At 38.2% G+C, this 72,089-nt stretch overlaps 2 protein-coding genes across 2 annotated transcripts; both read left to right on the top strand.

The window, feature by feature from the left end:
* The first annotated feature begins 31,778 nt into the window (after positions 1-31,778).
* On the top strand, positions 31,779-32,450 carry LOC121770370 (protein FAR1-RELATED SEQUENCE 5-like). The gene has a single exon (XM_042167110.1). It carries the CDS (start codon positions 31,779-31,781, stop codon positions 32,448-32,450), a length of 672 nt encoding a protein of 223 aa, XP_042023044.1.
* Positions 32,451-37,956: 5,506 nt separating this feature from the next.
* On the top strand, positions 37,957-68,634 carry LOC121770369 (probable rhamnogalacturonate lyase B). The gene is made up of 14 exons (XM_042167109.1): positions 37,957-38,063; positions 65,422-65,482; positions 65,583-65,704; positions 65,838-65,891; positions 65,992-66,111; positions 66,178-66,297; positions 66,545-66,680; positions 66,744-66,914; positions 67,095-67,247; positions 67,331-67,519; positions 67,622-67,920; positions 67,996-68,112; positions 68,175-68,298; positions 68,392-68,634. Exons 1-14 carry the CDS (start codon positions 37,957-37,959, stop codon positions 68,632-68,634), a joined length of 2,016 nt encoding a protein of 671 aa, XP_042023043.1.
* The last annotated feature ends 3,455 nt before the right edge of the window (positions 68,635-72,089 follow it).

Raw genomic sequence — 72,089 nt, 5'->3', positions numbered from 1 at the left:
TTGCATCTCTGGCTGAATTGGTTGAGCGGTGAGAAGTGCGGTCATGTCAGTAACCTCTTGGGAGAAGGTGAGTGCGAACGCGGCCGGTGCGGTCTTCGTAGAAGAAATCGTATTCGTAGACGACTCTTTGTTTCGACGTTGGACCATCACCGTTCTTCATTTCCACTGTTTTGATATGATTCTAAACATGTTTTGCGTCTACGCAATGCAACTCTATGTATGCTCTATATAGAGGATTCGACACTAGTGGGAATCCAATTCAAGAACGTATAGAATTTATTTATGTAGCCTTCTATAAACAATACCGGTGAGACTTCTAAAAGAATTGTGTACTCTCATTGTCCATGAATACAAGGCCACGTTTGACTGAGCACAAATTTTAAAAAATATAGTGAAAAGTCAATGCAACATGATAACAAAGAATTGCAGAAGCTGGTAAAGGTCCTTACTCAACAAGTTAAAAAAGCGAGAAGCAATAAATAGACTTATATGTGTTTGGCTAGGCATTTAGGAGCCGTTAGTGGCTCATTCGTTTTAAAAGGTAACTCCTAATATTAATTTGAAAATATAAAAAAATATTAAAAAGACAGTTGAATTATTTGCTAGCACAACATAATGTTCGCATGTGGTTGAATTTTTCGACCACATTAAGGAGATTTGCGAGCAAAAAGCTGCTCAAAATTACCTAATTGTACTAGTAAATTTTCTATAGATTTTGCGAGCACACACATTTCAAGCAATGTGCTGGCCTTATGCTCGCAATTATTTGCGATGAGGCTAATGGGGAGCACAAGTGTACACGCAAAGTGCTTGGAAAACACCTCCTTTGCGAGAACATTTGGTTATTTTCGGGCACTTTTGGTGCTTGACATCTTTTTTCTTTTGCAAAGCACCTTTTTTTCTTTGTGGTATCTGGAAAACGAATGTCTAATAACATCAATTACTTCCTGCGACCACGAAAAATAGCCTCATTTTGCTATTTTGGATGTCCATAAAAAATAGTCCAATTTCTATAAATGGAAAATCTCTCATTCATACTTTACCTACTTTTTCTCCCTCTCCCATACTTTACATACTTTTTCTCTACATCTCTCTTACTTTATCTATTTTTTCTTCATCTCTTTCTTACTTTACTTATTTTTTCTCCTTCTTTTTTACTTTACTAAATCTTTCATTAAAACTCGTGTCTTCCACAACTGAAACTATTTTTTGTGTATGGAGGGAGTATTTTGGTTTCAATCTTAAAATTAACTAACCATTTCTTAAGTTCATTATTGCATATTAATTACCCGCTTAATTTACGGTTTAATAATCATAAAGTAAAGCAGCACAGTAGTGCAATACTTAATGATGATTATTTTGTGAATTTGGGTATGCTCGATAAAGAAAAACGAGAGAGAGAAGAAACAATGACACCGAATCATTCGCGAGAACGGCTGAACATACAAAGGGAATGAAACAATCTGATAAAAAAAACACTAAGTTTTTAAATCTCGTTAATTAAATTCTCCAAAAAGATACCATTAAAACAAACAATAATATCTTTAAATAGACAATAAAAATCCTATTACTAATTAGAAACAAAAAGATAAACACGGGATAGAATTTGACACTAAGTCAAAACTAAAAACAACTAAAAGGTAGGAGTAAACTTTTATTGCAATAGCATGAGGCCTTAAACCTGCATGAAACAACATAATATTAACTCATTAAGACAAAGGAAAAACAAAATCATGATTATATAAGAAAACCCCAATATAAAAAATTAGGGCCACCTCAGGTATTTGATGGCGATGCAGAAGTGTCCGTCTCTGCGATATCCCCAACCATAAACCCAATCTCCTTCTTCAATTTGTTGTCACTAACAAGCTTGGCCCATTCTCCACTCATCTCAGCCACGCCGATGAAGATAGGGCTTTGCTTCAACCGCATCTTGTAAACGTTGCCACTTGGATCTATCGTTGGAACCTCAAGAGACCCTCCTCTCTCTACCTTCCTTCTCTCTTCGTCTCTAAGAAACCACATTACTCTCTCGATCTCCCTCACGAAATGCGTGTTTGACAAGTCCATGGCCTCCAGCGTCTTTTCAAACATATCTGCTGGAGTTGCTTCTCTTTCAATTGGGATTTGGGACAAGGAAACTGCGTATGGGGCCGGTGCGGTTTTCGTCGAAAAAATCATATTCATAGACCACTCTTTGTTTCTTCATCTCCTCTGGTGTTGATTCTTTTCAATTGGAAGAATGTGACTGCGAATGGGGCCGGTGCGGTTTTCGTTGAAGAAATCGTATTAATAGACGACTCTTTGTTCTGATGATGAATCCTCAACGTTCTTCATCTCCATTACTCTTTTGCTATAATTCTAAATATATTTTGTCGACGGAATGCAACTCTATTTATATTTATATAGGATTTCCGGTACTATTGTGAATCCAATTCATGAACGAATAAAATTAATATTGAGAATTAATTCCTTATAATTATTGTATATGATATATATGCGAAATCGGAGGACTATTATGTAGCCTTCTAAAATCAATGACAATAAGACATATCCAAGAATTGTGTGCATCTTAATGTTATTTTATTCAATATAAAATTCCTGCGTAATTCTTTGCTTGAAAGTTTTCTACTTTTTGCATATTAGTATCTATGTTGATAAGATTATATATATCCTGGCATTAAAAATATTATCGAATAGTACATTCTTTTCTATATGCAAGAAATTCAAATTGTGACAAATCACATTTATCTTCCAATCACATTTATCATTTGAGCTCCGCCAACTATAGATTAATATCATTTGAAGTACTTTTTACTATTTCCATGTTTTTTTGGACAAAAATACCCTCAATACCTTAAAGGGTGTATATTTTTAATAAATTTATCATATACTCATATTTTTTTATAAATATCTTTAAAATATATTTTTGACAAATTTTCTAAATATAATTTGACATTAAATATTATCACTTAATTTTGTGACATGCAAGTAAAATTGCTTCTTCAATTTTTATATTAATTTTTTTTTAAATTGAATAAAGAACTTTTCTTTAATAATAAAAAATTGAATAAAGATCTTTTCTTGCATGTCACAAAATTAAATGATAATATTGAAGGTCAAATTATATTTAGAAAATTTGTCAAAAATATATTGTAAAGATATTTATAAAAAAATATGAGTATATGATAAATACCCTTTAAGGTATAGAGGGTATTTTCGTCCAAAAAAACTTGAAAATAGTAAAAAGTACTTCAAATGATATTAACTCATAGTTGGTGGACCTTAAATGATATTTTCAAAGTTCACGGATCTAAAATGATACTTTGGTAAAGTTCGTGGACCAAAAAAGATGTTCCCTCCAACTAAAAATATAAAGATACTTTTTAATACCGTTAAGAATGCTAATTTTTATATATAATTAAACTACAAACGCTTCATAAAGTGTCATTATTAGTGCCCCAACTAAAATTACGAGCACAAAATAGAAGCATCCTAAAAAACAAAATATTAAGATAATTTTCCCTCAACTTAGGGATGCTTTCTTTTGCATCATAAAAGTTTTTTGCGGTGAATATATGAAATCCTGAAATTAAGTCTTGTTTGTCCCCACCAAATCATGCTAAGCGCGAAGTTTACTTTTTTTTTTTCATCTTCTTCATCAAATTAAAATGTTCACGAGTTCAAATTGTTCCATGTGATAAAGTATTTGGACTCTATTTAACATCGGAGGAAGACCAGAGTGCTATTCAATCATCATAACTCTGGTCATTTGGATAATTATAAAGGAAACTATGATAAATTAATTTGTAAATTTTGCAAAGATCGATAAAGAAACAAACATGAAGACAAAACTTAGGTGTAATTCAATAGATGGCTAGGTGTTATCAACAAAGAATTTCCATTTATCAAATATCACAACCGTGTGAAACGGAGCCATATGCTTCAAACGCATCATGTAACGGTTTTCTCGCGAATCTATCGTTTCCACCTCAAGAAACCCCTCTCTCTCCATCTTCCTCCTCTCCTCCTCCGTCAGCGCCGCCATCACTCTATCGCCCTCCGCCACGACGAGATTGTTCAGCCTCTCCCTCACGTCCGTGACCGCCAGCCTCTTCTCGAACAGCAGCGCCACTTGAGGTTCGTAGATTCTTTCGACGAGGCTTCCGAGGAAGGGCGGCGGGAGGCCTTCGTCGGCGTCCTTGTTCTCCTGCGTGGGGACGACGTGGCTGCATCGGGGGCCGGTTCGGTTTTCGTCGAAGAAGTCGAATTCGGGAATGACTCTTTGACTCGACGATTCATGAAACAATTCTGATGAGTGTGAAATGCTATTGATGTAGCCTACTCTCTTTCGTCGCCCAGTCATTGGGTGATATGTGGAGTGCTTTATATTTTTTTATAAATTTGAAAATTTATTAAAGTTGTATTTTTATTTATTTGTAAATTAATTAAATTGGAAATTTTAAGTTATAAATAAGAATTGAGAAATAAATGAAGTAGGTGAATAGTGTAAATGTTTAAATTTTCAATATATTCAATGGTTGTGGGCAATGCTTAAAAACATGTGAATAGAGTAGTACTCCGTAATCAATATTAGTAATATTACTCGTGCAAGTAATGTAAAAAAAGAAAAAGAGCAAATAGCCAACAAAAAACCTTTAAAATTTGATAATTTTGATCCATTTTTTGAATTTGTAAATTTCTTTTTATGTCCTTAGATCTAGGGAGCATTTTGAACTTTAATATTGCTAACCAAAGCTAGAATTGCCCACTCTAGAATTGTAACTTGGGTATTCAATTTGCAAGATTGTATTTCGAAATTAAATATGTAGTGTGTTTGGTTCATTAGATTCAATACCACAACTCAATCCCAGATGAATAATCATGGTATAATTAGTCATAGCTAACCCCATATGACTAATATAATCTCACAACTCAATCCTAGATTATATCTTGGTACTATTTTATTTTAAAAACCGAACACCATCTACGATGTTAAAGCATTGCAAGGGGGGTTCAACGATTTTAGGGAACTTTATGTTTTTGTACAATGAATGAATGTTCTTTTGAGATAAAGGTTTTCTCAAACATAATTGCTCTTTTCTAGTTATGTGTTCTCTCCTTCAAGATAATTTCTCCTTTCGAAGCGAAACTTTTATTGTAAACAGATTTAACAAACCGTCTCCTAAGATCAATCATTTTGGTTTTTAAACTTTCTCAACTTCATTGTATATAAATATATTGTAAAGAAACAAAAACTCGTTCCAATTAATAATGAAATTACGTACACAATTTCGAAAACTCAAATAAGCAAATTTGAAAATTCGATAAATAATCAATCAGAGAGAGAGAAGAAACAAGCTGATTAACATGCCATAATATTAGGTCTTCGATTCAATGAAGAGATAGAAATTTCCCTCTTTCCGAAATCCCCAGCCCCGAACCCTAAACCCTTCCCGCAAATGATTCGCCCAAACAAGTTTGCACCATACTTCATTGATCATAGTAATACCTATCGCAGCCATATGCATCAACCGCCTCTTGTAATTGTTTCCTCTTGAATCTATCACTCTAATCTCAACAAACCCCTCTCTCTCTTGCTTCATTCTCTCCACCTCCGTGAGAGCCCCCATCACTCTCTCGCTCCCCCTCCCATCGATGAACAGCCTCCTCCCAGTGTCCGAATTGTTGGATATTTTAGTGTAATTGGATTAACTTGATTGATCAATATGATCATAATGATACATCAAATTAAGTTGGAAGTGCGGAATGTACACTTACTTTGAATTCGTTATGATTAGACAAGGGTTCGGGGGCAGCGCCCCCGAGTAGCGGGGTCCAAGGGGCGGCAGCCCCTGGCGGGGTCCAAAGGGAAGAGCCCCTGACTGGGGTCGAGCTGCCAGGTCAGCTTGGAAACTTTTTATTTCCATTAAAATTGCTGTATAGAAAATGCATCCGGAAATATAATTTCCGAAAATTTGAAGGACTAAAATGCAATTTTCTAAACCCGCCAAAACTGTTAAAAATAGTTAGAGCATCCACAATGGCGGCGAGCCCACCGGCTAGCCAATCCCTGGCGCTCGCCGGTCCGCTCGCCGAACCATTGCAGCCGGCGAGGGCCAAATCGGCGAGAAAAACGGCGAGTGCACGGCGATCCCCCAGCGCTGGCCGATGCGCTCGCCGATCGGCTGGCCGCCATTGCAGGCTCCCGATCGGCCAGCGATCGGCCATCCGATTTTTTATTTTTATTTAATTAAATTTTCGAAATACTATATATACGCGATTTGCACGTCATTTTCATTCACACCACTTGTTTTAACTAGTTTTCTCTCTATCTTAATTTCTGTACAAGATCAACAACGCGAAATGAGTAGCGCGGGTGGTAGTAGTAGTGGTAGTGGTGGGGATGCTGAGGAGTACGAACGGCGAATGAACGAAGCGTTGGAGGCCTATACGGACCGTGAGATAAACCGGCTGTTACAGAGGGCCTTGCAGCCGACGGTACCTCGACCTCGACCCGTTGTCTACCGCCGAGCAGTGATTGAGCGGGATCACGTAGATGCGCATTAGCGGCTATATGAAGACTACTTCGCACCGGAGCTGCGGTTTAACGCCAACCTTTTCAGGCGACTTTTTAGGATGAGTAGAGCCCTTTTTATGCGTATTGTTCACGCTTTGGAGCGTCGATATATGTGTTTCCACTTCAAGCACGATGCGGCTGTCAGACCTAGCCACCCACCTATTCAAAAATGCACTGCGGCAATCAGGCAGTTGGCCTACGGAAGCGCGGCAGACATGTGGGACAAGAACCTCCACATCGGTGAGACGACTTCCCTTGAATGTATGAAGTATTTCTGTCATGGCGTGGTTGAAATATTCCGTGATCACTACCTTCGAAGACCTACCTCCGAAGACTGCCAGGAGCTGATGCAGATTCACGGGGAGAAGCATGGGTTCCCGGGTATGTTAGGCAGCATAGATTGTATGCATTGGGAGTGGAAAAACTGCCCCGCTGCCTGGAAAGGGTTCTACACGACCGGCTATAAGGGAAAGAATCCCACGATGATCCTCGAGGCCGTAGCTGATTACCGGTTGTGGATTTGGCATGCATATTTTAGGGTAGTCGGGTCGAACAACGACCTCAACGTCCTCAACTCGTCGCCCCTTTTCAACGAGCAGTGCCAGGGCGTCGGTCCGACCATCAGTTTTATCACCAACGGGAACCAATATGATATGAGCTACTACTTGGCGGATGGGATATACCCGAGGTGGCTCGTCTTTGTGAAGACGATCAGGTGCGCATCAGATGAGAGAAAGGCCAACTTTGCGGAACGGCAGGAGTCGGCGCGCAAGGACGTGGAGCGCGCATTTGGTGTGCTCCAGTCTCGATGGGCGGTAATTAGGGGTCCAACGCGTTTGTGGCACGTCGACTGCATTGCTGATATAATGTACGCCTGTATTATCATGCACAACATGATTGTCGAAGATGAAGGTGTACAACTGACTAGTTGGGCCAACGACGATAATGAAGCCGGTCCAAGCCATGGCGAGGCCGCCCTCAACGTACGAAGTGGGGTACATCACGATGAAGCCGGCCGCCTCCAAGCACATGCCGACATGCGCTAAGTGGAAGCTCATATTTGACTCCAAAAGGATTTAATTGAAGAGTTGTGGGCGCAGGGGACTGCACGGCGTTAGTTTTTTTTAATTATGTAATTTTTTTTAATGTACCTTTTTTTAATTTAAATAAAATTATTGCGTTTTCCCGTATCTGTGTCGTAAGCTGAATTCCGTATTTTGTGTGATTGTTATTTTTAAATTTTTGTTTATTGTGGCTGGGCTATGGCTGACCTATTGCTTGTCCAGTTGATTGTCCTAATGATGTGGTAGGAGGAGTTTTTAGTGCTGATGATGTGGCAAGAGGAGTGTGTGGCTAGGTTATGGCTGGGCTATGGCTGAGCTATTCTTATTGGAGATGCTCTTATGAAATTGAAGAGATGCAACGTTTCATCTTCAATCTCTTTTTATTGATCATCTTCTGGTTCGAAAAATATCACAGAAAAGACATACGAATTCTTCAAAACCTGAATTGTATCCTATCAAATATTGGTAGAACTGCCAAATTGATTTGATTTGAAAGTGTTTCACGCCTTTCAGGACATCCGTTTTGTTCACGTTTGATAATATCTCCCTAACACGAATTCTCCAGACTCTTCTCGAACAAGTAGGCCACGTGAGGATGTTCAATTCCTTTCACTATTCGTCGAAGAAACGGCGGTGGTGGAGGCTCGTTGGCTTCGTCTTTGATCTCTTGCGTCGGGACCCAGTGTATGCGCCTGGGGCCGGTGCGGTTTTCATCAAAGAAATCGTATTCGTGGATCGCTCTTAGATCCGAAGTCGCATCGTGATTAGCGTATGCAGCCGAAGTTGAACTTGATTTTTGTGGAAGGAGACGGATGATCTGACGGGGGACGGTGCGGTTTTCGTCGAAGAAATTGAATTGATCAGGGATCACGGGTTTTCTTGGTTTCGACGTTGCATCATCATCGTTCATCATCTTCTTCTGACTGCAAAAAAAACTTGACACAAAAATAAAGACTCAATTCCTTCTTTATAATGCAATTTATTTCTCACATGCAAAATGCAATTTATGTAATTGCGTAATTCTATGAAAATATGTAATATGTTGGTGACTCATTTTCTTGTTGAGGTCATTAACGACGATTTTTAATTGTATATTGCTAATATATCGATAATAATACATAAGATTGACAGCTGTGATTAATATATGCATAATTTACGAAGATATAGTGAAGGTAACAGTGATCCTTTGGAAATATTTAACTAAGTCGTGTTTAGTTTGGTGCTCTAATTTAGGGCCCAATTATAATATTACTAATATAATATGTGTATTTTTTATTAAAACCAAAAATAAGAATACAAAGGAATGGAATGGCTAGGATGGCTATTCCTGTAGAGATATCAATGTAAATATTAAATGAAATGATGATTTAAAAAATTAGTATCAAATAAAGAAGTGGAATAGAGATAGAAATCACCATTTCATCGACCAAAGATGGTCTTAGCTAGTTTAATCAGTAAAGATTATTGAAGCTCTATGTAAGAAATGTGCATATACATATGTCAGTCATATTAGTTTAGTAAGGTTATTTAACTCAATATAAAAACAGAAAACCAAGTTTTTTTAATATGGTTTTAATTGTATATCAAGTGCCTAGCCGTATATAATTGGCCTATCAATGTTAACTTAAGAAGAGGACAGGGAAAATCATATTGACTGAAATTGTAAGTCAGTAATACAAAATGCACAATGTTACAAGGCACAGGCACGTTTTTAGGAAACCTTTACCACTCACACACATTAAAATGATATTATTACTCATCTAAATGAAAAAATAAGCATGAAATCAATTTGCAAGGAATGAAGTGATTTCCAACCTTCAGAACTTTCCTTGCCCTGTCAATTTCAACAGGGTCTGGACCATTAAACACCTTCTCCACCTAGAGCCTTGCCTTGTCAATAATCAAAATTTGATAACCATTTAGCTAATCAAATAAGTGGACACTATGCATACCTCTTTAATCAAAGTCTCAGTATGAAGGAAGCAATTGAATGTCATCCAGTCTTTTCTTTCCAATGCCATTTTAGGATTGTGGAAGGTCTTTCCTGGACTGACCTTTGGGATAAACCTCTTCCTCTTCCTCTTCCAGAACCTGGAGCATTATTTTGTCCATGATGGAGATATCTACAGTGGAAATGCAATTGAGGCTGTCCCCAGTAGACAGTTTAACATCTATCAATGTTTAATTATCCTACTCATAGTTTGAAGGACATAGGGGGGAAGTTCCATAGAATTACACATACAACCACAAAAGACAATCAGTAGTTATAAGTACTTGTTTTGATAAATCCAGTCATGCAAACTTTTACAAGATAAGAAATCAATCCAATTACATTAGATCACGCATAAAGAAACCATGACAGGAGCAAAAATGCAATTCTGAGATTCTATAATGCAGAAAAAGTAAGAGCATGTCTACCCTGGCAATAGCATACAGCTAAATTGAGAAATTGATGATCAGAAAAGAAGTTATAAGAGAGGTGGATATACCTCAACTGCATTGTAATCAGTGCTTCAGAAAAATTATTGTCGTCTAATTAATGGATCAAAAGAGCCTAGTGGCGTCTCATTTGGAAGGCCCCCAATACGGTTACCAAATTGACCTCTTCCAGCAGGGATGCTGCTGCATTTTCATTGATGCACCAGGTCGCATCTGACAAATAACCCATGCCAGATGAAGAGTAACAAACATAGTATTACATAAATGCCAGAATCCAAGTTGTTGGTCAAATTGAGTAACACTGAAATGAGTGATCCAGCTGGTTTGTGCCTATCGTATAAGAAGCGAAAATATAAAAACCTTACTAAAGCAACAATTGTACATGGCTACTTGTTCATCAACAACATGCAATTATTTTGAAAAAGGATGGTAGTAACTCAAAATTACCAGAAATGTTAAGTGCCTGGAATGTGCCCCAAAGTGATAAGTAGTAACTCAAAATTACATTGAATAAAGATAGAATAAAGTAAGACAGAAAACTATATTTTAATAAAAATAGAAATGACTCAATTATCTCGGAATTCGTCAAAATAGAAAAATGACTACATGGAAGGAGGGAGTACTCACTTAATTCATAAAAAACCATTATTAAATATTACGTATATCAGTTAAAATGTTTTTTGTAATAAAATAGTCAATAACATGGGCAAAGGGTTCTATATTGAAGAAAATACTATGAAAAGGACCAACCAAGGAAAAAAAATGAGACACAAATTCACCCTAAACAAGCAGGAGTGGACTAAAACAAATTGTGACAAATTCTTGTGCACGAAGGAATACTTACATGATTTCAAGAATAACAAAATTCTTGTCACAATCTGTACTATCTCTAAGAAGATTCTACTTCCGACTTCCAAGAATAAAGGTTTACTTTGAATTGGTTCCAGTTTTAAAAAAATATTATGGAAAATGAAAGAAAAAAAAGTAATGGAACGTGAGATTTATTATTAAAAATAGTAGTAATAGTAGTAAAAAATAAATGAGACATTTATTAGTGAATAAATAAAATAATAAAATAGGATGATTATTGATAGACACAGGATAGATGATAAGGCTAATTTCATGCATGGGTCTAGGGATTTAATTCGTGATTTTACTAGGACTAACGCACGTTTTAAGCCAGGTGTGTGAAGGAATTCGCCAGGTCCAGGAAAGAAGACCAAAAAATCACAAGGTCGAGGAACTGGCGATTTAGTGAACGATTATGAAGAGAATTGCTCGACGGAGGAAGCTCCAGAGTTGAAGGGTAGAATAGGGATTTCTACGAAGACTCAAGGGCTATGTCCGCATCTATAAAAGGCAGAAGCATGCAAGCTGGAGGGATCTTCTGGGGGGAGACCTCACCACAGCCTGTTGCTTAGTTCACTTTCCCACACACACACTTGATACTAGTTTGAGGAGATCTCAGTTCGCACGTTCGGGTTTCATCTTAGCTTCGATATGGTGTAACACCGCTCTTGTTAGGAGCGAAGAAACAATTTATTTTCCGCTTTCCGTATTTTACTTACTCTGCCGAGCTTCGTTGTTCGAAGCTCGGTTCGCTGTTTTCACCGAATAGTTTCTGGTTTAAATGCAAGTTTGATTTTCCGTTATGGCGATTGTGTTGATTTCTGGTTTGATCGTTTCGCTTATTGAGATTTTGGAGTTTTAAATTGTCTGAGTTGGATGCGTTTCGCAGCTGTTTACTGAGTTATTGTAGGTTAATGGTCAGATCTGGGAGATTGGAGTTGGATTGTGGAAGAATTTTGGTTGGATTTGCTGGATTTGTTGGTTGTTGGGTTCGGATGTCTTGGATCCGGAGTGGATCAAGTATTCTGACGTGAATCTGAGTAGTTTCGATCTGATTTTCATGCTTAGTTTACGTGTTTTTCTTTCATTCCGTCTAGTGTACGCAGATCTGATGTGTTTCCGAGTTGCAGCAAGATAACGACGACCAAATCTCTATATTCTGTTCGAATCTCGCTTTTTGCTCTGTTTTGTTCATCTGCAAGTTTAATTCGGTTGAGAGGATGCATTTTGCTGCGAGCTAGCGTCAGAGTTTGTTAATCTGCAGTTCTTTCCGTACTTGCCATTTTTGGAATTATGGTCCCCACTTTCAGTCATATTCTGTTTAGCTAGATTAGGTAGTTGTTTACACTGTCTAGGAAGTGGTTATGTTTCTTGTTGTCGAAGTCTGAATTTACAAGTTTAACATGTCCTAGGTCTAGCATTTACATTTTCTGCCTAGGTCTAGAGTTAGTTTAAAATTCTCAACCCTTTTGTTGCGTGGCAGCAGCCATTTGTCTGTCCAAAGTCTCTGAGCACTACTTTGCGAGTCCATCTCTGTGGGATCGATCCCACTTCCCTATACTAATTCATAGTATTCGGGTTGAGGGATTTATATTTTTTTTGAAGGGGAGTCGATGTGTGTCCAACGACCAAGCACTTTATGTTCTCTTAAGTTCCTAGACCTTGTGCTCTAGTGGATTTAAGGAGCGTGGTGTCTTGACCAAGCGCTTGCAGTGATCTATTTCTGTGCACACGTGTTAAAAAATCCTCGTTTCAAATGGCGCCGTTGCCGGGGATGGATGGCGTACTTTGTGTTAGTGCCTAGAGTTTTTGGTGTGAATAATTTTAATTTACTTTTTCTTTCCGTTTTCTTTGTAGTACATGAGCAGGAGCTTCCACCGGAGTAACTCGTCTGGTTGGAAATACGGTCAGTTCGTTTGGAAGATCAAGGATACAGCCTCCACCGTGACTACCAGATCAGGGTTCACGACGGGAGATCCGTTCCCGACTGAGTTTTTGAGTGACGAATCCTGGGAATCTTCAGGACGAACAGATCCGGAGTCCCCACCAGAATCGGAAACAGAGTCAGAAACAGGGGAGGAAGAGGAAGTTGAGATGGCACACGTAGCGGACCCAGATCCAGAAATAGGGTCACTAACGGCTCATCTCGATGGAGAGCCAGCACACGCAATAGTGATGAACCCACGTCAGAGATCTATTGAGATCAAAACGAATGTGTTAGGTGTCTTGCCAACATTTTCTGGGCGAAGAAGTGAATGCCCGTACGAGTTTTTGAACGAGTTTAGCAAGTTATGTGGCATTCAAAAGAGGCCTAATGATGCGACAGAGGAGGACTATCGCTTGCGCGCGATTCCTTTCACTCTAAAGGGGGAGGCAAATACATGGTTGTTGAGATTACCCCCGGATTCTATCCGCACCTGGAGGGACTTTAAATTGGAGTTCCTAGATTACTTCTTTCCATCCAACAAGACGAACGCTCTGAAGAAGGAGATAGTGGAATGCAAGCAGGATTACGATGAGTCATTGAGCCAATACTGGTCAAGGTTCAAGGGATTGCTGGACGCATGCCCGAATCATCGGATGATAGAGGCAGAGACCTACTCTCTGTTTTATGAAGGGGCAACTCCCGAGTCTAAGGATTTGATGAACTCCTCGAGCGGGGGGAATTTTACAAGAAAGAGAGGAAGTGAGGCAAGAGAGATTTTGGGAAGATTAATCGACGCCAAGAAGGCGTATGACAGTACGAGGAATGCTGTGAGAAGAGGCTCTGTGAATGCATTGAGGGAGCAGGAGGATGACAAAGTTGAAGCAAGGATTGATAGGCTGGAGAAAGCCTTGCTGAATGCTATCGAAAAAACTAATACAGCCGCACCAAAGGAAACGGCTAAGTTGTTAGGTCCAGTAGATAATCAACTCCAGCAATATTACGGACCTCAGGAAGGTGATTACCAGGCCCAGGCGAACGCGATGGGAAGTTGGAATCCTGATGGAAGTTGGAACCAAGGAAGACAAAGAGATGCACCCTGGAGGAATGACCCGAACTTTAGATGGTCTGAAAACGAGCAAAGCCAGCCAGCACCCCAACTGAGTATACAGTCCGCACCACAGCCCGAGAGGCAGGGTAACTGGAGAAATCATGAGGGGCAAGGAAATTGGAACAACCGTAATCAAGGAGATCACTCGACCTGGGGAAACAAGAATCAAAATTATCAAGGGAATTCTTATGTACCACCACATCAAAGGAATTTCCAAGCACCTTACCCAGGTCAAGGAAGTAATTTCAACAACAATCCAGGAGGTCAAGGGCACATTCGCCCAGGCCAAGGAAGTGGAACAAACCAAAATATAGGGCCAGGCCCTAGTCAGCCAAGCTCTAGACCAAGGAACCTTGATGAGATGGTTCACGACCTCGTTAGTTCCCAGCAGCACATTCAGAACAATTTACAGTCGAACAATGATGTGGTCCACAAGCTTCAGGATGCGCAGCAAGAACAGAAGGCGGCAATGGATATGTTGGCCAAACAGTTGTCTCAAATAGCTACTTCCTTGAGTGATATGCGGGGAAACGAGGGCAAGATTCCTGCATCGGTAAGACCACCTGACAAAGCCAATATTAGCCAGATCACGCTGAGATCTGGGAAGGAGTACGAAGGGCCGGTCATGAGGTACAGAGAGGTCACGACCCCCATTAAGGATAAGGAAACAGAGGAAAAAACCACTGAATCAAGAAACTCGGTTGAAAGCAACCCTGCAGTTAGAGATGAACTTCAGGCAGGAGATTTAGAGAAACGGCTGCCCAGGACAATCGAACCATTTTTCCTAGATCCAGAACCGGAATTGGTAGAGAAAAAAAGAGTCGATGAATCTTCAGCAGGTGAATGTTCCGGAACCGGGAAACGACCAAAACCTTTCCCAAACCGAGGAGAGGCAAAGAAAAAGAAGGATGAGCCAGTGGATCTTATGGATATTTTCGGGAAACTGGAGATAAATCTACCCTTCTTACAGGCTTTGAAAATGCCAGTTTTCAGCAAGTTCATCAAAGAGTTTATAGCTGGGAAGGCTAGACCTAGTGGAAAAATCTTGATAGGCGAGAATGTGTCCGCGGTAATTCAGAAGCGGAGGATGCCTTCGAAATGCAATGACCCAGGTATGTTCACCTTGCCTATTTCCATCGGCGATGTAAAAATTGAGCATGCTATGTGTGACTTGGGAGCATCCATAAATGTGTTACCCCTGTCCATATACAAGAGGTTAGTGGGAGTAGGTATGGTGGATACGAAGGTTGTGATCCAATTGGCGGACAGGTCATGCATCTGCCCTGAAGGAGTGCTCGAGAACGTAATAGTCAAGGTACACGACTTCCTGTACCCGGCTGACTTCCATGTGATTAAGATGAGCGATAATGAGTCTGTAGAGTCTGGCGGAGTATTATTGGGGAGACCTTTCCTGCGAACTGCTAAGACTATCATTGATGTCTTTGATGGTACTATCTGTCTCGATTACAATGGGAATAAATATACATTCAGCATAGATGAGGCAATGAAGAAGCCACTTGATGTTGAAAATTTGCATTCTGTAGATATCATTAACCCCTTGGTCCAGGAATACCTCGAGACTGAATTAATGCAGGGACAGATTGAGAACTCAGAGATGAGTCATGCTGTTGATAGGGAGGTGGCCAGTTGGTGCCAAGCAATGAATACGAGCAAGTTGTCAGATGAAGAGCTAGCAGAAGCAATTCTGGAATTTTGCACCAAGCCCGAGCTAGCCAGATCGAGGGAGACACTTTATGGGGCAAGCAAGGAAGATCTTCCTGGATCGACTAAGGGGATGACGACTGGAGCAGCAGAAAAGAACCCCCTGCCCCAGGAAAAAGATGTTCCCAAGAAGGAGTTGAAAACACTTCCGCCAGGCCTAAAGTATGCTTACCTTGAGGCGAATGAGACTTTTCCGGTGATTATCAACAGCAACTTGATCAAGGAACAGGAAGAGGAGCTGCTGAAAGTCATCCGAAGGAACAAGAACGCTATTGGTTGGACACTTTCTGACTTGGTAGGGATTAGCCCTGATCTGTGCATGCATCACATTCGATTAAATGAAGGAGCGAAACCCTGCAGAGACCCTCAACGCAAATTGAATCCCAATATGAGGGAAGAGGTATTGAAGGAGGTATTGAAGTTGTTATCCCTAGGAATCATTTATTCCATACCAGACAGTGAATGGGTTAGCCCAGTACACATGGTACCCAAAAAGTCGGGAATCCAGGTTGTCAAGAACGACAAGAATGAGTTGGTACCGACCAGGCTAGTCACCGGTTGGAGGATGTGCATTGACTACAGAAAATTGAATGAGGCAACCAAGAAAGACCATTTTCCCCTTCCGTTCATTGACCAGATGCTGGAGAGATTAGCAGGCAAGCAGTATTTCTGTTTCTTGGACGGATATAGTGGGTATTTCCAAATTTACGTGGACCCCGAGGACCAGGAGAAGACAACTTTCACGTGTCCGTTCGGAACGTATGCGTATCGGAGAATGCCGTTTGGCCTTTGCAATGCACCAGACACTTTTCAACGATGTATGATGAGTATTTTCTCAGACCTGCTGGAAGATTGCATCGAGATCTTTATGGACGACTTCACTGTATACGGGGATTCATTTGATTCATGTCTGGCGAGCTTGGATGTAGTGCTGAGAAGATGTCAAGAGAAGCACTTGGTTTTGAATTTCGAGAAATGCCACTTCATGGTCCCTGAAGGAATTGTCCTGGGGCATGTAGTATCGGAAAGGGGCATACAGGTGGACCAAGCAAAAGTGGACGTGATATCAAAACTGCCCCACCCGACAAATCAAAAGGAAGTGAGGGGATTCCTAGGTCACGCAGGATTCTACAGGAGATTTATAAAGGATTTTGCCAAAATTGCTCAGCCACTCACTCATCTGTTGCATAACGATGTTGAGTTTGTTTTTAATGAGGGGTGCATTAAGGCTTTTCAGCTGCTGAAGGACAGATTAGTATCTGCCCCCATCATCAGAGCACCTGATTGGGGTTTGCCGTTTGAAATCATGTGCGATGCGAGTGACTATGCAGTAGGGGCGGTGCTAGGTCAAAGAGTTGACGGAAAAAGTTACGTGATTTTCTATGCGTCAAAAACGCTAAATCAAGCCCAGAAAAATTACGACACCACGGAGAAGGAAATGTTGGCAGTCGTGTACTCTTTTGAAAAATTCCGACCATATCTGCTCGGGTCGAGGGTGATAGTCTTCACAGATCACGCTGCGATAATGTACTTACTGGCAAAGAAGGAGTCTAAGCCAAGGTTGATCCGATGGGTGTTACTGTTACAGGAGTTTAACTGGGAAGTCAGAGACAAGAAGGGGACGGAGAACAAGGTGGCTGATCACCTGAGTCGCATTTACCAAGGTGAGACGGATGAAGCAATACCTGATGCGTTCCCGGAAGAACATCTTTATTATTTTAACGATTCTCCTAGACCTATCAATTGGGAAGAAGTAATGGCAGCAACAGGTCCAGGAGATGCTGAAAAAAGGAAATGCCAGGCGAATGCAGAGCCATGGTTCGCTGATCTAGCAAATTACTTGGTCACTAGAGAAGTGCCCAGTTCCGACGAAATTTCCCGGGCCCAGAAGATGAAATTAAAAAGTGAAGCCAAATACTACTTTTGGGACGATCCGTATTTGTGGAAAATGGGAGCTGACCAGGTAATTAGGAGATGCATTCCGGAGTGGGAGCAAAGGGATGTGCTGAATCATTGCCATGCTTTAGCTTGTGGGGGTCACTTTGGACCTAGGAAGACTGCAAGGAAGGTTCTAGACAGTGGTTTCTACTGGCCTACATTACATAAGGATGCATTCGAATTCTGCCAGAATTGCGAAAGGTGTCAGCAGATTGGAGGAATTTCTAGAAGGGACGAAATGCCACAAGTTCCGGTGATTGTTTGTGAGATTTTCGATGTTTGGGGTATGGACTTTATGGGTCCATTTCCATCTTCATATGGGAATACATACATACTTGTGGCGGTGGACTACGTTTCGAAATGGATAGAGGCAAAAGCTACGACCTCCTGCGAAGCTGTGGAAGTAGCCAAATTTCTGCGGTCTAACATTTTCAACAGGTACGGGATCCCTAGGGCTGTCATCTCAGACCAAGGAACCCATTTTAAGAACCGTACAATAGAGGCTCTCATGAAGAAATACGGAGTCCACCATAGGTTGTCTACACCTTATCATCCTCAGTCCAACGGCCAGGCAGAAATATCAAATAGGGAGATAAAGGCCATTCTCGAAAAAACGGTGAACCCGTCTAGGAAGGATTGGAGTAAGAGACTGGATGATGCATTATGGGCTTATAGGACAGCTTATAAGACACCTATTGGTATGTCACCATATAGGTTGGTATTCGGAAAAATGTGCCACTTACCCGTGGGAATCGAACACAGAGCATACTGGGCGGTCAAAGAGATCAACATGAATCCGCAGGCTTGTGAAGAAGAGAGGAAGATGCAGCTCCAGGAACTGGAAGAGTTACGGCTTGAGTCTTATGAATCTGCCATGTGGTATAAGGAAAAAACTAAGCTTTGGCATGATAAAAATCTCCGGGTCAAGGAACTCAGGGTAGGACAGAAAGTCCTTTTGTTTCAATCCAAGCTCAAGTTGATGCCTGGAAAGTTAAAGTCTAAATGGATTGGGCCTTACATCATCATGGGACTTCGAGCAAACGGAGCAGTTGAAATCCAGGGAAGTGCACCAAATTCCATACCTTTTCTTGTCAATGGACATAGGATAAAGGTCTTTAGGGATAGCTCAGAGTTGTGTGTAGTGGACGAAGTGCCACTACGCGCACTCTTTGATATCACCTAACCAGTCTAGGAAGGAAGTGTTTTTAAAATATCTCCTGGGTCTAGTAATTAAAAGTTTGACCATACCCTGATCCAGGAAATTTTGAGAACACTTGACAACAATTTTGTAAATATTTAATTGCTTTCTTTAAATCAAGAAAAATCCAAACAAATAAAAAATTTTATTCTTCCAAAAATATTTTCGAAACACCAGACCCATCGGGAATGTTTTTGATGCTGTCATATCCTAGACCCGGGGAGTTTGGCGTTTCATATTTGTTTTTTTAGTTTGATGTTTTCTTTTAGTGTGTTTTGGCAGAAGGAATTTACTTGAGCAAGGAATTGTGGGGTAAAAGAGTTTTGGAGGGAGTTGGCACCGGTCCGGATTTCAAAGAGCACTTTATGGGGAGGCGTACGGTCGCTAGCGTCACCACCTGCACCCGCCTGCAAAAGGAAACTGTCCTCTCCAATGCCTACACTATGATCGGTTTTGGCCTTCTTATTTTCTCATTACTCATTCTCTCTCCAAATATTCTCTCTCCCAAATCAAAAACCCCAAATTTCAATCTCTCTAACCCTAATCTGAAAATTTCGCCCAAGTTCTTTTCAAAATTTTCTGCAGAATACCATGGATAACCAACAAGGAACCAGCAGCGCTTCTGGATCCGCCGAGAAGAGTGCGGCGGAGTTCATGAATGAACTATTTCAGAAGTTCGGAGGGGCCGATAAAGCGATGCAAGCGTTCGCGATGTTTGCAATGGGACAACCCATGCCAGCCGTTCCAACAACCACCGTGACACAACCGGAGGTTGTCGAGACACCACCCACTGCTGTACAAGAAACCGCACCGGAGGCTGCTACCATTATTCCAGAAGAAGACACAGTCCCAGAAACCGCCACCAGGCCGGAGGACGATGCAGTGCCCGCCGTTCCAGGATCACCCATTGCGGAGATTCGCGAAGTAGAGACAGATCTGGCCGCGGGACTGACGTTATTGGCCGTAAGTGAACCCAGGTTAGGTTCTGATTCTCAGAAGGAAACCCCTGTTTTAAAGTTTGGAGGTGATGGTGTTTCAGAGGGAGTAAACCTTGATATTTCTGCTGTGAATTTGGTGGAGAGTGTTGTTGGGGGGGTAGATGCTCTTGTTGCGGTAGTTGAGGACACCGCTATTACTGTTAGTAGGGTTGAGGGGGAAACCCCTGTTCTGGAGGCGTCTGTTGAGAGGGATGCCGTTGTTGATGATGATGATGTTCAAGTGGGCGGAGAAGCCCTAAATTCTGAGAAGGATGTAGAAAAGGAAACCCTAGACGTAGTTGGGGGCGATGAAGCCCAATTTACTGAGGAAGATGTTGATGCGGGAAGGACTCCCGAAAAATCTGTGGGCACTGAAGCCCAACCTGAAGGAAATCTTACGGGGTTAGAAACCCCTGTTTATATCACGGGGGCAACCCCATTGTTCGCAGAGGAAAGTGGAGCACTCGATTCTGAGGGTGCTCAAGAAACTGTCGATGCAGGACTCAACATGATAGTGGATTTAACTGAGGTCTCTGAGGAGGCCGATTCGCAGCTTAATCTAAGGGAAACAAGGAGACGGACACGTCGGAGTATTCTTGATGACATTGACGTATCTGCCCAACAAAAGGAAAAGGATACGCTGGACCTAGCGACAGCCGTGTCTGCGCAGGAAGACTCCCCCAGGCCGAGTGGAAGGGAGAGTGACGAAGAGGGGCGCCGCGCGAGGGCTAAGAAGAGGAAAGGAAAACAAATTGCTTCCTCCTCGACTGAGAAGGAGAGGGGGAAATCTACTGAATCCCCACTTCCTCCACCCGCCAAGGTACCATACGCCACAGAGCCCGAGAATCCTGCCAGGTCCAGTGATTCAGAGGAGGAGCAAGACGAGGATGTACTGAACTTTGAGCCGACGGAGATTTGGATTACAAAAGAGCTGCTAGACGATATGAGAAGATTTGACGATCCAAAACGTGTGGCCATATACAAGGAAAAGAGTGCTGAGGGAAAGGTGGCGAAGTCCGGAAAAATGTACCACCCGGCGGAACTCAAACATATTAGCTCTAACGATGAGTTCAGGGGGTATATAGATGCAATCGGTTTTGATTGGTTACTAAAGCACAGCACTTTCGAAGTTCCAGTCGACGCGGCCCGTGAATTCTTTTCCACCTTCCGGTTCAAATCCACCGCCGATTTGGATACGGATTCCATAGCTTTCAGGCTTTTTAATGAAGAACATAGGATGAGTATCCGGGAGTGGACGCTGCGGATGGGCTTGCTAACGAGAACAGAAGATGATGAGGGCCTGTGGAACGACAGAATGGTTGGTCCGCCGAAGTTGACGCCAGGATTTCAGGCACAAGGTGCGTGGGAGTTCTTGACTCACTCAAGAGTGGGTCAATTTAAAACAAGTTTTTCGAAGGCACACCATATAGAAAATCGGGTCCTGCGATTCGCCCAAACTTTTGTTAGCTACAACTTGATGGGCACTGCCAACAACGCCCTGACGACCGCCGACCTATACTTTACGTGGTGCATGGCCACAGGAGTACGAGTTCATTTGGGTTATTGGTTAGCCCAAGCCTGCCATCAAGTCACCTCCAACCCGTCCAGGCATCTGTACACGTGCCATCTTCTCGGGGCCTATTTGCAGCGCAACATTGTAATTAAAATCAGCAAGGCCTGCCGTGTAGTAAAGATGTGCTCAGCCCCGGAAGTCTTCAATTTCGACTTTTTTTTCAACAAGGGGTTGCTGATCGCCCGAGGGAAGGAGGTGTGTTTTTATGAGGTCGGTAAGTCAGAGGCACAAGTCAAGCAGGAACCCGATGGTGTGGAGGTAAAGGATCAAGCCACTGAGGACGAAGTCAGGCTGATGGTTCAGGGAGTTCAGAAAGAAGTTGAGGAGGTAAGGAAAGGAATCGACGGGGTACGCAAGGAAATGACTGAGATCCGAAGGGAATTCGGAAAAAGCAGGGAAGAGGCCGCAGTCCTGAGGGGACGTATCACCGATTGGGTGGCTTCGTCAAGTGAGCAAACCAACAGGATGGCGGAGGGTGTTGCTTTGATGACGACCATGCTGAAATGGCTGCACAAAAAGTTCCCGGATGCATCAGAAACTATTCCTGGGTCTAGCGGCAACATTACAACGCTAAGTCCAGGAAGTGTATCCGCGCAGAAGCCATCACAAGGCCCGAGGCCTCACATCACCCCCTCTTCCGCTAGACCCGTGATCCTGAGGACAGCCATACCCCGACCTACTGATGACAGACCAGAGAAGCCGGAGATGCCGGCCAGGAAGAAAGCAAAGGTGACCCAGCCGACGGTGCCACCAAAGTTTGGCTCCCACGGGGGCCAGACACCGAATTGAATTTCCCCTCAAACCCAAGTAACTTTTTCTTTCTTTTATTTAACAGTTCTTTCGTTTTATTTCTGTTTTACCTGCCAGCATGCTAGGTTCTGTATATATGTGTTGAATGTTGTTCCTTCTCCCACTTAGCCCAATGCTTGGTCTAAGTGTGAGAAGTTTGTGTTTTGTTGAGTTCGTTTCATGTCGCCACTAACTGGCCTGCTTTCCACTTCATACGGATTGCTTGGGGACAAGCATAAATGAAGTGGGAGGGGGGACGCAGTTAGTGCAGTTAGTGTCTTGTACATATTCTGTTAGGTCTAGGAGTTTGTAGAAGTTTTTTTTAGGTTTCGTGTTTGCATAACTGGTAAAATAAATAGCAAAAAGCCCCTTAGGGAGAGTAATTGAAGAGAAAATACATGCTAAATTGTGAATCCTTTTCTCTTAATAAATCAAAGTCAGTTGGATGAAGTAAGAACGATAGAGGATGCCTTAGATAACCCAGTTGTGCAGCCCTACTATAAGAGCGAGTTATAAGCCTATACACTTTGAGCTAACTTGTAAAAAGAATGGGCTACCACTTGATGCTTAGGGAGTAGAGAATAAAGGAGGTATAAGCTGGACGAAGTCCAGGAAAAGGAGGTATAAGCTGGACGAAGTCCAGGAACCGGAGGTATAAGCTGGACGAAGTCCAGGGGAGGAGTTAAAATAATAAAACCGGAGGTATAAGCTGGACGAAGTCCAGGAAAAAAAAAAAAAAAAAAAAAAAATTTTAAGGGCAGGAAGCAGTAGTAACCAGACCCAGGAATAAAAAGGAGACGGTAGGAAGGAGAAACTCTCATAACCCGATGCATCAGTGGAGTAACTTTAACTTAAGAGCGATCCGATCCTAACATCCCTGGTGAGGAATGAGTGATCGAGTGAATCTAACAATTGGGAAGTCAGCAGGCTATCTTGACGAACTGACAACTCGACTAGATAGAAGAAGGGAAGGGGAGGAATCTGAGGCTGTAAACGCTTGGATTGACCTTAAACTTGTGGGGATGGCTGCTAGGAAAATACCAGTTTATGCGTTTATGTGTTTTCTTTTCTTGTGTTTCGCCGTTGTTTAGGTCTAGGAGTCTGTTTTGTTTGTAGAATAGTACTTGGGGGGGGCCGTGCATTGAAATTCGCCTTATTTCTTTTTCTTGTCTTTCATACTTGAGGACAAGCATGGTTTAAGTGTGAGCAGTTTGATAAGGCTAATTTCATGCATGGGTCTAGGGATTTAATTCGTGATTTTACTAGGACTAACGCACGTTTTAAGCCAGGTGTGTGAAGGAATTCGCCAGGTCCAGGAAAGAAGACCAAAAAATCACAAGGTCGAGGAACTGGCAATTTAGTGAACGATTATGAAGAGAATTGCTCGACGGAGGAAGCTCCAGAGTTGAAGGGTAGAATAGGGATTTCTACGAAGACTCAAGGGCTATGTCCGCATCTATAAAAGGCAGAAGCATGCAAGCTGGAGGGATCTTCTGGGGGGAGACCTCACCACAGCCTGTTGCTTAGTTCACTTTCCCACACACACACTTGATACTAGTTTGAGGAGATCTCAGTTCGCACGTTCGGGTTTCATCTTAGCTTCGATATGGTGTAACACCGCTCTTGTTAGGAGCGTAGAAACAATTTATTTTCCACTTTCCGTATTTTACTTACTCTGCCGAGCTTCGTTGTTCGAAGCTCGGTTCGCTGTTTTCACCGAATAGTTTCTGGTTTAAATGCAAGTTTGATTTTCCGTTATGGCGATTGTGTTGATTTCTGGTTTGATCGTTTCGCTTATTGAGATTTTGGAGTTTTAAATTGTCTGAGTTGGATGCGTTTCGCAGCTGTTTACTGAGTTATTGTAGGTTAATGGTCAGATCTGGGAGATTGGAGTTGGATTGTGGAAGAATTTTGGTTGGATTTGCTGGATTTGTTGGTTGTTGGGTTCGGATGTCTTGGATCCGGAGTGGATCAAGTATTCTGACGTGAATCTGAGTAGTTTCGATCTGATTTTCATGCTTAGTTTACGTGTTTTTCTTTCATTCCGTCTAGTGTACGCAGATCTGATGTGTTTCCGAGTTGCAGCAAGATAACGACGACCAAATCTCTATATTCTGTTCGAATCTCGCTTTTTGCTCTGTTTTGTTCATCTGCAAGTTTAATTCGGTTGAGAGGATGCATTTTGCTGCGAGCTAGCGTCAGAGTTTGTTAATCTGCAGTTCTTTCCGTACTTGCCATTTTTGGAATTATGGTCCCCACTTTTCAGTCATATTCTGTTTAGCTAGATTAGGTAGTTGTTTACACTGTCTAGGAAGTGGTTATGTTTCTTGTTGTCGAAGTCTGAATTTACAAGTTTAACATGTCCTAGGTCTAGCATTTACATTTTCTGCCTAGGTCTAGAGTTAGTTTAAAATTCTCAACCCTTTTGTTGCGTGGCAGCAGCCATTTGTCTGTCCAAAGTCTCTGAGCACTACTTTGCGAGTCCATCTCTGTGGGATCGACCCCACTTCCCTATACTAATTCATAGTATTCGGGTTGAGGGATTTATATTTTTTTTGAAGGGGAGTCGATGTGTGTCCAACGACCAAGCACTTTATGTTCTCTTAAGTTCCTAGACCTTGTGCTCTAGTGGATTTAAGGAGCGTGGTGTCTTGACCAAGCGCTTGCAGTGATCTATTTCTGTGCACACGTGTTAAAAAATCCTCGTTTCAATAGAGTATATCATTTGGAAAATATCGGAACGTTAATTATGAAAGAATTTATACTATTGTTTGTTAAACAAGCTGGCTAAGTATTATTCACGATTCTTAAGTTACAAAAATCTACTAATTTTTTTTATTCCACTGAGATTAAAGCATAGTCTGAAGCTGCTTCGCTTGTTCTTCAATCCTCATCTGCAACTTCTTCTGGCTCTAAACAAAACCAAATTAACTCAGAACCTAAAAAATATGAATGAATGAAATTGGAGAAAAAAGTTGATCCAAAAACCTCTAATTGTTCATACAGTTGTCGCTGCACATCTATCTGTAGCCTTAGAGCTTCCACAATCTGCATCCCCCTGTCATAGATCATCAACTATTTTTAACAAAAAATATGCCGCCTAATTACACTATTCATACAAAATGTTTCAACATTGATTCATATTAGTAGTAAAAAAGTGTGAAGTTTGTACATAAAAAAGTTAATCCGTATTTCATTTTAACGCATTCCATCATTTGTGTTTAATTAGACATAGTCAACTCTTTGCCTACGAGCGTGGGGACAGATTGTAATAAGTTTTATACTACTCCCATTTTTAATGTTTTGTACCCTAGGTAGACAAAGAATTGATGCCGTCTAAACACAGATGACATGTAATGTATTGAAATGAAACCCGAATGAAACCTTTTTGTATCATAACTTGATGTATCAACATGAAACAACGATGAGTAATTAGTCCAAAATCTGCTGAGATTATTTGTATAAAACATTATACAGCTTACGATTTCAATCCAATCTGCTCTGAATTGCCTTCTTTCTCTTCGGGCATTACTTCAGAAACGCGGTATTTCTAAGAAACAAAACATAAAATTCTTTAAAAATCGATATTTAAAAATTTGAGATTAAGGGTAGTTTTTGTTTAACCTGCAAATGGCTTTTGATATGGAAAATTGTCAATCCATCACATTCCATTAGCTTGAGGATTCCCTTTGGCGTGGCCTCTGCATTCAGTGCCATTCAAAAATATAGTATTTCAATTCATAAAATTTATTATTATCTCTATATGTATAAATATATTTTTAGTACTTACTTTTGGCTCCACCTAGACAATCCACACACTCAATAAATTTCTTGTGAAGATCCTCAGTCCATTTAATTCGTTTTTTCTGCTCTTTTTCTGAAGCAGAAACAATCAATTTAGTCCCACCACAACTAAATGAATGTTGCCTCTCTAGCTGCACTCCCTTGCTGTAATAATGTTTTTCCATCTGTCACAACATTATTCAAATTGATAAATAATTTTGAGGCCATCTGTCACAACATTATTATTGATATCAATAATAATGATCAGTTTGAAGAATAAAAATGTACTCCTATATAGGTTTACTCACACCAATATTATTTTTATGATAATTGATGAGCGACGAGATTTCTCTGCTGAGGCTGATGAAGCTTGCATTCTTGAACGCCGTCGCTGCGACCGTGGCTTCGACCATGACACGAGCAAGATTGCACGAGTGATTGTGGTGTGTCTCTTGACTGAAAATTGTGGCCATTGATTTTCTCCGATGAAGGAATCTGCTCATAATCTGCAACAATTTATCCATGGAATCAACAATTTCTTAACAAAGAAAATATTATTAAAAAAAGATTAAATCATAGTGTAAATATATATATATGGGAGTGTGATCAAATACAAATCCCCTAAAATACAAACTATACAAACTTTAATCATATCCACTAATTGTAATTAATCAACGTTTTGTATTATACACATTTTCGATATCAACAGATAATGCAATTGCTATCAACAGGGGTGTAAATGGAAATCAAATTGGAGTTCAATTACAATTAAGTTATAATCGTTCCTAATTTCACTCCCACATGCCATATTACTAACGAGAATATTATGAGCATTATCTAGACATGAAGAGTCAATTATTTGTCCCTAATTTATCTCCAATAATCCCAAACTACCATCATTATCATTTTTGGAAAGAGATTACATTCAGTCAAAAAAATTGTATTATCACATTTAGCCACAAATTTCTCATTCTTCTCTGACGTAGTTCTCCAATAAATCAACATTTCGAAATCATTTTTCAACATATTCTAGTCAGATTAATCTTTTCCGATTGAAATTGATCTCATAAATCTTTTCCTACATTCTTCTCCAGCTTAATTTTTTCCAGCGTAAGCTCAACGGCCACGTTTTGCAGATGTCTTACGAAGCGCAAGGTATTTTTCTTGCTAAGTTGAATAATAGGTGTATCATAATGACGAAACCAATGACGAGTATGTTGGATTTTTTTATCAAATCTTCAATTTCAGTTTCGTCTTCTATGTGCACAGGTTCTCCTTTGCTCTCAATATTCATGGCTTGTATAGGCGCGGCCACTTCTGATTTTGATTGCCTTCCAACTGATCTATACCACTTCCCACTCCCCTCACCTTCATCTAGAGCTCTACCCTTTGATTGACATTTTGCTGATCAAATATCAAAATATCAAAACATCAATAAGTAATTCCATTCATATGTCATCATATGATGAAACACAACAACACACCGACATGTCAATATCACCACGAAAAAACCAACAGAAATCAACACGAAAATCGCAAAAGAGACTTAGAACAATGTCAACAGAAAGTCATTCTCAACTACGCACCATTATTACTCAATATGATCACTAAATAAAGTAACAATAGATAGTCATTCTCAACTTCTTGTTGGAGGCCGCGTTACTTGTTAGGGTAAATTCAATTTTATTTTATTTATTTTTGGAAAAATGTAAGCTTATATTTCCAAGAATCATGGCTATGATAAAGGAATAAAAAAATAGAATTTTGCAAATGAAAATGAATGCATCAATAAATATAGTACTACTTTTTGGCTTTGATCATTTCAAGTATTTCTATATAATTTTTTTGATGCACAAACAGAAGTTGGGATCAAAAAATTCAAGTATTTCTCCAACAGAAGTATCCCTTCTCCCATTGCACTTCTCCTCTTCATCAAAAAGGCCTATTTTTAACAAGGTCCCAAATCCCTTGAACAATGTCAACAACCCAAGCAATGTCACCATACACAGCCACCCCAACAATGTCAATACGGAATGTCAATAAGAACAAAAATAAAAATTTCATGCACATGTCAACATAGCTGCAAAACACAACACCACACCGCCACGACAATATCACCACTAAAAATCCAACAGAAATGAACACGAAAATCGCAAACAGAGACTTAGAACAATGTCAACAACCCAAGCAATGTCAATACGAACAACAAATGTCACCATACACAACTACCCCAGCAATGTCAATACGAACAACCCAAGAAATGTCAAATTAAAGCTAAGCCCTAGCAGCTTACAGGGTAAAACACGAATCTGAAGAATGGATTTTCACAAATCTGAAGAATTTTCACCTCCAAAAATCCTTGTCCTATTCACGATCACATCTCAATACACTGAAATTTGATGTTAACGTCACCATAATTCTACTCCTTACAAATTGAGCATAAAAACAAACTTAACGCAGCTCCACCAAATTATCCAAAACTTATGACTTATGTAAATCCAAAACTTATCAACACCCATTATCAAACTTATGAAACGTGTGCGAGGTTTTTGGCCAATAAAACGAACAAAAGAACGAAATTAAATTTCGATAAAGAGTGAAAAAAAGATTTTGGCAGGAAAATCAAACAAATACCAGGAGTACAAATGTCAATACGTTTGAAAACTAGGGTTTTTCGTCGGAAATCTCACCTTCAGACGACTCCGCCAAAGCTTGCCCACGTCGTCGGACAGAACTCATGAGGCCGCCGCAGACGATTCGCTTCAACACTGACGAGGATTCGATTATTCCACCGCAGCCGCAAAGGAGCACCGTTGACTAATTACAGAGGAACTGAGAAGGCGAGAATTTGGAATGGGGGAAAGAAGAGAGATGAACCGTGAATAGGGGGAGCGATGAAACGACACAATTATCGGGATTGCATAATCTCAACGTAATTAATGGTTTTATTCTCTAAATTAGCCTTTGTTGACAGATTTGTAGAAAATATTGACATTAGAAAAATCTCATATATTAGCAGTTGATTAATTGTATTAAGTGGGTAGGATTAAAGTTTGTATAGTTTGTATTATAGAGGGTTTGTATATTATCATAACCCAATATATATATAGGAAAATGATCAATACAAAAATTGATTTCAATACAAAATCCAGATCAAAAATTAAATAAAAACACGGAGGGTCATTATAAAGTAGTTTTAGGTCATATTATAAAATTCAGGTTTGAGGTCATGTTAAGATCATTTCATGTCATCATTACTATAATGACGTAAAAATAAGCTTATGATGACTTAAAAATGACCTTTGTATGCTTGGTTCTTCATTTTTGTATTAAGAATGGGCTTTGCATAGATCAAAACCCTATATATATAAGGATGTATTCATTTCCTTTTTCCATATTTCCTCCTATTTCCTTCTTGATCTCAGCCGTTTATTTCCTCTATCCCATGGCCTAAAATATTGATTTTAACCATTACATTTTATTCAATTAAATACCGAGAAAGGTCATAATAGGGAAACGCTAATTTGGTGGTTATGGAAACTTCCATGATTTCCTCCCTTCAAGATCTTGCGGTTTTTTTGTTATTCTCACACGTTCCAGACGGATTATCTCCGTAAACTATCTCTGCAATTTTTATTTTCCTATTTCACACGTTTCAATTCTCGTCTCTCCGTTGCCGGATCCTCGGTATTACAATCGTGTATTGTCGGCGTTGTAGCAATCGTTTTTCTCTCAATAATGGAAGAAGGTAATTCAATTGTTTTTCTCCGTAATCGTGTATTTGTTTATGTATCGGAGGTCTCAATACCAATTCAAATCAGTCCGAGTATTCGCTAGGTATTGAGCATGTATTTCGTGTATTGTGTTATCATGTTAAAACATGTTGGCCAGGTTTGAGTCATTGTCGTTTAGGGTTCATGTTATGGTCTAGGGTTGCCCAATTCTGGGGGCTAGGGGTGTAGTCAAGGGTGAGAGACAAAACCACTCTAAAGGCCCGCGATTATGTAACATTCCTTTAGGGTTTAGATAACGGCGTGGCTAGTGTAGTAGTTTAAATCGATACAAATAATGCACCAAATGAGAATGTATAATGGATTTTATTGACTATATAATGCGTAATATGTGAACTGTAATGTATAGGATGGAGTAAATAATGAGGGACTGCGATTATGAATCATTCCTTTAGGGTTTAGCTCTCGGCGTGGCTAGGGTAGTAGTTTAAACCGATGCAAATAATGCACCAAATGATGATGGATAATGAATTTTATTGACTATATAATGCATACTACGTGAACTGCAATGTATAGGATGGAGGAAATAATGACGACCCGCGAGTATGAATCATTCCTTAAGGGTTTAAACCGATACAAATAATGCACCAAATAATTATGCGTAATGGATTCTATTGTCTGTATAATGCATAATACGTGATCTGCAATGTATAGGTGGGAGGAAATAATGACGGACCGCGAGTATGACTCATTCCTTTAGGGTTTAGATATCGGCGTGGCTAGGGTTGTAGTTTAAACCGATACAAATAATGCACCAAATGATAATGTATACTGGATTTTGTTGAGTACAGAAGGCTTAATTTGAGAACTACAATGTATAGGATTTTGGAGCCGACAGTTTACTTTATCGAATGCATCATTCGTAATATGGAATGAATACTGTTACTTATCCGTTTAATTTAAGATGTGTCGTGTTTCATTGTTTGGCGCACGTTTCTTGTTTCCCCTAAGGGTTTAATAAGCTTTGGGGCTAGGGTATAGTACGTACACATTAATAACAACGTTTAAAAATAGCGCGTGTTTGACCTATACATAAATCACGTATTTTTAAATTTACATATTTTACCGAATAAAGTTATGAAAAAGGTGCATTACTTGTCAGAACATTACATTGCTGCATTGTACATTTTTGCTGACCCCTTTTTTTGCTTTTCTGTACAGTGGTTGTTGTACCTGAATGTTCTCTGGAGTTGAAGCCTCTTGTCAGTCTGAAATTCCAATCCTTGGAATTTGCTTTTGCTTTTTACGAGGTATATGCCCGCGCAGTTGGCTTTGATACTCGCAAACAAGCGATGAGGAAGGTGGATGATGTCACATCCTGGTATCTCGTTGTATGCAATAGGGAAGGAAAGAAGAAGTCGGACGAAGATGACCAGTTGAATGCCCGGTCTGGTTTCACTATCAACCACAGGAAGTTATCTAAGCGTCGTGGTTGTAAGGCTAGTATATCTTTCATGTTTTTCTCAGAAGATGGCTTGTCTGGTTAAATAATTCAGGATTTTAAAGATGTTCATAACCATCACATGGTTGAGTCGGAACATCAGCAATTCATATCAAGTAGTCGCAAGTTGGATGATGTACATCATAAATTCATCCTCGACTGTTCCAAGGCTAATATAGGACTCACACTTACATTTAAGGTATTGAAGGAAATTCTCGCTGGGTTTGACCTACTTGGTTGCACTGTTGGGGATATCAGGAATGCTTCGCGGGACATCAAAGCATACGCACATGGGTTTGATGTCCAAATGGTTTTGAATGATATGGCTAAGAAGAAGGAGATGTCCGAGGCGTTTACCTATCACTACGAAGTAAACGCTGCTAACCAGTTGGTTGCTCTATTTTGGTGCGACGGTTTGATGAAGAGGAATTACCACATGTTTGGTGATATTGTGTCGTTTGACTCCACCAACAACACATTTCGCTGTATGTATGGGCGTACCACCCAAGATGATTGTGACCGATCAGGATTTGGGCATGAGATCAGCTATTGAAGAGGTTCTAGTCGGCACTCGGCACCATTGGTGTATGTGGCATATAATGCATAAGTTGGCTAGCAAGGTACCGAACCGGTTGCTGAGGGACGACGAGTTCAAAAAGGAGTTCAATGCTTGTGTGTGGTCGGACCTCGTTGAGCCGGACGAATTCGAGGAGGAGTGGAATAGATTGGTCAAACAGCATCAACTAGAGGACATCGACTGGTTCACCACATTGTATGCGTACAGGAAATTCTGGATACTGGCGTACTTCAGGGATTTTCCTATGGGATCGATGATTAGGACTACGTCCATATCCGAATCCGAGAATAGTTTCTACAAAAATTTTCTGAAGCCCCGAGCTAACATAGCTGAATTCTACTTGAATTTCAACCATGCAATAGAATTCCAGCGGAACAGTAGAACAACGTTGGACTACCACGATGCCACTACCATACCCATACTAGCCACTACTCTGCCATTCGAGAAACATGCTTCCAGGATGTGTACCGACAGTATGTTCAAGAAAATACAAGAAGAAATTATGGAGGGTAATGAAAGATATCGTGTGCTTGGATTTTTGTTCGGAGAAACGGTTGACACCTACAAGCTTGGGGACAGCAAACGCAATGCATATGTCGTCCGTCATCAGAAGACTGATGATACTTACTCGTGCGAATGCAAACTATTTGGTCGGCATGGTTATTTGTGCAGCCATGAAAAAAATCCCGGATAAATACTGTGAAAGCCGATGGATGAAGACTCCCTTAGCCAAGGTTGTACATGGGGAGTTCCACGATCCCCTGCCTACCCATTCCTCCGTTGACGATAGGCAAACTGTGTCTAAGCAGGCAATTTCGATGTTTTATGGGTTTCTTAGACGATTTGAGACCGACATTGAAGTGCTACGTGCATTCGTAGGGGGCGTCGAAAAACTTGGCAACTCTCTTCATGCTGGTAACCCGTCAACCTCCGCATCTGAGAAGAGGCGTATGGTTGAAGAATTTTATGGCATGGTAAGGCCTGACGTAGTTGAGGTTCATCCTCCGAATTTCGTGAAGACCAAGGGCAACGCCAGCAGCTCTTCGAGTCGTCTGATTTCGAAGAGAGAGAAGGCTATAAAGGATGCGACAAGGCCTCTTAGACGGTGTAAGGCGTGTGATGAGATGGGTCATCACGACTCTGGGAACTGTCCATTGCTTAAAGAGATGACGATGGAGAAAGATGCGCGCAAGGGTAAAAGGCCAGTTTGACTTAGGTTCTATAAACAGAACATCACAGATTTTTTTTGGGTCCTAGTAGTCTTGTTATTCAAATGGTTGTCGTAGTATTCCAAGTTGAAATAGCTTGTTTCTTGCATTAGTTCACTTTTTTTGTTCATTAGTGGATTCTATATCAGTCAATTACTCTATATAAATGTGAGGTTAACTCAATGAACTACCCGAGCCCATGGATACTTTGTGTTCCCTACAACAGTCAAAATAATGACAATTTGTCGATACATAATGCAATGTTTTAACCAAATAATGCACATATATGTTTCCCATATCTATATCCACTTTTCAAAAAACAATGCAGCACATAACATAAGTAATGTCAAATTTTATTTGACTGATGCTGACTTTGATAGTTAACAAATTTAATCTACCAAATTCAAAAGTAATTAAGAAACTAAAAAATTACACGCCTGTTAATGACTACAAAACCAATGCACCCATATACACAGACAAAATCTCATAATGCATACTATATTGCAAATAATGTCGTTGTATGTAGACATAATGCACAGCATTTAAAAACGTATTGCACATAATGTGTTTCTGATTAGTAACAAATTCTCGATGCATAAAGAAAGTTTTTACCTAAATAATGCACATATCCTTATCCCTTACTTATGTCCACTATTGACAAACATTTTATCACAGAACATAAATAGTCTACGTCTGATACTGCTTAATATATAGTCCCAATATTTGGAGTATATTATGCACTTTGAGTGGTATTTTGTATATGTCTTAATCTACTTAGTGTATAATATATGTGCATTATTTGGTTTATACATTGCATTATTTACCGTGTTATTTACATTATGTGGAATATGATAAGCATTATGAGATTTAATCTTAAACCTATATAGACAATTTTCATAATGCACACTGTATTGCAGAATAATGACAACATCTTTTAAAATAATGCACAACTTAATAAACGTAATGCACAAACTATACGGCTGAAAAATTGCAGGTACTCCATTCATAATGCATATTCCCAAAATCATTGTCCAATACTAACACGCATCTAAAAAGTTGTAAAAAACGTTCAATTTCAAAGTGAAAAGTCAACCAAGCAATCAAGCAATTCATTAACCTCCATCAACCTATAGTCGAAACCATCACTCGCTACAGACCATAATTCTCGACCCTTCGAAGTTGAACTTGGCAGGTCTCTCCCTCCAATACTTTGATGCTTTAGACTGGTTTGCGGCACCTCGAGTGTTGTGCACACAGGTAAGGAGCGTCCGTGCAAACTTGATTCTAAACATTTCTAAGCTTTTTGTTCCTTTTGCGCTCAGCCCGCAATCCCAATCCTTCTCTTTGTCCCCGAAGTACGTTTCCATATGGCGCATGACGTACACATCGTTCTTCATTATAACCACGTTGTTCCTCCACGTCATTGTCACCATATTTGTAGTGCAGCGTCGTACCAGATCGGCCATTTTTGTTTCTTTGCATTTCTCCAGTGCATCAGCCATGAACTTTCTCTACAACAAATAGAAAATGTGTACCACATCAGCATAATATTAATTTTGTGTACTATGATGCAACAAACCCGAGTAAGCGCATTATGTACCAGAAGAGAGGGTGTGTTCCCATATTTATCGTTGAAGGATGCGTGAGGTTCTGACAGGCTGTGGTCTATTATATTCATCTTGCCATCCGGGACATCAAAACATACCACGTACTGATGTCTCTCACCCCAAATTAGGAAGAAGAACTACTCAATTACGAGCACATTAAATGATCTTGTATTTTGTACTATACAATCGATTCTCAAAGCCTTAAGTTTAGAATCAAACTCACCATATCGTGCTTCTCAAGCTGGATGTATCGCGCTCCAAGTGCTTCCTCGAAAAGGATGGTCCAGAAAGAAGCAAATTACTTCTGTTCATCCCATCCTGTAGGGGTGTCTACCACTGAGTGTCTCTGCAATTTCGATTTGTAATTCAGCTTGTTAAGTTGCAGTTGAACATCCATTAGGTAATTGGAGTACGGAAAAGAGTCACTCACACATGGCCTTGTGGAGAAAAATAGTCTGGAAACCGTCTCCGGTGCCTTCAGCTTCTCCATGTTATTCAGGTAAGAGCTCCATGTGTCTACAATGACAGGGCTGACAAGCTTTGAACGGTACCAACGAAAGGAACTCACTCTGCACCGTTTGCTTGTAATTGTCTTCGTACACAATCGCATCCCTGCATAGCAATATAATAAGTAAGCAAATTCAAACACTACCTTTGACACTGCCTTATATATAGTACCAGTGGAGTTGTTTAACCCAGATTCAAATTACATCACATAATGCTTAATATACTCCACATAATGAAAACAACAGGGTACATAATGCACTGTTTAAATCAAATAATGCACTTATGTATTCCACAATAAGGTGATTTGGGTTTAGACAGAATACCACTCAAATGCATAATATACTTCAAATAATGTCTGATTAGAGATACATAATGCACTTCCCAAACAAAATATTAAGCATATGTAACCTTGAATGGTTTGCTTAACAAGTACTCCTATTAATGCATAATATACTGCGGATAATGACATTTAGCATCTACATAATGCACTAACTAAATCACATAATGCACATATGTAATCTTCATTAAGTTTTTTAACTACTACTTACAATACCCTACATGGTACATAATGCACTGTCTAAACTAAATAATGCACTTTTGTACTCTACACTAAGTAGATTAACCAATATACGAAATAACACTCAAAATGCATAATTTTCTCCAAAAAATGACTGATTATAGATACATAATGCACTGCCCAAACCAAATGATACGCATATATAATCTTGACTTACTTGTTTACCCAACACAAAGAATACCCCTATTTACAACATAAAACAAAACAAATAAAACAAACCAGATTTACTCATGCGTCTCCGATGTGCTAAGGACCCAGAAGTAAAGTTCCTTGTCATTGATGTTGGCCTTGGTTGTTAGTTTAACAGCCCGCTCGTTGAAGGGTGACCGCAAAGCCAGACTGGGTATCTTCACGCGGGCTGTTTCCACGTTTCCCGCCTCCTGCAAACAGAAAATATTCATAACTCAAATATTAATCATAAGCAACAAAATGTAGAACTGTTATTCCCATACCACTAGCCCAGTATCCTCAGGTTGTACCTCCTTCTGCTTTCCATTCCCACGCACAGCAGCAGTAAGTATAGGCACCTCTTCACCTATCGCACCGATCACAATCCCCTTCTGCCTAGCCTGGGGAGGTTTCTGTTTGCACCAAGCCATGTTATGAATGCGACAACAATATACTATTACAGGTTATGTATAAGTCAAGACAACGAATGCAAATCTCATAACAAATAATGCATAATTTATACCAACAAAACAGAAACCAAGTATAATGCACTGGATTTATAGTTTGTGCACACCTTGGCTCTCTCCTCTGCCCCTTCTATATTTTGTTTAGCCTTCACAGCCCTTGTTCTTGCCACCTTGCCACTTCCACCTTTCCTAATTCCACTTGGATCATGAACCGTCTCACCTATTGCACCAGTCTCCTGCATAATATAACCAACAATGAAAACAAATCCAAAAAGTAAACAACATGTGACTGTAAAATTGTTAAGGTTTTTAACTGATACTCTAGCCTCGCTACTCAAGCCCCCAACCACCTCCACGTCAGACGCTGCATCTGAAGTGTGCACTTCAATTGGGAGTTCATGTCCGGCAACATCACCTACTGGATCTAGCATGGTCGAGCATCCCTGATTCTCTTCAATTCCAGGCTGATACACAGCCGAGGCAAAACTTGCTCTACCATCAGGTTGGGGAGCTTCAACTCCTCCACCGCTCACGCCTGCCTCTTGTGTTTGCTGTGTGGCAAAAGGGTCGGGGCATTCAAATCCATCTAACACAAACGATGGCCTTGTAAATCTTGTTGTTATAGTCTTCTTCTTGTCGTACGCGGCCATCATCTTCTCCATCTCATCTATCCACTCTTGACTGTACTCCTCTTCATCGACCCATGCCTGGGTCAGCCTTGTTGTGATGTCGTCATCTCCAACCTCCTCTTGCTCTGGAATTCCCAACAGTTTTCTGCCAATTTGACTCCCCACGTGGAAGCAATCATCGTCAAGGAGCTCCACAGGTATACTCTTGAAATCATCGACCCATGTCGAGACTGCGTGGGCCAGCAATGAGCTCGAAGCGATGAACTTGTCTCTTAGCCGCTCCGCTCTGTGCATGCCTGTAGAGGAGCCCTCTCCTTCAGCCACCGTTGCCGCATTCGAATGTCCTCGTCCGCCACCAATCTCTCCTTATCTATTCGGGGCTCTAACTCCCCATCCCGAATTGGTCGCGCTCAACGTCCTTGCGTTGCTTCAGGGTCTCAGCTGTCCACCCTTTCATCGTCAGCCAAGCACGGATGACGCGCCGCCGGATGTGAACCACGCGGTCCACATAACAGCACTGACACTATTGGGCAAAATAGGTTATTGGTCAATAATGCAAATTAAAATACAAATAATGTATGCTATGAATAGTTACAATGCAAAATGAATACAAATGATTAGGTACTGTTGTTTCTATTCACTCATTTTAGTGGCAGTCTTATGATTATATGTTGGATTGAATCAACAATGAATACAACGGATTAGGTACTGTTGTTTCTTATTCACTTACCACCAGAAAATGTATCGGCCCGGAGAACACCACAGATTGTCCGTTTGCCCAGCTTGGGTGAGTGGCCTCGAGGACGGACAGCACGTAACCACACCAGTTTAGATTCCTGATCTCAGCTACATTGTCGATGAAATGGAGAATTTTGGGCTTGCAGTGGTCGTCACTCGGAGTCTCTATCGATGCATTTTCGAGGAGGAACATGAAGAGCTTCTTGAACTCTTCCCCACCATCAACCTCAGCCATCATGAGCTGTGAAATGTCTTTAGGGGTCATCTTAAAGCGCCCCTTCTGACACCTCTCTACCACCATGTCGTTGAAGGCAAAGTTCGATTGTTTGTCCACGGGCCTTGAGATCGATGTAGGGCCTCGTGGGAACCCCAACGTCAAGTGGACGTCTTCCTCGTCTAGAGACAGGTATTCACCGCCCGTGAGCTGAATTTGGGAATTTGGGTATTCAACACCCAGTATGCAAGATATCAGGGGATTTCCTTAATGTCAAAATTAAGGACCGCGCCAAATCCAATTTCTGTAACTGCCCTTTTCTGTCTGGGATTCAACTGCTTCAAGTAGTTAAGGAATTCTGACGGCGTTCGCCGACAGTACAGTCAATCACCTTTTCGACCTGTAGGGTGTGTCGGCTCACCCTGACTTCTAGACGTACTAGGGACTACATCGGCCAACCTCTCCCTGAATTTTTTGGCCTACGCAACTGGAATAATGTCGTCGACTGCATCGTCTTTGTCGAGTCTAAGTTGCTTCTCTGATATGGACCAAACAACACAACACATCAGAAAAGTATCACTAAATCAAAAGACAACATGATATGAGCTTTACAAGGATTAATACATATATCACAACAAATAATGCTTCAGTCAGAACAAATAATGAATAAAACTTGACCCATAATGCGTGAGACAAAACCAATAATGCACATATTAACATCACATTACATACTTATCAATTTAATCAACAAACTGAAACTTAGGTTCTAATCTGAGGCTATTAACAAATACAATCAATAACACCGATGTGCTTAATGTACTCCTAATATTTACCGAAATCTGCTGCACAATGTCATGACAGATACAAATTACCTTTGATAATGCATAATCTACTTCACATAATGTAAATATCATTGGACATAATGCATTGTCTAAACCCAAAATGCACCCGTATTACACACAAAGATTATTAACTCATATAAAGAATACCACTCAAAATGTACAAAATACTCCAACATATGCATAATTACAGCTTCTTACTGCACTTCCCACACCAAATAATAAACATATTTAATCCTGACTGAGTTGCTTAACCAACATAGCCACTACCCATATTAATGCATAGTATACTCAACCTAATGCAAAAATCATGGTACATAATGCACAGTCTGAACTAAATAATGCACATATATAATTTTCCATACGTTCAGTCACTAACACACACAACACCCTACATAATGCATAATTTACTGCACATAATGACAATTTACATATATACATAATGCACTACTGAAACTAAATAATATATATATGTACTCTTGAGTGAGATGCGTAAACAATACACACAATACCCCTAGAATGCATGATATACTTTAGATAATGACAGTAAACATCTACATAATTCACTACATATACAAAATAAAGCACATACAATTGTTTAACGAACCACTTTTCCGCACAACAAATAAAGAACCTGGTACACTAATTAAATTTTTTAACCAATAATGCATCCAAGATCAACAACAGTGTGATTTTTATATTGGCTAATGCGCACTAAACAGACATGCAATTATCCTTCCACACAATCAACGGATATGAGATTGAATTGCACAAGCATCGACGCAAATATACCTGCAGCTTGTGATGGTTGTGAGCGAGGACGACCTCGCTTAGGCATGTTTGATCTGTCAGAAAAAATACATATCAGATACCAGAATCCATGCTTTTAAACCCAAAACAATAAGTACCCGTCGGATACAGAGAAAACCCAGAACAAAGCAACTAGTTTTTCTGAATTTCATAAGCCGCTACATATTGGAAGTTCCAATTTATAGTTTTCGTATCTACAAAATCATTAAAGCGTAGTCCGGAAATCCCTTTTCAAACATACCTAGGAGAATGGTTGAATATAACAGGAACCTTGTCGTCAGTTTGGGATCGGTGTTAGCACCGGTGGAGGGTGGGTACCGTAATCTTGGACAAGTGTTGTCAATTTTTTCGCTGCCTACCGATGTTGTAGAGCGGCGGACGGATCTAGGGTTTAGAGAGTGGAGAGAGTGGAGAGGGATTAGACAGTGTTGAATGAGAAAGAATGAAGAGACGGAAGGTTTCAAATCCCAACAATTTCGGACTTACCAAATTGTGGCGGTTCATTTTTGCCAACTGACAATAATACCCTTATAATGCATAAACACATGCTCTATAATGCAACACGGAGACAAATTCGTAGCATCAATCTGGGCCGGTGATGCATAAGATCTAACGACTAATAATAAGAAGAACAAAGGATCTTAGTGTTGAATAGGAGAATAATGCTCCCCTATATATATATATATTTATATATATAGGAATGTATTCATTCCCTTTTTGTATCTTTTATTATATTGTTCTTTTTAATCTCAGCCCCACGATTTTGTCATCCGACGGTTAGATTGATGTCACGTGTCATTTAATAATGCAGATTTAATGATCCCGCACTTCATTATTTGACCAATTTCGTGCATCATGAGGGTGAAGTAGTCATTTTATGTACTCAAAACTGATGAAAACGTATTGTGCGAAATTTACTCACAGTATCTCTCCCGATTCTCTCTCTCGACGCGTCATCCCAATTCCTGTAAAAACCCTAGCCGCAGCCACTCAAAATCAAGCCGTTTTCTCAGAAATTCACCGGGGTTTGCCTTGATTTCTAATAACCCTTCCTGGTTTGAACAATATTATCACCAACGTACTGCATACAGAAGCAATTCAAATTCTCGCCGAGAAATGGAAATCGATTCAGGCATAAACTTGTATTCCAAAGAGCAACACAAAATGTATCAAACTTGGTTCAACTTTGCAGATACAGGTTGCTGCCTATTTTCTTTTTTTTCAAATTTTGTTTTTATTTCCAAGTTGAAATGTTTCCGTCTATGGAATATTAGCCGTTTAGTTCAGTTATCATTTGTGTTTACAGATCGAGATGGCCGGTTAACTGGAAATGATGCGACGAGTTTCTTTGCCATGTCAGGTTTAGCGAAACCTGAGCTCAAGCAGGTTTAGTATACTGATATGAATTCCTCTTTTTTTTTTAATTTTCTTCTTTTTGTTGTTTTGTATAGTCAAAGAGTAAAGGAAGTAATTGTTACATTCTTTTTAATATAACTATATGTCACTGCAGTATTTACCTAAATGAGTACATTATATATGTTGCTGGGCAGTGGAAATTTTTTGGTTGTAATTTTAATGTTCATTTGGTACATTTATTTCTACAATATATATCTATTTGGTATTCCTCATATTGCACATTTCTTGATGCATGTTGGTGCTGCTGGACAGGGACAAAGCAGTTGAGGATGAACATAGAAGATGTTTTAATGTTTGTGTGGTCATTACTTGAATGCAATGTTTGTGTGGCCATTACTTGAATGGATCTGTACATTATGTAACTATTTTTATGCATTATATATCATGTATCATGCATCATGTGACTGTTGTATATGGTCAAAGAGTAAATGGAATATTTGTATGTTTATTACTTGATTTACTCAGTGCCTTATTCGCTTGTTTGAATGCATTATTTACCATGTTTTATACATAATGTGAATGCTTTTGTAAAGCCTTCGAAGAGCGAAGGCAATATTTATATGTGAATTGTGTTAATGAATATGTACATTATTTAACTATTTCTATGCATTATATACCTGTTTCATGCATCCAGTGCTTGTTGTTGTACATGTGTTAAAGAATGAATGAAATATTTTTATGTTCATAACTAGCTTGAATCTGTACATTATGTAGCTATTACTATACATTATTTATCATGTTTTATGCATCATTTGACCGCTGTTGTACATGAGTATAAGAGTGAATGGAATATTTTTATATATTCATTACTTGAGCGATTTTGTTCATTAATTGGCTATTTGAATGCATTATTTATCCTGTTTTATGCATCATGTGACTGTTGTTGTATATGTGTCAAAGAGTGAATGGAATATTTGTATGTTTATTACTTGACCAGATCTGTACATTATTTAGTTATTTTAGTGCAGTATTTATCATGGTTTATGTTTTATGTGACTGTAGTTGGACATGTGACAATGGGTGACTGCAATATTCATAGTTCATTTGTTGATTTATTCTGAACATTATTTGATTATTAAAATGCATTATGTATCAGTTTTTAGGCATTATTTTGATGCTTCTGTGCAAGGGTGTATAAGTGAATGCAGTATAACTGTCCACATTATTTTATTCAGTCTGTACATTATGTAACTAATTGTATGTTATTATTCTGTATGTTGTACAGCATCAAAGCAGCTAAAATTGGACATCAACGAGGCGATCGATGATATACTGCCAGTAGGAATTGCAAGGAGTGAATCATTATTTGTACATTATTTAGCTATTTCTATGCATTAGTTATCCTGTATTATGCATCATTAGACTGATGTTGTACATGAGTCTAAGAATGAATGCAATATTTGTATGTTAATTACTTGACTGATTCTGTATATTATTTGGCTATTTGAATGCATTATTTATAATGTTTTAGGTATCACGTGGTTGTTGTTGTACGTACTAGACCCTAGCCCCTAGGCTTGTTAAACCCTTAGGGAAAACAAGAAACGTATGTCAAACATCGAAACACGGTACAACCGAAACGAAACGGGTCAGGATAAATGTTCATTATATTTCACAAATAATGCATTACAGAAACTTATATAACGCATTACACTACATAATATGTACAGTATGTGTATCTGTTTTAAAAAATACCTACGCGCTATGCATGTTCAACCCGAGACGAATTACTGCAGCTCGTGTATTTGGACAACGTTTTTTAGACTTAGAACATACTAGCCCCTAGGCTTGTTAAACCCTTAGGGAAAACAAGAAACGTGCGTTAAACATCAAAACACGGCACAACCTAAATTAAATGGGGCAGGATAAATGTTCATTACATAGCACAAATAATTCATTACAGAAACTAAACTACGCATTATACTACACAATATGTACATTATGTATATCTGTTTTAAAATATACCTACGCGTTATGCATGTGGAAACCCAGATGAATTACTACAGCTCGTGTATTTGGACAACGTTTTTTAGACTTAGAACATACTACACCCTAGCCCCTAGGCTTGTCAAACCCTTAGGAAAAACAAGAAACGTTCACCAAACAACGACACACGGCACAACTTAAATTAAACGGGTCAGGATAAATGTTCATTACATATCACAAAGAATGCATTACAAAATATAAACTACGCATTATACTATACAAAATGTACATTATGTGCAACCCCAGACGAATTACTGCAGCTCTTGTATTTGGACAACGTTTTTTAGACTTAGAACATACTACACCCTAGCCCCTAGGCTTGTTAAACCCTTAGGGAAAACAAGAAACGTGCTCCAAACATCGAAACACGACACAAATTAAATTAAACGCGCCGTATAAATGTTCATTACATATCACAAATAATGCATTACAGAAACTAAACTACGCATTATACTATACAATATGCACATTATGAGTACGTTTTGCGTGGCTTCCTCCTTGTCGAACAGCACGAAGCCATAGCCCCTCGAGTTCTCGTTGTGATCGACTGCGATCTTGCAAGAGAGCACTGTTCCGAAGGTAGCGAAGGTCTCGAATTTCATGATCTACACATATTTGGTAATGCGACTTATTTTCCAAAAAAAAATGAAAACATTGAAATCAATAACCATGGGCGAAAACAATAAACAGCGGGTAGAGTACTTAGTCATCAGACAGACCTGTTCGTCGAGGAGACAAGAGAATATTTTTGTCAGCTTCTAATCCCCTGCGACTGATCAGATGAAGATGAATTACAAACATAAATATACATAATTAACAGAGTCGAGAGACTACTGGTGAACAACTTTTTGCAATTGAAAATCATATTAATATCGATTAAATCAAAGACAAAAACGCAACGTCCACAGCAGCGAGAGATAGGGAAACCTACCCCAGAAGCGAGCAGGAAACGTGGACACGGAGAATCACGAATGAAATCGGGAAGATGATGTGTGATTCAAGCAAAATTAAACCCGGACTAATGGAGAAAGAATTCAGCAGAATCTGCAGAAAATATTTTGAGAAACTGCACAAATCCTCCACGGCTGAAATCATGGAGCATTCCATAACTAACTCCAATTGTTAATCTCTATTATGCCCTTTACATGTTAAAAATTAAGAAAATTAAATAATTTCAGCCAAAGATTTAAACCATTAGATCACTATAAATCCACGGATGTGATTAAGAAGGAGATTGGATTAATAAGGAGAAAAGGATTTGAATACAATCATATATATATATATATATATATATATATATATATATATATATATATATATAGAGTTGTATTCAAATCCTTTTCCTATAGTTCATCCTTTCTCCTTCTTAATCTTATGCATTGATTTCTCCTAATCCAATGGTTTAAATGATTGGCTGAATTTATTAAATTTAATCATATTTTAAAGTGAAAAGGGCAAAATAGAGATGCACTAATTTAGTTGGTTATGAAAGGTCCATAATTTTCTCTGTCTGCGGTTTTTCACCAAATTATGTTCAGATTTCGTTTCATTCATTCTCCATTACTCCACGTGTTTTTTGTAAATTATTTTCAGATCAGTCGCCGATCCGAAACATTGTTTAGCAGGACATTCGTCTGGGGTTGCAGCGATTCAGCCACGAGACTCTTGCGCCGAGGAAATCGTCGTGGATCAGATTTTGTTTCATTCCTTCTCCATTTCTCCACGTTTTATTTTGTAAATTATTTTCAGATCAATCGCTGATCCGAAACGTTGTTTAGCAGGAAATTCGTCTGGGGTTGCAGCGATTCAGGCACGAGACTCTTGCGCCGAGGAAATCGTCGTTGATCGTCTGTTTGTCGTCGAGCGATAAAATGATGTCGTTTGATTTTTTACCGACGCAGAGGTTGGTGAAATCGGAGTCCTCGAGCGACGGGAGGGAGGTGAGGTAGAGCCAAACGCGGCGGTAGAAGAGGTTGCGCTGGTGAGTTGAATTGTTCGACACGGGGACTTTGAAGTGCTGGTGAACGTGAACTCGGTCGTCGACCCACATAATGTACATATTGTATAGTATAATGCGTAGTTTAGTTTTTGAAATGCATTATTTGTGATATGTAATGAACATTTATACTGACGCGTTTAATTTAAGTTATGTCGTGTTTTGATGTTTGGCGCACGTTTCTTGTTTCCCCTAAGGGTTTAACAAGCCTATGGGCTAGGGTGTAGTATGTTCTAAGTCTAAAAAACGTTGTCCAAATACACGAGCTGCAGCAATTCGTATGGGGTTGCACATAATGTATATTTTGTATAGTATAATGAATATTTTAGATTCTGCAATGCATTATTTGTGGTATATAATGAACATTTATCCTGACCAGTTTAATTTAAGCTGTGCCGTGTGTCGTTGTTTGGCGAACGTTTCTTGTTTTCCGTAAGGGTTTGACAAGCCTAGTGGCTAGGGTGTAGTATGTTCTAAGTCTAAAAAACGTTGTCCAAATATACGAGCTGGAGTAATTCGTCTGGGGTTGCACATGCATAACGCCTGGGTATATTTTAAAACAGATATACATAATGTAAATATTGTGTAGTATAATGCGTATTTTAGTTTCTTTAATGCATTATTTGTGGTATATAATGAACATTTATCCTTATCCGTTTAATTTAGGTTGTGCCGTGATTCGATGTTTTAAGCATGTTTCTTGTTTTCCCTAAGGGTTTAACAAGCCTAGGGGCTAGGGTGTAGTATGTTCTAAGTCTAAAAAACATTGTCCAAATACACGAGCTGCAGTAATTCATCTCGGGTTGCACATGCATAGCGCGTAGGTATTTTTTAAAACAGACATACATAATGTACATCTTAGTATAGTATAATGCGTTGTTTAGTTTCTGTAATGCATTATTTGTACTATGGAATGAATATTTATCCTGACCCGTTTAATGCCGTGTTTCGATGTATGGCGCATGTTTCTTGTTTTCCCTAAGGGTTTAACAAGCCTATGGGCTAGGGTCTAGTACGTACAACAGCAACCACGTGATGCATAAAACAAGATAAATAGTGCATTCAAATAACCAAATAATGTACAGAGTCACTCAAGTAATGAACATACAAATATTGCATTCATTCTTAGACTCATGTACAACAGCAATCTAATGATGCATATAACATGATAAATAATGCATAGAAATAGCTAAATAATGTACAAATATTGCATTCAATGTTAGACTCATGTACAAGTTCCGTGACTGGTTCCTTCTGCCGTGGATCTAAACTCTTTATACAATTCAGAAACTCGGTAGGGGTTCGTCGAAAATACAGATGGTCGACGTTTCTACCCCTTAGTTTCCTATCCTCCGTATCTTCCGGAGCTGTACTAGTCCCTGCCTCTGATACTCGCTCCCGGAATTTCTGGCCAATTCCTACTGGCAGTATATCATCACCGCCTCGTCGATGTCCAATCTTAGCTGCTTTGATGATGTACAACATACATAATAATAACATACAATTAGTTACATAATGTACAAACTTAATAAATTAATGTGGACTGTTTTACTGCATTCACTTATACACTCTTGTACAGAAGCATCAAAATACTAGCTAAAAACTAATACATAATGCCTTTTAATAATCAAATAATGTTCAGGATAAATCAACAAATGCACCATGAATATTGCAATCACCCATTGTCCCATGTCCAACAACAGTCACATAAAGCAGACAACCATGATAAATAATGTACTAAAATAACTAAATAATGTACAGATCCGGTCAAGTAATGAACATACAAATATTCCATTCACTCTTTGACCCATTTACAACAGCAGTCACATGATGCACAAAATAGGATAAATAATGCATGCACTCAAACAGACAAACAAAACACTTTGCAAATCAGGTAATAAACATACAAATAGTCCATTGACTCTTTAACCTTATACAACAACAACAACATGCATCATGAAACATGAAATATAATGCATACCAACAGCAGTCACTTGATGGTTCTACCAGCGCACATAATACATTCATATAGGCAAATAATGTAGAGATTATATCAGGTAATGACCAAACAAATATTCCATGTACTCTTTTACAATATAAAACATCAGTGACATGATGCATGATACATGATATATAATGCATAAAAATAGACAATAAATGAACATAGTCATTGAATTAATGAGCATAAAACTATTGCATTCACTACTTAACCAATGACCAACGGCAGTTGGTTGAAGGTTGTACCAGTGAATATAATGCATTCATATAGGCAAATAATGCAGAGATTACAACAAGTAATGCACATACACATATTCCATTAAATCTTCGACAATTAAAAACAGCAGTTATATGATGCATGACACAGGATATTGTAATGCATATAAATATTGTTGTAATGCGCAGATCCATTAGAGTCATGAACACACTAACATTGCATTCACTCGTAGACTAATTTCCGGTAGCAGACACATAATGGATACTTAAGGGTAATTAATGCACATAATTAGGTAAATAATGTACAAACGCGATTACAAAATGCGCATATGAAATTTTATATAAACCCAATACATCAGGCACAGAATCAGTCCAACAGTCCAAGTATTCAAAATGCAAATGAGATTGATTGCTCACCCTATTTCTGCGATTGTTGTGAAATTGACGGTCGTCCTCTTTTAGACATTTTTGAAATCTGCTCAAAACAGCATACAAACATAACCCATTAAGATTTAATAAACAGATTTATGGTGATAATCGGGTGAATCGTGATTTGGGTGGTGGGTTACATGCAAAAATGAGGGAAAACGCATTACGAAACTCAAAAAGTAAACAAGCACAGTAACATTCGACAAACCCTACCACCTCTTTGACCGCAGGAGAATCTCGTTCAAAATCGGAAGGGTTATTGGACACTAAAGCAGACACCGATTGAATTCCCTAGAAAACGGCGAGAACTTGAGAGGGAGCGGCTAGGGTTTTGAAAGGGGTTGGAAATTGGGGAGACGAAGCGGGAGAGAGATTGTGAGTTAATTCGTTTAGTGATTAATGCTGTGTAGAGTAGATGGACAGTAGTGTGCTTAAATTTCGCACATGATGTTTTAGGCAGTTTTGAGTATATAAATTTACTAATTCACCCCCATGATGCACGAAATGTCTCAAATAATGAACTGCGGGATCATATCTGAGCTTCTCATCCGGATCTTCAATCCTCCTGATCCAACGCTCCAAATTGAGAAGAAACTTAAATCTAAGGGGAGAAAAGGAGAATAACACTACCCTATATATATATATATACCCTAAAACCCTAAGTGTGGGTGCATGAGACCTTTCTGATATAACAAGCAATGTTTGTAGCACAAACTTTGCCAACTGTTGGATAAGAGATGATTGTTCATCTTTATCGAAAGGGCTACAATAAGAATAGAAAAAGAGCATATAAATTAGTTACGTGACTAAATTGTTGCTAAACTACAATCTAATAAAGATCATTGGCACCTTCAAATTAGCCAAAAACAAGTAATAAAGGAGGGTTGGACCAATGAGAATTTAACAGAGACAAGATGTCCACATTTGATAAAATCTTGTTGTCATTTCTTGTAATAATAAAAAGGGTACAATCGAAAAAGCATTGTACAACAGGACAAACAAGAACCTATCAACATTTATATAAATATAGGGTCAGGATAATATTGATTTATTTTATTGGTATAGGGACCTACTTAGGGTATACATAATAGGGAGGACACTTCCCCTAGACAACCAACTTCTTTTGTGCTCAACCACTTCTGATTTGTCCGCGGCCACAAAAAAGTTTCCACACCAATAGTGGACACTTTTTAGGCCACATTTCACTTTATTTTATTTTTTGTACATTTTAATTCAATTATAATTAAAATTATCGGATTGTAAATAATTAGAAAACGAGATAATAAAATTTTTAAAAAGTATTGAGACCAAATATTTGTTGTATTATGGATACGAGAAAATTATACAACGAACATTAAAAAAACAAATAAAAACACCGCCACCGTCTCCTCGGTGGCGGAGTCAGAATCCGCTGCCTCTTCTCCACCGCTTCTCCACAAAAAAAATAACCGAACTATAATAATTAGAAAAATACACATAATTTAATTTAAAAAAATTAAAACACATAATTTATTCCCACACAAAATATTTTGTGTTTTAAAAAAATTAAAACACATAAATTAATACCCACACTCTCTCTCTCCACTTCATCTTCCCCAAATTTCCGTCTCTCTCTTCACTTCATCTTTTCCAAATTTCCGTCTCTCTCTTCACTTCATCTTCCCCAAATTTTGTTTCCATAACCTGCACAAAATTAAACCTCCATAGTTTATAGAATAAATAAAAAAAAAACCGGCGGACTGCCATGCCGAATGGCTTCGCCGCACCGCTCCCCCACCGGCGCATCCTCGGCGAATACTCGGCGATGGCCCTTCCGCCCCCTCCCAAGCGTCCACGCCGGGGCGGACGCTTTTCCCACTATAGGTCGCCACGGCTGCGGCGTTTCCGCCCCTATTGTGGATACCCTTATAACACTATAAAACACACGTAGTAGATTTATAATGACTGAACATAATTAGAAAATGGATTCTTCAGAGAAAGTTAAATGTCGCTGAGATTGCTATATATGTCTCCATTAATATGGAGTACAAAGATAATTTGTATTTGAACCGGCCCCCAAAATATATTTGAACCATGCAATACTTTATTATAAAAATCTTAATGCCTGAGAAAATGGATTACTCGGAGATTAATTCCAAACTTTAAACAAGTTTTCAATTTTAATATACATTTGAAAATTGCAATGTCACTTCCTCTTAATTTGTTGCAAAATTGATAGTATAACATTTTCAGAATAAATTGAGCTATTTATATATATCTATTGATATTGTATAGATATTTTCAAAAAAATAAAATTATTGAGGCTATTTCTTGCCGCAGTTCTGAGATTCCAAAGATGGATATTGTAGCCTAGCTATTTTTGGATTCTACTTTGTTAGATGAATAGATATTATGACAAGAACTATGATTTCTGAAAAAATAAGAATATTTGTTTTACATACATATATATGCGGAAACTAGTTTTTTAACAACATATTGCATATATAAAATTAATTTTATTATCCCTAATTTGTAACTAAAGCAAAATTGGCCTTTTGGTACTTGAAAGGATGAATAACATCATACTACATATTATAATAATCTAGACTGTTTTATTATAGGAGAATAATTAGCTAGGTGGACTGCTACGTACTCAACTGTTTTGCATGACCAAAGTATTGAAAAAATTTTGAACTATGAAGACATATCACCTCAGAAATAAATCAACAATCACAACTGGGGATAATAAAGTGATTAGTAAAATTGAGCTTCATTTTATTTTCTCAATTTCTTACTCATTTGAGAGATTTTATTTTATTAACAGCATACTAAATATATTAGTCACTAATATAGCCCAACAAATTTTTCACTAGCTTTATTTTAATCACTACAAAAACATCAATTTTGCTGATGGAAAATTTCCGTCAGTAACTTACATGTCGGTAATTTTTTTAGCTTTGGACTATGGGCATTCCGTATGTAATCCAATTTTTTTTAAGTGAATAAAAGTGATTAAAAGTAGTGCTAGGTACAACTACTTCACAATAAAAGAGTATTTTTTAGATTATACTATCATAACTTTAATTTTTTTATGTCACTATACATGTATATAGTTTATCGTATAATTTATTTATTTATTTTATTTTAACTCAAATTTTATGTACTACTTAATATTTACTTGAGACTTGATCGATTCATGGTTGTTCAAAAATTTATCGAAACCTGAAAGTTAAAAATACAAATCAAGTAATGTTTAATCAATAGTAAAATAATGCAAACATCGCATTATACTAACCATATTTTCTAGACATATTGAATCAAACATATTGTGGGACTTCTGATTTATATAAATTGTACTACTTGTTTTGTGTATGTTGAAAGTAGATTTACTGCAAAATACTAGTGTGTGAGTGTGCGTGAAAATAAGGGGGAAATAGGTAGTGTAAAATGTTTCACTATTATTATTGAGTACTCAAATAAAGAATGAACAAGAAAAATGCCGATAGACGAGTCCGATCCAATGATTGATCATGCAGAAATAAAATAATTCATTAAATAGTGATGCCAATAATATTGCTGGTATTAAATACTACTCCCTCCATCCCCAAATTTTGTCACAGTTTGACCGGGCACGGATTTTAAGAAATGTAATGGAAAGTGAGTTGAAAAAATTAGTAGAATGTGGGTCATAATTTTAAAGTATTAGTTTTAAAATAAAATATGAGTGAAAATAAGTTAGTGGAATGTGCGGTCTATTACAAAAAATGGTAAAATGTGAAATGTGACAAATTTTGTGGGACGGACGGAAATAGAAAAATGTGACAAAATTTCAGGGACGGAGGAGTATTAAAAATTTATCTTTTGCTAATGCAATTATTTTATCTTTTCGTTTCTTGTATATCCAAAATTTCTAATGTATTTCATTTTCTCTTATAAAATATTGTCGATTCTCTATAATACATCTTTTTATCTTATTATTTATTGATAACTTGTAAACATGTTAACTCATTTTTAAAATTTCTGCTCTTTCTAATCTATTTAAATATGTATCTTTTCTACTTTTAGAAAGACGATTAGAAACTTTGCTTAAATAAATGAAATAATTTTTGCAAAAATAATATATATTGCAAAACTTGAAATAAATCATTCATAAAATATAAAATATAAGAACTTCCATTTTATATACAATAAAGCATATTAAAAATACATATATAAATTATGATTAAAAGATCAAATGAATTTTGAAACTCTAAAGTTATAATCTGTATAACTATTTATCGTATATTTATGGTCCGTCACTGGATCCCAAAAGTCTCTATTTTTATGGGATAGAGGGAGTATAATATTGTTAAATTATATATCCAATATTCATTCATCATGTGGACTAAATTTTGGTCATGTGATACAAATTTTTTTCAGTACACATTATGCCGGTCCTAAATATGGAGTGGACTTAGATGCTGGAGAGATATGGAAAAAGGTTTTGGGTCCAGTTTTTACATACTTAAACTCAGGGTCAGACAATAACCCTAAAATTCTTTAGCAAGATGCAAAAACACAGGTAATAGTATCAAACAATGAATTAATATTGTTGGGGTTTTCTAGATTTTTTTTGAGGTAGTAACTTATAAGAAAAACAGATGAACAATGGCCGTATGAGTTTCTGATACGGATAAGGGTAGAGAGAATCCAGGAAGCAGGAGAGATTATTTAGTCAGTTACTCCTATCAGTTTCCATCTTCGGTAGACTTCCCTGATGCAAAACAACGAGGAGAAATCAACGGCCGATAATTGATCAACGACAAGTACACATCTTCTTTTCCCGATGTCGCAAGATCAGCTTACGTAGGATTGGCTCCACCTAGACCCCTCGTGTCACGACCGCACTTTACTAATGATAATAAAAGCGGGAAAATCTGTGACTAATAAGCGGAATTAACAAAACGAGGAAAGAACTCAAGGGACTTGCCGAAAGGCCAATCAATTGATACCACAAATTAGAAGCCAAGTATTTGATTACAAGATCTCAAAATAGAATGATTCAACATATCAACTAAATCAGAGTTCGAAGGTGGGACTTTGAAATTCTCACTTGACAAAAATACAGCGGAATAGGTCCTTACTAAACGACTTCGTGTATGAAGACACGAATCGTAGAGAAATCCAATTGATTATTTAATAGCATCGACTCCGATCAATATTCCTTCCTCTTGACGTTCAACCTGCACATTTATAAATACATGCAGGGCTGAGTACAGGAGTACTCAGTGGACACGTACCGAAAACAAAACATACATATATAAGTTGTCATCCATCAACAGTATCACACGGGGGTTTTTCTTAAAAAGGCCCGAGCATACTAAATTCTTTTGTGATCTTAAAAGTCCGACTGCAGTCTAAGTTCTTGATGTATTCCTCCATGTCTGAGAATCCAGTGTTCCGTGAAGGTGGCCGCCTTCACAAGCACCCTCGCCGGCCAACCTCTCTCTAGGATGGCTCACGGCGCTCGCGCACGAAACTCCGAATAGGATTTTTGGTCCTATTGAGAACCAAACTCGTTACCAAATTTTTGGCATCGCCAAACTTTCGGCATATAGCCCTCACAGACAGGTCTCGAAAACAAATATTTTATGGCATGAAAACAACTTTAAAATAATTCACATCTCCATTTTTTAGAAAAGATGATATTTCATAACTTCAAAGTATTTGCTTTATATCCACACTATAGTGCTGGATATTAAAAGAAAGCCCACCTGGTATGCTTATCTCCCATTAAAAATCCTCATTTGGCCTCACTTGCCCTTGAATAAACTCTCCTTTAGAAATAAATAGCGTAACACGCTAATTAGTACTTGGACTATTTTTCTGAAAAAGAATGCATGCATCCTATATGATAGCACCTACATATTAGTCTCGGCTTTTATACGATTTTTCTTAATCCTACATCGAGCTTCACTACACTGCAGAGTTTATTTATTCACTTTACTCACTTGGGAGAAATTCTATTTTCTCTAAAATAAGTATTTGGGCACTTATTTAATAAAATATGGATTCTTGGAAAATCCCTTTTTAAATCATTTTTTTCTTCGAATTTTCTTAAGGCCCGCCCATGGCGTCGCGGGGCGACGCCGGTCGGCTTCCCGCGTCCCCATCTTCATCATTTTCCATCTTTGGAGTTTTAATACTTACTTCGGAATTTAATCGAGCACTTGCTCAATCTTCATGATAATTTAATTCTAGTCCAAGAATCATCTTCGTAACTAACTTAACGTAATTAATTTCTTGCCCAAAATCCCATTTGTCCCAACATATCACCATGTATTTAGTGTATTCCATACTACAATTATTCGGTCCATTACTCTAATTAATTGCTGAAGTCCAACACTCCATGATAACTAGCTCAAAAATCAACTAATTTGGGAGACATGTCCCAACGGCCTATTTCTTTTAATTCACTTATGGCCCAATTGAAATGATTAAGATTGGCCCAATTCCTTATTAAAATGGAGTAGTCCAACACAAAAATTATACTCCCTTTCATCCATCGTATTTTTCTCCCTCATTCACCTTCTTTATTTCAAATCTTCCCCAAATTCACCTTCTTATTTGAAATTCCTAAACAAAGGAATAGAGAAGCAGCGGCGCCTCTCTTCCTCACGCCTCTCTCTTCTCCGACGTCGGCGTCCCCCAAGCTGGAGTGTACCGAGCTGCCGGAACCCACGCCAGGAGCTCCCTCCTTCAAGCTCCTTCTTCGTCGAGCTCTCTCCGTCGAGATCTCTCTGCATCGAGTGTGAATGTGTGATCGTAGCTTTAGCTTTCAATCAAGGAGCAATGGAGAGATCGGTTGAACGGGATAAGCCAAACATGAACAAGAACTCAGATGGTTTACGTGGTTCGGCCTATTGAGCCTACGTCCACGGGAGAGAAGAAAGTTGTTTATTGATCAATCTTTTTACAATACTCACTCTTGACCACAACTATATAGAAGAGTTACAAAATGAATCTACACGATAGACTCACTCAAGCACACATAGCTATTCTTGATCAACTCTCTTAAGCTTTGTGTGCATATAGAGTAAGAATGGAAGAAACTCGACTTCCTCAATGAATGATGACTTGAATTCTATTTATGACGCGATCTGAAATTGAGTATTTACACTCCTCAAGGCTCAGCAAAACCGACTGCATGTAGATAACAAACTCTTCAACTAAAATCTTGGATCTTGAGTAACCACCCCAACTGATTTAACTGCCATTCAATCACGCATCATTTTCAACCTTCATTCCTAACATCGAGCTCTCCGTCAGGTTCCTCACGCGGCAGGGCTGTCGATTCGAGGAAGGAACGGAGGCGTCGCCTTTCTTTCGAGAGCAAGCCGTTCCCGGCGCTGCACGGGAAACTCTGGGGTCACCGCCGCGCTCACGCCGTCAGCCTCGGCAAGTGAAGCCGCTGACCGCCCCGCCTCCGCTGCGTCAGCACTCGCTCGTCACCGGGCAGTCCCTACTTCTCATGCTAAGTCATCCTTCCCCCTTCCCCTTTTATTCCGTTAATTTCAGAGTTCTCGATTGATTATTGCTTTCAATACTTGAGTGTTCAAAGTTTGGGGATCGTACTGCTTAATTCTAGCAGCCTATATTGCCGTGTAAACAGCTTGATTCTCGATCACTGAGTCATTCTTATTGTTGCTACGAGATGAGATTCATATTGAAATCTAAGTTCTTGTGTTATCTATTGGTTCTATATGATGCAAAAAGGGACTTGTGGTGTTGAGGGAATTACCTCAGCTTGGTGAATCCTTGGTTCCTTGGCTGCCCTCCTTGCTCCCTACCACTGCCTCTCCTTTGATACTCCTTGATAATACTCAAACCTTGGGGTGCTTGAGAGGTGTGGGAGAGGAGTGGTCTTGGGTGGTTTATATAGCCACATTCCTTGACTGTTCGTGACTAGAACTTGGGGACAAAGGCTCCCGCTTTGGGGCTGCCAGCTCTATCTCTTTTTGGACTTTGCCTCTTTACTTAATTTGTGCAAGTCTTGGGGGTGTTGCACTTGGCTGATCCGAAATGATCTTGACTCTGCAGATTGCCTTCTTTTGGGCTCTCTAAAGAGCTCATGTTTCTGCTTCCTTTTGTCTCCCTTCTCTATTGAGGAGTTTGGAGAATCTAGACCCTTCTCCTCATCCTGAATTTGGAGGGGAACAATGTGACGGCTTGTAAAGTTCCTTGCTAGGCTTAGCTTGCCTGCTATTTTGGTGAAAATGCATCCTTTTGGATTCTTTTGGTTGATAGCTTTTTCTAACCCCTTTGGTGACTAATCTTGTAGGTACATGGCTATAACCTTGGAGTTTAGTGGAGAGCCAACTTCGAGAAGGGTGGGGAAGAGAAGAGAAGAGGAAGGGTAGAAGATCTTGTACTGCAGCTCTCTTGACCAAAGCAAATTTAGCTTTTATCTTAAGTTTAGTTGCTAAAATTCCATAGAGTAGAACTAGTTACCACTTTTATTCCACTTTGAGGAGGGTCTCCCATGTTTTTGAAAGGAATCTTACATGTAGCTCCATGTAACCAACTTGTATAGCATGTGTTGCACTATAATATATACATGTACATTTCCCCTTCTCTAAAAAGTATTTTCTCCACTTTTATCCTTGAAATACAAATTTCCTTGCACTTTATTCTTCCAACAACAATACTTAATTTAATCAAACGTCGGAAATTACAACGAAATTCTACGCTTTCTACACGAGAACTAATTAAGCTAATAACTCCGATTTATCTAAAAAGGAAAGGATGAAATTCCAGGGTGTCACACCTCGGATCCTCTCGGATCCTGGCAATTTGATTCTAAGGGCTATCAATTTTGGACACGAACCGACTCGGATGGGCTCTTTACCATCAGAGGAGTTCGTGCAGGTGTCTACAATTTGTACGCTTGGGTTCCGGGTGTAATAGGTGACTTTAGACACGATGGCTATGTCGTGATCAACCCAGGTAATGTCTAATTTTCTCTTGCAAAAATTAATCTACGCACTTCCTCCTTTTGAAATAGGTCATTTATGGTTGACATAAATTTTAATGCTTAATTTGTAATAAAAGATAGAAGAAGAAAAAGTAGTTGAAATTGTGTAGTGAAGGATGAGACTCATAACTGATAAAGTAAAAGATAATGAGATTTAAGTTGTCATAAAATGGTTATGGAAGGATGAGCGAAAAAGGAAATATGGTCAATTTCTATGGGATGAGAGAATTATCTTTTTAAAGTTTCAAATTGCTAAGCAATGCAGTGTGTCTTATCTTACCAACTGAATTATGATTCATCGTTTATTTTGCAGGGAGTAAAGCTAACTTAGGGGATGTTGTGTACACACCTCCAAGAAACGGGCCGACACTATGGGAAATCGGGATCCCTGATTGCACTGCTGTAGAGTTCTACATCCCCGATCCTTCCCTGGACTAAACAAACAAGATATTTCTCAACGGAAAAGAAAAGTATGTTTGTTAAACACTTCAAATTGTCACATGGTACTAGCTTGTCTACAAGATCAAGGCTGATGTTAATTTCATTTTATTTTCTTGATCAATCCAGGTACAGACAATACGGTTTATGGGATAGGTACGCGGATGAATATCCTAGAAATGATCTAGTTTATACAATTGGAAAGAGCAACTGCCAAAAAGATTGTTTTTTTGCGCAGGTTAATAGGTACTACTACTATATTTTCTATTCTTATTGATTATACTTTTTAAAGGTTTTATTGTTTTTTTTGTGCTAAAGAGGGTCGTATGTTACGGACTCAATTCCCACATCGGTTGTGAGAACAACTGGTGTGGGGTATATAGACTAAATGGGCTCTCTCTCCTAACAGGCTAGTCTTTTGGGATGAGTTCTCCAGTTTGGTATGTATTAATTGGTGCTTTCATTGAGAGCCCAAACGGCTCGGAGTGGTGGCCGGGCAACGAGCTCGCCGTGACCAACGAGCACGTTTGGGGCCGACTCGGAGTGGTGCCAGGGCAAAGAATCCATCGTGACCAACGAGAACTCGGAGTGGTGACCTGGCAAAGAACCAGCCGTGACCAATGAGGACGTTGGCCCTTAAAGAAGGGTCGGATGTTACGGACTCAATTTCCACATCGGTTGTGAGAACAACTGGTGTGGGGTATGTAGACTAAATGAGCTCTCTCTCCTAACAGGCTAGTCTTTTGGGATGAGTTTTCTTGTTTGGTCTGTATCACCGTAGCTCTTTACATTAAATTACGAATGTCTAGCAAATTCTGACAAAGAAACACCATAACATCTGCTAGGAGTAGTTTAACAATCTCTCTACGTGGAAATTGAAATTAAAAAAAATCTGCATTTAATTAAACTAACTATCTTCAGCGAACCAGTCAACTACTTGATTCTTTTTCCCTGGTATGCATTTGATGTTGCACTCCTAGTCTAATTGCACCATTCGATGTATTGCATAGATTAAGTCTCTCATGGGATAAATGTGCACTACACTAACCTTTTCTTTTTGGGACACAAAAGTTGAGACGCAATTACTAGCGTTTGGAAAATTTTAAAAATAACCATAATTAGAACGCAAAAGAAACCGTCCCTAAGTTGAGGCCAAATTATCTTAATCTTATGTTTTTTTAGGACGCTTCTATTTGTGTAACCTAATTTTAGTTGTTGGACACTAACAATATGGTTATTTTATGAAGTGTTGAAGGTATAATTAGACACACAATACACAATAGTCCTTATCCGGTTTTTTTGTTGTGGTGGTGAAACATTGATATCAATACACAAAACTTTCCTTTTAATTTATGATATTTTACAATATTAGTGATAAAACTAATTTGCAGGAAAACAACCAAAAATACCTACGAAGCAACAACGTGGCAGATAAAATTCAATCTTAGAAATGGTGTGGTGAGGACTAGCCGTTGCGTCTGCTACCGTTGCCGACTTACAAGTATGATCCATCTATTCTACCAAGTGATTTCACTTTATTAAATACTTTGCTGGATTTTTGTAGGCAAGAATCAACAATCCAAAGAGTAATTGGCTATTTAATGTGAATATATGGCAAAAATTGATTATTGAAGGAAACAATACAATCTATCTCCTGCAGTTAAAAGCCGACGCATTTAATTTATGAAAGCTATAAATAACCGCTTTACTCGAGATCATAGTAAGATATTAGAGCATCCACAATAGCGCCTAGCGCACCGCCTAGCCGAGCGCCGGCGCTAGGCGGTCTATTGCAGCCGCCCAGCGATTTTCGCGAAAAAAAACCGCCTAGCGCTCGGCGGTTCCGTGGAGCTAGGCGGTGCGCTAGGCGATCCGCTAGGCGCTATTGCAGCGTCCGGATCGCCTAGTGCACCGCCTAGCGCGAATTTTTAAATTTTTTTTTGTTTCCGAAACACTATATATACGCGACTTGCCCGACATGCGCCAAACGGAGGCTCATATTCGACTCCAAAAGGATTTAATTGAAGAGTTATGGGCGCGGAGGACTGCACGACAGTAGTTTTTTTTGTTAATTATGTAATTTTTTTTAATTAATGTACTTTTTAAATTTTAATAATATTATTGAATTTTCTCGTATATGTATCGTAAATTAAATTGCGTATTTTGTGTGATTGTTAATTATTTGTTTTATATAATTTTGAGTGATGTGGCTATTGATGTGACTGGGCTATTTATGATGTGGCTAGGCTATGGCTGGGCTATTTATGATGTGGCAGGAGGATTTTTAGTGTTGATGATGTGGCAGGAGGAGTTTGTGGCTAGGCTATGGCTGGGCTATTGCTGGGCTATTCCTATTGTGGATCGCCTTACAAAGTCAAAATCACTTATTTTATGTACTTCCTCCGTTCTGGCTAAAATGACGCATTTTTTTCGACACGGAATTTTAGGAGTTGTTGGTTAATATGATTATTGGAGAGAGAATTAGTGAGTGTAAGTGTTAATTAAAGTGAGAAACAGAGTTGAAATGTGGTTGAGTGTATTAATTGGAGAGAGAAAGTAACCAAAAATAGAAAAGTGACATCTTAGTGGGGACGGATGGAGTATTATAATACACGTGATGAATGATATGCTACATATCTTATGTGAGCATCATTATTGTTTGACGTTCGTTTAATGTCGTTTGTTTTGATTTATATATTTAGTTTGATTATAATACATTTTATACATTTAGTTTGGTTATAATACATTAAAAAATGTTATTGAAAATTTTAATTTCATAAAATTCATACAAATCCAAGCTTGATTTGTTATTTTTTAAAATTATTTGAAATTATACAGAAAACGAGCAAATCGAGCTTTGAATTTTATGCATTTTGTGAAATTAAAATTTTCAGTAACATTTTTTTAATGTATTACTCCTATAATCAAACTAAATATATAAATTAAAACAAACAACGTTAAACGAGCGCAAAAAATGAATGATGCTCACATAAGGTATGTAGTATATCATTTAGGGATGTCAATCTAGCCCGAAACCCGCGGGTCGACCCAAATAACCCGATAAAATTATAGGGTTAGGGCTTGAAAATCAGAACCCAAATGTAGAATAAGGCTACATGGGCTAGTCCGTTCGGGTCGGCGGGTTATGCGGGGTGGCCCTAATGGGTTGCAGGTTAGCCCATGGGTTGAGCATTTAAAATAAAAATATAATTAAAATTTGGGTTATATATCTATGTGAAGTATATATAGTAATATCAATAATAAACGCAACATTGATATGAAGTATATATGATAATTATGTCTCCTCTATCAAATTGAATGTTGGGGTTGTATGGAATATGGTTGATATGAAGTGCTCCATCTGTTCCATTTAAGATGATCCTTTTTGTTTTTCACACGTGTTTTGAAAAAATCATAATAAATAGTTAAAGTGGAGGAAAACTAAAACAAGAGAAATAATAATGTACAAGAGAGTCTCTTCCATATTATTCTCTCTCTTAATTTACTTTCTTTCACTTTAACTATTTTTTGACATACTACTATCTATACTATTTTTTTAACTGCTTAAAATTTATTGTTCAGGTATACAATTAAGAATGTCACTCAACTCCATTGAAATGCATGATTTTCATTTAATTATAGTCAGATTCAAGTGTGCTACTAATTAAGCGATATATTTATGTATTTTGTTATAATTTTCAATTGTTATTATTTTCTTTCTCTTGATTACTTTGGTAATATTTTACTATTTGCGACAATCTATTTTTTATAAGTTAGAATATTAGATTGGATAGAAAGTAACACGTAAGATCACTTTTGATCTGAATAGTCCGTGGGTTAGCTCGAAACCCGAAGATTTAGGGTTAGGATCGAAAATTTATAACCCGAAAAATTCACACCCCGAATAACCCGCACCCATATAACCCGAAAAACCCGAGTGGATTAGCCCGAACTCGAGCGTGTTAGCCCAATTGACATTATCATTCATCTAATATACACTTAACAATTCTAAGATTCCATTTTAATTGGTAAGGTTCCTTATTGTATTAGTAAGATTACAATCACATATACATTGGCGGCTTAGGGGGGCGAGAGGAGGGTCCGCTCCCTTCCAGTCGTCCGAAGAGCCTAAATATTCCTCAGAATCGAGCTGGAAATAGTAAAACCACTTTTACAGTGCGTAGAAAAATACTCCCCCCCATTCGTGAAAAAATATGAACTATTTTTTTATTAGTCCGTCTCTGCAAAATATGAACTTTCAAATTTTTTAGTACTTAAAAAACACATTACCCTTACACTTCACTTTATTTACAAATTATATCATTACAATACACTACTAACGATGTAAAGCCCACTCTCCACTAGCACTACTTACACTACTATTTATCTATCTCTCTTACAATATAAATAATACATTAAAACCCATGACAAATCAAATGTTCATACATTTCAGGAACAAACGGAGTAGGAGTCTCTAAAAAATATAATATTAAAATTTAATAGCCTTGTGATTGAGATGTTGGTCTTTTAACAATAGGTTCTAGGTTCAAGCGTCATTGGGATTTGAGAGCATCATTTCTTCTCTAGCATCATTTCTTCTTTAACCTTTCTTTCTTTACTTTCTAGTTACAAAATCAAGCTTTCTTTATTTATATTATTAATTCATGTTCCTTCTTATTACCAAATTAAAAAAATTAAAATACTTTATGAATATATAGTTTTATTAGTTTATATATTATTTTATTGTACTATTTAATTTTTAGTTAAGTAATTTTTTTAATATTTGATATATTTTATTTATTACTATAAAATACTTATATTATATGATCTTTATTGCATCTTATTATATGAATATCAAAATAATCATTTGAAATATTTATGGAGTCTAAATGTTTACAGTTTTGTTTATGTTACTTTTGAATTTTTATATTTTAATTAATATATTATTTACTTTTATTATTGAAAACTATATTAGTTTTTTCAAAATTTAATTATATCTCCACTATATTTTGGTTCTGAATCCATCACAAACTCATTAACTTTATGCATGTTCGTGTCGAATCGAAATTTTCCAACATTAATTGTAACAACGGTCGATTATGTTTTGTTAAACTTTATCTTCATCTAACTAAAATGAAACGGATTTAAAAATTGGTGAAATTTTTATGTCACATACTATATATCTTTTATATATTATAGCTAGACAACAATATTTAAAGGAGCATTGATAGTTTACAATTTACATAAATATATAGACCAATTTTGTTATTTTTCGTCACTTCCCAATTTAAGGAGTTTTCATATTTAACTGCACTTTCATTTGACATTAACCATTCATATTCTAAGAAATGTAAAAGAAAAAAAATATTTCATTTTTAAAAATTTAAAAACATAATCTTAGAGAAATACTAGTACTACTTTTTATTAATTTAAATAAATAATTTTAATAAATCTTTTAACTTCTCAAAACTCTAATAAAAAATAAGGTATGTAAATTTTTTTATGTAAATGGTGTGATACAAGACAAGTTCCGTATAAGGAGTATTTTACCTAATTTCTAAATTAAATGGAACCATTCATTTATACCATTTGATAGTTTAAAGAAAATTGAAATAATTAAACTTATTCCATTTAAATATTGTGAACAATAATTAATTTTTTTCGAATCTTTTAATAATAATGGTGATCTTCGAGGATAACTTTAATTATATATTTCCTAAAATAAGGAATTTCATTTTCTGCACTTATTTTAGAAAAATAATACTAATAAATAGTTAAAGTGGTGAAAAAGTCAATTAAGAGAAAGAATAATGTAGCGAAGACTGTTCTCTACATTATTCTCTCTCGTACTTTACTCTTTCTCTACTTCAAATATTATCATTATTCTTATTATTAGTATTATTTTTCCAAAATGAGTGCAGAAAATAAAACGCTTCTATTAAGACGGAACGATGGGAATAACGAATAAAAATTAATAATGATAAATGATATGGTTTCCTCTATAGTTGCAGCAGGAGGGGCAAATTAGTTATACTCTTTCCGTCCCAAGGAAGGTGCCCTTCCTTGGGCCACATGTGATTATATATAGCTTTATTCTGTGTGTTAACTGAAAAGAATAAAGTAAAAGATAAGAAATAAGGTAGAGATAAAATATGTTTCTATTTTTAGCAATGGAACATCTTGGTTCAAATAAATTAAAAAGAAAAGTGTATTATCTCCCGTTAGACGGTGGGAATGGGAGTACATTAATTAATTTGTAAAGGATTTCGATCATCAAAAAGGAAAATTCTATTTGATTAAAAATTGAAGAGCATTAAGTATATATATATATATATATATATATATATATATATATATATATATATAGTATATAAATTTATTTTTGCTCGTAACAAAATATCAAGTTCTCAGATTAATGATCTATATTGTTTTTTTTCAAAAGTTACATAAAAAATCCTTGCCAAATTAGTTATACAATTAATAATGGCACTATAAAACTGTAGACATTTTAAGGACATGTTTTGTTAATTTGTGGTTTTGAATATATCACTAATTTTTTTAAAAACGCCCTCTTATTCTTGTATCTCAATTAAAATTAGGGGAAGTAAATAAAAGTATCTTAAAAAAATAAAAAATTAAATAGTTTATCCTCAAATTTAGTAGTACGTTCTTTTTCACCGTTCTAAATTGTGGTTCTTTTACAAAATTTTAGTCTCAATTTAACCGATCACAATTAAACTTGGTCTATTTTTCAAAAATATGTACTGCTATATATATTTATTGCAATCAAGCAAAGAAACATGAAATTAAATACCCAAAGATCATATAAAACGTAGAAACTTTAATAATAGCTTTGACCCAATATAGTTTCGAATCTTATAAATTAAAAACAAAATCGAAAAATATTCAGTTGATAAAATTGTAGAACCAAGCATTTATTTAATAATATTCTCGACCTTATTTAAAATGATTCAATTCACTATCATTTAACACGCCTAAATACCATATAGTATCATCAGATAAAGTTCTAAATAAAACACGTAGACGGCTATTATATATTGACCAACATTAGCAAAAATTAGAGTAAACGAAAAATATAGTTTACAATAAAATTAAAGGGAAGAATCCATGTTGAGAAATGGCAAAGAATGAAGCCATTATTGTGGGATAGAAGGCAAGAAAATGTGAAGAGGAATTAAAAGAGACAGTTAAATTAATTGTTTAGGATTCATTTTAATTTTTTCGAGGTAAATATATTAATAACTTGCACGTATATACTAAGATGAAATTCTCTTATTCACAACTGATTTTTGAAAAATTGGTGTTTCTTTTGATATATTGTTCGAAAAAGCATAATTATACATTTTGTAGGGCATGAAGCTGGTGAATATGGAGACGACTCGAAATTGCTTATTAATGGGATGTTTTGGATTCATATTTTCTTTCTTCTTTTTTGTCGATTCCACTACTGCAATTCCTTCACACAGGTTAGCACGCAACATTTATTTTTTAGTCTTTTATCTTTGGTGTTATTTACTTATTTTAAAGAGCTGATGAGGTTAATTACAACACAAAGTCAACTATATTGTGACTATATTCATTTTTTTTCACATTTTGGTCCATTTCGTAACTAATCATCATAAAATTCCTATGGCCATGTTTGTTTGATAAAATTTGGTATACATTTAGCAGAATGGATCTCACCTTATTAAAGAGAATAAAGTTTCTTAAAATAGTAAGTATCTAATTTTAAAGGACATATATTAAAATTAAAATAGTTTTGTAAATTAAGGTATATATCATAATTTGTGATATATACCAAAATTTTGGTAAGGCGTGATATATTGTGGTATATGTAAAATCATATACTAATAAAAAATTAGTATTTTATGTATTTTTTGGATTAGATAAATCCAATATATTAGTATTTTAATGCAGTATTTTTCACCACCTCCCCTTCCCATGCTATAACCGATAAAGAACAAACATTAACTCCCTACGTCCCCCATTAATTGAAGTCCTTTGACTCGGCTCAGATTTAAAAAATATAGTGGAAAGTGAGTTAAATAAGTTAGTGGAATGTGAACCATTAAAAATATAATAAAAAGTAAGGGTATTAATTAATCATAGACAGATGAAAAATAAATTAGTGTCAATTAATCGTAGATGGAGTGAATATATATATATATATATATATATATAATATCTATAGATTTAAACCAATAATTATTGTGAGTTCTATTATATCTTCACTACAAAATGCAAACTAAAATATGATTTTAGTTTGCATTTTATAGTGCAGTTTGCAATTGATTACACATGCACATATTGTCTTATTAAATATTATTAGATCAAACAAAATATGTAAAAGAATTTTGAAAAAAGTATAAAAGTAAGATTTTATTTATTACCTTTATCTCATGTATGCAGGCTGCTTCAAAGCAATGTAACCGCATCTTCTCCACTCCAACTGCGTGTCTCGCCTGGCATTGTAAGCTTCAATTCAGAAATGAAAATTTTATACCAACAAAATCTCAAATTAAAAACACAAATTTTAAGTAACTTGATTAAAAATATAAATGATAAATCAGGTGGAGATAGACAACGGCATTGTTAAGCTCAGTCTGCTAAATCCGTCGGGCCAGATCGCCGGCGTGTCGTATAACGGCATCGCCAACATCCTCGAACCTGAGTTTAAAGATTCACAAAGAGGGTCAGTAACAAAAAAAAATTATTTTGATATAAACAGAAATTTTTAAAAGCAATCCAAGAATTTTGAATTTTGCTTGTTTAATTTTGTAGCTGCTTTTTTAACTGACCTTTTTCTATTTTGTTTTTAAATGTAGGTATTGGGATATAGGGTGGGATGCGCCAGGGATAGGCAAAAATGTTATCGACCCGTAAATATCATACACATGACATGAATATGCTACATAAATAAATTAGTTCGACATTATTGTAACCTTGTGAACATATATATATTTTTTTGTGAATTTGCAGGCTGGCATGTACGGAATTCAAGATTATAGCACAAACAAATGATCAAATTGAAGTTTCTTTCACCATGAAATGGAACCCCTCGGTCGGCCGAAATGTCGTCCCTCTCAACATAGACAAGAGGTGACTGTTCGAATTAAGAGATTCGATCGTCCTCAAAAGTGTGTCACTCATTCTTTTTGTGTGTAGGTATATAGTGCTGCGTGGAAGCTCTGGCTTCTACGCATATGCAATATTCGAGCATTTGGCAGGATGGCCTGCTCTTAACATCGACCGAGCAAGACTCGCGTTCAAGCTCGACAAGAAAAGGTATGTGTAAGAATATTTATATTCTTATGTGACCTATGTGCTTCTCGGTTATTTATCTGGATTATGTTCGTATTAAATATATGGATTAAATCAGGATCAATTTCAATAAAATTTGAATTAATTCAACCAAGTAAACTACCGTTACAATTAATCAGCAAATCACCAACTTCCATCTACGCATTCTTCTTTCGATGTAGAATGTTGAATCTACCAATTGATGTTTGTAATATGGAATTTAATGTGTTAGATTTCGTTACATGGCGATCTCGGATGAGAGGCAGAGGATTATGCCTACAGAAGATGACAGGAAATTTGGGAAGGTTCTTGCTTATAAGGAAGCAGTTTTACTAACAAATCCAAGCAACCCTTCATTGAAAGGAGAGGTAACATAGGAATATAGTTATAATGTTATGGACTGGAGGAGACTGATTCCTCTAGTGGTGTAGGTGGACGACAAGTATCAGTACTCGTGCGACAACAAAGATAGTCATGTGCACGGGTGGATTAGCTCTGGTCCCCATGTGGGATTCTGGGTCATAACACCGAGTGACGAGTTCCGTGCTGGAGGTCCCCTCAAACCGGATCTTACTTCTCATGTTGGCCCGACTTCCTTATCTGTAAGGAAACCTAACCTAGCATGTTCGAATTCAATTTACTCCCTCCATTCCCTAAATATTTGGACTCTGATATTTTAATGCGAAATTAGTAAACTATGAAATAGAAAGATAAAAGTAATTGAAGTAGTTAATAGTGGATAGTCAGACTCTCTTGTTAGTAACCGCCTCGTCTACCTATAGATATTCTTTAGCGACCACTATGCTGGCCCGAGCTTTGGAGTGTTCTTACAAAACAAGGAGCCATGGAAAAAAGTGTACGGCCCTATTTTCATATATCTTAATTCAGATGCGGCAACTCAACCGACTACTCTATGGCAAGATGCGAAGAGACAGGTCTCTTCTTTCTCTTCCCTTGTAAAATTTGTAACCTTCCAATCAAACTGTCTGTGCTAACAAACGAAATGAATGATGACTAGGCGGCAAATGAGATCGCGAAATGGCCATATGAATTCCCATTATCACCGGAATTTCCTCACTCCAAGGAACGAGGCTCGGTCCGTGGAAGGCTCTTGGTGCATGATGGCGGTCCCGCAAAGCCAGCAAGATCAGCATATGTTGTCTTGGCCCGTCCCGGGGCTGCGGGATCATGGCAGGATAATTATAAGGTGAACAATAATGGTTCTACTTTTATACTATGGTCAAACCCCGACCTACTGATTATAAGGGAAAATGTCTTACCAGCTAAATAAGAGGATTGTTTTTATCAGGGCTATCAATTCTGGACAAAGGCCGGTCAAGATGGGAGCTTCACAATAACAGGTGTTCGAGCAGGCATTTATAACTTGTACGCTTCGGTTCCAGGGATCATCGGAGACTTCAAACACAACGTTTATATTATAATCAAACCAGGTAGTGTGATTCAAATAGGTGATCTTGTGTACAATGCTCCAAGAAACGGACCGACTTTGTGGGAAATCGGGATCCCTGATCGAACCGGATCAGAGTTCTACGTCCCTGATCCCGCCCCCGGTCTCATCAACAAGCTATACCTCAAATCCACACAAAAGTAAGCTCCACATTTAACAAAAAAATCACTTAATCACATTCTATAAATAATTCTTCTCAACAACTTATAATCCAGGTTCAGACAGTATGGCTTATGGGAGAGATACACAGATTTGTACCCCAAAAATGATCTAATCTACACGGTTGGTGCCAGTAATTACGCAAGAGATTGGTTCTTCGCCCATGTCACTAGGTACCATCAAAATAATCTTTTTTAACAACATTTTACCAACTCTCACATTGCATCACTTTCAGGAAAACTGCCAACAATGTCTACGTACCAACGACGTGGCAAATCAAGTTCTACCTGAAAACCGTGAGCAGAGGAAGTTACACATTGAGGATTGCACTTGCGGCTGCGCACAATGCTCAACTACAAGTACGAATATATTCACATTTCACTCCTTAAACTCATACTACTAGATTATCATTGTACTAATTTGATTGAAATGTCATACATTTATGGTACAAGGTGTGGATCAACGAGGCGAATGCAGGTGTTAAGCCTCATTTCACGACGGGGAGGATAGGGAGGGAGAATGCAATAGCAAGGCATGGGATTCACGCGAGATATTGGCTCTTCAGTGTGAACGTGCCGGGATCACAGCTTGTGACGAACCGAATCAACACAATATATATCAAACAAGTCAATGCTGGAACTCCTTTTCCGGGTGTTATCTACGATTATATCCGCTTGGAAGCGCCATCTACTTGATGATTTAGCTTGGTTAGGTTGTTTCTTGATGAGTATTTTACACGAAATAAAAGAGTATATTTTATGAATATAAGTTTCATCTATTTTTCTTATAGCTACAATTATTGCAAGGATAAGTGACAAGTATAGTATTTCAGAGTCGAACAATATGGAGGCGAAAACATATAAAAGATTTTGGTGAAATAAATAAAATTACAAACTAAATGAAAAAGAATGCAAAACAATAACAAGAGCTAGGAAAATGTTCAATTCAATAAATCAAAACATGTTCATGACAATTTTCACCAAAAAATCTACAATAGATGTTTAACTACTCATAGACAAGTAGTAAAACCATAATGAAAGTACTAGACATGAAAGAAATTGATAAAAACATTGAATATTCAATCTTCAGTCTTCTCTTGATTGGATCTGTAGAGCTCCGCTCCAATGGAAGATGTGTTAAAGAAGGAAAATGATCAATTCGGAGAGTAAATTACTAATTCCCTAAATTAAGGGATTGCCATATATTCTGTATAGGAATGATTTATTCTCTTACCATGAATATGCTTTGTACACCCAATTTAAAGGGCACCCATAACAGTAATGAAATCATTCGAGCATTACACCTCAAATCCCCTTTCTTAGTCTTTTAACATGGCATCAGACCAGGCGATTCCGAGAGCTCAGAATCAGAATCATCATCGTTCATAAACCTTTTCTCGAACTTCTTGACCAAATACCTGTGAAAGAAAACAATGTCAGAACCCGAAAAAGAAATCATCAGCGGCTCGAGCAAATCCGAAGCGGATGAGTTTGCACGCCTCTTCTCAAACTTTATGCGTAGTAGTTTTGCACATAACCAGCCACAAAACACCCAAGATATCGAACCCAAACCAGAAAAAAAAACAATACAAAATCGATTCACAGCCCTTGACAATAGGGTTCAAGCTTAACGGAGATAACTATCCATTGTGGTCCATCCTCATGAATAATGCGATTAGCGGGCGAGGGATGATATCTCACATCACCGGAGTTCCTTCCCCACCGCCAAGAACATATCCAATATTTACACAGTGGCAGCAAGCCGACCACTATGTGTTCACGTGGCTAGTTCAGAACATCGAGACCAAGTTGGTCAGTCGAGTTGCTCAACAACCGACCGCGAAACACATATGGGACAGTCTAGTCGTGTTATGCGAGTGGCGGAGATATGTTGCAAATTTATGACCTCCACCGGAGGGCGAGTACGTTGAAGCAGGGAAGCAACACACTGGAGGAGCTATGGACGGATCTCAATGAGATCTGGACGACAATTGATCAAAAAAGGTCAAATCGGATGAAGTACCCTGAGGACATCCAGATTTACAATGAAGAAACAAAACAAGATAGGATCTATCAACTCTTGACTGCATTGGATGATAAATATGAATATTTGAAAAGAGAGGTTCTAAAGATTGAGCCATTTCCCTCAGCCGAACAAGCATACAACATAGTGAAACGAGAAGATTTTCGAGCAGGAATCCTTCGAACTTCAGATGGAAGATCCCAAGGAGATGGAATTGGAACAGGATTGTTCACATCAAGGGATAGGGGACGCCCAAACCACTTCAATGCTCCACGCGGCGGCGGCGGTGGCAACGGGGGTTGGAATCAGCGGCGCCCCGATGAACGGCGGACAGAGGAAGACAAGTCAAAGCTACTGTGCACAAACTGCGGCAAATGAAAACACAGAAAGGATCAGTGCTTCGAATTAGTGGGATATCTGGACTGGTGGGAGTCCAAACAGAAGTCGGCATCCAATTGCCCGCCATGGAGCAAAGGTCATGTTGCGGCGGCCGTCAGAGTAGATGGAGGGGCAGCCACCATTGCTACCACCGAGGGCAACCGTGAAACGACCGCATACGCTCGGGGCAACGAACAGCTGGCGGGCGCACCACCCAAGCCAGCCGGAGCAGCTCAATTCGCCATCGGCATAGTCAGAATGGAACCAGAGGAAACAACCGATGAGGTGGCGGGAGGTAAAAGGGGGTTAGGGTTAATATTAAAATCCTTTAAACCTAATCCTCCAAGTTCTGAAAAATAAAAGTTTATACCCCATTTTAGAAATATCCCAATTTCCGCCCCACAACTCTCTGAAAATTATAGAAAGACCCTAAAACTCTTGGAAAACTCAAAAAATTCCCCAGTTGAGTGTAAAAACCATTTTCAAGTACTAGAAAAAATCGGGACAGCCTGTCTCGTATCCTCTAAGTCTGGAAAAGATAGTAGGTGGATTTTTTATTGTGGGGAAACTGATACTATGACATATGATGAGTTAGATATAACCAAACCCCATAAACCTCACTTGTCGCATATCCAAACTGCCAGTGGGAAATTTACGGTTGTCAAGGGGGCAGAGATTGTGAAAATTTCTCCCACATTAGAATTGTCAAATTGTTTGCATGTTCGCTCAATTGGGCGTGGCACTGAAAATGACGGGCTGTACTATGTGGATGAGATAGCTCAGAAAGGGGTTGTCATGCTAACTCACGGGTCTGCTGACAGGGAAGCTTGGCTTTGGCACCGACGTTTAGGACATCCATCCCCAGGTTATTTACAAATGTTATTTCCTAATATTATTCCAAAATCTAGCATGTACTGTGAGACTTGTGTTTTTGCCAAAAGCCATCGAAACTCTTATCCTTTGAGTAATTCTCGTACTAAACCTTATTTTTCTTAGTACATTCTGATGTGTGGGGGCCCGCACCAGTAACTGGGGGGCAGGGCTTTAAATATTTTCTTATTTTTGTTGATGATTGCTCTCGTATGACTTAGGTGTACTTTATTAAACACAAATCAGAAGTCTTCGAACACTTTGTCCATTTCTATAACCTTGTCCAAACCCAGTTCCAGAAACCTATTCGAATCCTTCGTTCAGATAACGGGGGAGAATTTGTAAACCTCAAAATGAAACAGTTTGCTCTAGAAAAATGAATGATATACCAAACAACTTGTGCCCATACTCCTGAATAGAATGGAGTAGCCGAAAGAAAAAACCGAATTCTCATAGAAATAACCCGTGCCATTCTCATCGAGTCACAAGTACCGAAAAGGTTCTGGCCCGAAGCTCTTGCCACTGCCGCTTACCTCCTAAACCGATTACCTACACACATACTTAAGTTTCAAACCCCTCTCGATGCGTTAGCCTTACATACCAATATCCCACAACATCTTTCCCTAGAATCTCGTGTCTTTGGATGTTTTGTTTTTGTTCATATACCAAAACATGAAAGAACACAATTGTCCCCTTGTGCTATTAAATGTGTTTTTGTGGGCTATGGGGTAAACCAAAAGGAATATAGGTGCTTTGATCCTAAATATTCATACTTAAGTCTGAATATTTTTATGCCCACCGTAGCGGTCAGAGGGAGAGTGAGAATGATATTAGAAGTAATGCTAGTGACCCACTAAGCTGGGTGCCAATACCAAGTGCA

The sequence above is a fragment of the Salvia splendens genome, chromosome 16, assembly GCF_004379255.2.
Source record: "Salvia splendens isolate huo1 chromosome 16, SspV2, whole genome shotgun sequence".
Taxonomy (NCBI): domain Eukaryota; kingdom Viridiplantae; phylum Streptophyta; class Magnoliopsida; order Lamiales; family Lamiaceae; genus Salvia; species Salvia splendens.
Note: the sequence above shows the minus strand (reverse complement) of the source record. Positions and strands in the feature narration are given on the sequence as shown.

Excerpts from the sequence above, each read along its gene's own strand:
- LOC121770370 (XM_042167110.1), top strand. The coding sequence starts at position 31,779 with ATGCATAAGTTGGCTAGCAAGGTACCGAACCGGTTGCTGAGGGACGAC.
- LOC121770369 (XM_042167109.1), top strand. The coding sequence starts at position 37,957 with ATGTCGTTGAAGGCAAAGTTCGATTGTTTGTCCACGGGCCTTGAGATC. Across the intron at positions 66,298-66,544 it reads TTCAAGCTCGACAAGAAAAG|ATTTCGTTACATGGCGATCT; the intron begins GTATGTGTAAGA and ends TTAATGTGTTAG. Across the intron at positions 67,921-67,995 it reads TACCTCAAATCCACACAAAA|GTTCAGACAGTATGGCTTAT; the intron begins GTAAGCTCCACA and ends CTTATAATCCAG.